Raw genomic sequence first — 71,199 nt, 5'->3', positions numbered from 1 at the left:
CCACCGAGAACCCTAGAGGAGCGATACATGTTTGGATTTCTCCTACAGCGTTCCAGACTTAACAAGCGGCAGCTTCAGATTTTGGGGGATGCAGGACAGTGGCAGTTAGCTTATGAGTTAGGTTTCCGTTATTTGGAAGAACCAGATGATGAATCTTAGACGATTTCGTCTAATTAAGCTATAGGAATCGTTTAAGATTGTTTAAGTTTGTTAAATCAGATCATTAATCCGTTTTGAGAGTTTTTTGTTTACAGATCCGGAATTCAGAGCATATGGCAAGGAGGAGCCCTAAGAGGGATGACACCACCGGAAGGAGTGAGGGCCTGACGTACGACTTCGTCACGACGCCCACTGAAGCCCTGATCATGTAGTTTTTGTCATGAATCAGATTATGTGTTTATGTTGGTCATTATTTCTTGATTGTTATGTAACTTGATCCCAGGACAGCGAATTTTATGTTTGTGTATTTGTTTGATGGCTTGTTTACTCGTTGGACGATCACGACAGATTTTAGATTGCTCGGAAGAGTATGGCATAATTTAGCTACGCTCTCAGCAAGGGGGGATGTCACAACCCAAAGTTGTGATTTTTTGTTTGTGTGTGCGCTTCGGCACCACTAAATTATTTCCCGCCAAATTTGTTGTTTTCTTTGCACGGTAGAGTTCTCTGCTGCAAGAGAGAACTCTGGTGCAACGGGGGATTCCCCGCCGGATTGCAGCTTCTTTGCAGTGTGCATCTCTTTCCTGCGCCGTAGTGATACATATTGCAAAGAAGTTCCCGCCATTTGTATTGGGATCCGCACCATGTTATTGGCCGATTCCTAATTTAGGCACACGTGACGGCTAGCGATTGGCTTGCTAGCCGTACAAAAGGCTTGGGTAGTTTCCGCCCAAGCCGGAGGAGGGAGGAAGAGAGAGAGATTCTGTGTGAAGATCTCCAAGCGCTGTGGACCCTTGCGGACCCGACGTGCCTCCCCTAAGCAGGCAATAGAGGCTATAGAGCCCAGCCTACGGAGCTTTCGCTTCTCACCTCTCCCCGTCGCTGAGCGCAATCCTAGACGTATCCCTTTCCTGTAATTTCGGACCCCGCGGAGCCTAGCAAACTCTGGGGAAAACTTATCGGACCTTGTGGAGCCTAACAAACTCCGGGGAAAACTTATCGGACCCGTGGAGCCTGAATAACTCCGGGGAAACTTTCAAACCCAACTTAACCGGACCCGCGGAGCCTAGCAAACTCCGTGGGAGCAATCGATTTGTCAGAATCCTCCAACGAGGGTTCAAGCGGGAGCTGTGCCTGGAAACTTGTCCAGCCTACACTGATACCATCTTTGGGTGTAAGTAAACAATCTTTTCAATCAACCATTACACCTCCGTGACTAATTCTAACTCGCGTGCGCAAAACGGCTTCGCGGCTCTCTCCCACCCCGCGTGTCCGGGCTGCCGGCCACAGCCTGCGTGCACCGGAGACAGGTCCAGTACGACCCCGGTTCGCCCCCGGCTTGCCCATGGCGGCCAGAATGGGATCGGAATCACCGCCGCACATGGCGACGAGGGCGGGCTCTGGGCCCGGCCTGCACATGGGGGTCATCATTGACCACAAGATGAACATAAGCCTTCAATGTGATGCTGCGGCTAGTAAAGTGAGTAAAATGCTGGCTTGCATCCATAGATGCTTCTCAAGCAAATCCCGGGACATCATTCTCCCCTTGTACTCGGCCTTGTATGAGGCTGCAACTGGAGTACTGTATCCAGTTTTGGGCTCCACAATTCAAAAAGGATGTGGAAAAGCTTGAGAGGGTGCAGAGGAGAGCCATGTGCATGATCAGAGGTCAGGAAAACAGACCTTATGATGAGAGGCTGAGAGCCATGGGACTCTTCAGCCTGGAAAAGTGTAGGCTCAGGGGCGATCTGGTGGCCACCTATAAGTTTATCAGGGGTGTTCATCAAGATCTGGGGGAACGTCTGTTCACCAGAGCGCCCCAAGGGATGACAAGATGGAACGGTCACAAACTCCGCTGCGACCGATTCATGCTGGACATAAGAAAGACCTTCTTTACTGCCCGAGCCCCCAAGGTTTGGAATAGACTGCCACCGGAGGCTGTTCAAGCACCCACTTTGAACATCTTCAAGACACATTTGGATGCTTATCTTGCTGGGATGCTATGATCCCTGCTGACTTCCTGCCCCTGGGGCAGGGGGCTGGACTTGATGATCCTCTGGGGACCCTTCCAGCCCAAATGTTTATGAAATCTATGAACATATTAAAAGTCAGCCTGATAGCACTTAGAGAAATTATGGTTGGAAAAGCTAAAGAAATGTATCTTCCCCAGACTTTGCTGGGTAAAAAAATTAGATGAAAAACAGTACTTGGCAAAGGAAGAAGGCCCAAGCATGTAGGCTATTTTTAAGAGGAGAATTGGAGACAATTTAGGAGAGTTCTACGGAAATAGAATGAAGGCGAGGAGGATTAAAGGTATGCATATGAACAGAGACTACAAAGGAGTCTAATCTGAACATTATATTCTTGTTTACATTGATATACAGGAGGTAGGGTAGATATGCGCCTTTATAAACTAACTAAATAAAAAATATATAGAGCGCAAGCTTTCCTGAACTAAAGTTCACTTCATCAGATGCTGTCAGTGTCAATATAGAGGGACACTGCTAAGAAGGTAAATATACACAGAACTAGGTTGGCTTCTGCTCTATTAGGAACATCTGATGAAATACTCAGTGGTTAGGAGAACTCAATTAGCAATATTTCTGTACTAACAAACCTCTCAAAGTAAAATAGAACAAGCATGCTGTTAAATTGCCTGATTTTTCAAGTGAAAGATGCCCACCCAACAATTTGTGGAGATAACGCCTTAATTTTGAAGGCAAGGGCAAAACAGGCAACCACAGTACAAGTATCTCTACCATGATCTGCCGCTGTGCTCCAAGCTTTCACTTCAGGAAAGCAGTGGTAGGAGGAAGGACATGGCTCACTTTCTCTCCTAACCTACTCCTAGGTGGTTGTTTTCTTTTTTCCCCCTGCTCAGTTGGCTGGCAGGGGTGTCAGTTTTAATAGTAAGTTTGGTTATATGGAGACTTTTCTACTAGTTTAGACTAAAATCATTAGCTAATTTACATAGGACATACTGCTTTCAGTAGTGACCAATCTGTGGGTATTTTGAATCAGTGACCTAGAGGTGGAAGGATTTGTAGCCTTTTAACTAATCACATGAGCTATCCAGGCCTTGTACATTTACTTTAAGAAATGCTAAAAAGCTCAGGATAACCATAAGAGAGTTTCAACTAAAAGGCACATGTCAAAAAGCCTTAGGAAAACCTGATGAAAATCTAGATAAGGGCTAGATAGAAACCTATAGACCCAAAGACATGATTGGGATATATAGCGCAAAAAAAGTCAGATAAAGAATGGCGCTTGTCCATGACTGCTTTTCAGAAAACCCTCTACATCCATCATTTATTTATTAACATCCTGTCTTCCCTCCTCACCCCCCCGCAACAGATTTTGAACCTTAAGGATCATATTTTGATCACAGAGGAGTGACAAAAGGGATGTTTTTAGCCATAATTAGAAGGTATAAAGAACACTGCACAGGCTAAGTTTGCTTATAACAAACAAGAAACAATCTGGTGAAACCTCTTCCACAATGGTATACAGCTCTCTGGAAAGGATATAAGCAAGCTGCTAATACAGAAAAGATCAGAGAGGTGTGGAAGCAAGAGTGCTTGTAATTATTGAGGCAACAGTTTACTCACAGATACCTTTAAATAGATGCATTCCTTTAGTCACAAAGGAGTTCAAATGCTATAAAACACTTCTGTTTATCCAATTGCTTAGTTATTTTGGTTTGACCGAGATAAACTAATGAGTTTGTATTTGATATATATGTTTCTAAACTGTCAAAAGTGCCTCAGACATGGAAGAGAAGCTCTTTTATAAAGTTGTAAAATTCCAAATAAATAAACTGAAACCATGAAGGTCACCAGGGATCCTGGTTTTACCTGATAAAAAATTGCAAATTCTCTGATTAAAACCCCCCAAATCTACAATTAAAATGAAACACCATTAAATATATAGGTATCAATTGAACACAATGTTTTATTGATATATTTACAATTTTCAAGCAATTTGGAAGGCTACCAGTGCCTCAATCATTATAATAAAATGCATTCTAAATACCTATAAATGTTGGTATTTGATTTTGGGTTTTTTATCATGGAAAGTCAGCACTCCCCCTGCCCCCTTAGCTCACCAAAATGCAGGTCCAGGACCCTAACTCCCCACCCACAGCCCCCCACAGCCCCCCACAGCCCTGCTGGTGCCCCTTGCTCCTCACCTATAGCCCCCTGCCCCCACCCCCCCGCTCTGCTGGAGCAGCCCCAGCTACCAGTGGCATCAGGAAAGAGTAACAACTGCAAGGCATAGGAGCGGGTATTGGGAAGGATGGAGCACACATAATTAGCTCTGGGAGCCAGAGTGAGACCCGGCTTGGGAAGCCCTGGCACAGCCTTCCTTTTTCTAAAAGTTTAACAGCCAGGTGTGGTGGGCCAGTGAAGGGGAGATTGCCCAAGAAAAGTCACTGGTTGGCAAGGGCTGAGCAACCATCAGGGGGCATCATGACTACCCCTGGGACAAGCACTTGCTGCAGAGGGATTACCAATGCTAGAACTTTATTAGGCAAAGATCTCACTGGCTTTCTTAACTATATAATTTGATCGTTAATACCAATATAACAATCACCATAAACACCAGCCTGGAGTGCCACAGGGAGAGGCCAGGTTTCAAGTAAGATAGGCCAGGTTTCAAGTAAGTGTGGGTCCTTCTTCCTCATAAACCCAGCATCTGCTGCAACACGTTGTCTGCTGCAGAACTGGAGGCTGCATTCTCTATTTAAAGGGTGAATGTTGAAGAGGAATAATGGCATTTATATCTGAAAACAGTACAAAGCTAGCAAGAGGAACATGGATTTCATCTGAAACAGTGCGCCGTATTTTATTCTACTTCAGGTTTGGTTTTGAAATCCTGAAGTAGAATAAACCCTACTCGACCTTCTGGGGACTATGCTTATATATACACTCTTCCCAGATCTCAAGTGTTCTGGAAGGTTTTGCTCTAGGAGAGTAATTTAATTCCTTGTCAGGAGAGAAAGGGGCAGGGGACTAACGATTCTGGACATTTTTCCTACTCTGTTTATTTGCAATATGCACAAAGCTCAAGGCTGTTGGCTTGAGCAAAGATGGTAAAAGCAACAGCAGCAAGGGTTACACAAGGTTTATTTACATTGCCCCAGCAGAAAAATCTTCAGCCAAACTACTCAACCACAAAAATATTAATTTTTGCACAGCGGAGTTGTCTTAACTTCACAGAGTGCTTGAGATTTCAATATTCACAAAAAATGACAGTCCTAAAGGAGAAATAAAAACAATTATCACCTTTACATGACTGTAGCCATGTTCTTCTGTGTACTAGGGTAGTGACTGCCCTTGACATGCAGTTAGGGCCAGCTTATCTGGAATTGTCTATCTTACTCTTTCCAGCAAAGATGGGGGTCAGAGCCAATTTGGGTAGGCACTTGAAAATTATGTATATATATATATATATATATTTGTTACTATTCTTTCCTTTCACAAACAGTGTGTCAATTACTGCACTACTGTGTCCTTAAGGATTTTAGGAAAAGTCAGTGAGATGATTCTTTGGAACAAACCTAAAGCAGAACTAACTCAGTTTGTACAAGGGTTGTATGCAGAATGGTGGAAGAGATTATGAGTCCTTAGGCCTCATTTATATTGCCAAGGCTTCTGTCACACAGGCCTAGATTTTGACTGGAAGCCAAAATTGTCCCCCATATCTTGGTCCTCCATATCAGGAGTAGAGGGGGAGGCCATGGTCATATGATGCAAAAGAACCAATGGCTTATCATTGCTATATGTGATTTCTGTTACCTAGGGACAGTTTCATGTCCACTTGCCTTTCTTTACACTTTTTATTCTCACATACACAAGGCATTTTTGAGCATTTATCACACTATGCTGAGCTGTGCTGAGAAAGTGTTATTCATGGATAAGGACAGAAGTTACACACAAACCTGTTTTAAGTCATCAGAAACTGGTTTAAACCTATCACAGAACAGAAGTTCTGTGCACATAAAGTAGTTTAACGTGGCTGAAACTGGTTTAAAATAAACGTGGTTAAATGTAGCATCAAACTTAACTCATCTGCATCAAACCAGTTTATGAAACTTCTGTTCCAGACCCCTTCCTGGTTCAAGTTAAATCACAGCCCCCCAGCATGCTTTCCAACTCTGTCCTGGGCTGTGCTGTCTGTTCTAGCAGAGAAGGTTTGGGCAGGGGAGGCAGGATCTCCCCCATGACAAGCCCCAGCTAGGGCCAGGGAGGGAGGCGAAACTTCCCTTCCTCCCCCCCACCCCCCGCAAGTACAGAGCTGCCCTGCCCGGCTAAAAACTTACTGCTGGCTATGACTATGGACTACAAATCTCAGAGGACCCTGGAAGCAGGACAAGGAAATAATGAGCAACCCTGCAGAGTCTTGTTGCTGTGATTTTGGATTGCAAATTGCAGAGACCTTGGGGGCAGCAGGAAGAAGAAGTGAACACACAGCCCATGCTGGCTATGTGCCAGAGAGGCGTGCTCTAGTGCCCCTTGTCTTCTGGCATGAGCCACTGCAGGCATGTGGCTGTATTCCCTGAATCAAAAGTGATTGTCTGTCCAGTTGTTTCTCAGTTTAATCTCTGCTGTTTAAATTACAAAAACTGAATTCTGGCAACCCCTCTAAACTGGTTCCCAGGGCTGGGGCCCTGCTTACCCAGACCTAATTCTACTGCTGCAACATGATCACAGTCATGTAACTCAAATAGCAGATGTGTAATATGTAATGACAACAGGCAGTCATATTTGTTCACACAGAACATCCATCAAACAATTCTGAATAATAGGCACATTCACATGATGTGGGCAGTGGGGTTCCGCAGGGCCTGGTCCTCGGGCCTGCACTGTTCAACATCTTCATCAGCGACTTGGATGAGGGGGTAAAAAGCGACTTGGATGAGGGGAGAAGTGGGCATGCTAGAAGGGAGGAATAGGCTGCAATCGGACCTAGACAGGTTACAGGGGTGGGCAGATGAGAACAGGATGGGTTTCAACACTGACAAATGCAAGGCACTGCACTTAGGGAGGAAGAACCAGCAGCATACCTACAGGCTGGGGAACTCCCTTCTCGTCAGTGCAGAGGCAAAAAAAGATCTTGGAGTCATTATTGATGCCAAAATGAACATGGGCCGACAGCATGGGGATGTGGTCAGGAAGGCCAACCGTACCTTGTCATGCATCCACAGATGTATCTCAAGCAAGTCCAGGGAGGTGATCCTCCCCCCTCTATGCGACACCGGTTAGGCCACAATTGGAGTAGTGTCCAGTTCTGGGCGCTACATTTCAGGAGGGATGTGGACAACATGGAGAGGGTCCAGAGGAGGGCCACCCGCATGATCAGGGGTCAGCATGGCAGGCCCTATGAGGAGAGGCTAAGGGACCTGAATCTGTTCAGCCTCCACAAGAGAAGGCTGAGGGGGGATCTAGTTGCCATTTACAAACTAGTCAGGGGGGACCAGCAGGCACTGGGGGAGTCACTGTTCCCCCGAGCACTACCAGGAGTGACTAGAAATAATGGTCACAAGCTGGCAGAGGGTAGATTCAGGCTAGATATCAGGAGGTGCTACTTCACTGTCAGGGCGGCTAGGATCTGGAACCAACTTCCAAGGAAGTGGTGCTGGCTCCTACCCTGGGGGTCTTTAAGAGGAGGCTAGATGAACACCTTGCTGGGGTCGTTTGACCCCAGTACTCTTTCATGCCATGGCAAGGGGTCGGACTTGATGATCTGTTCAGGTCCCTTCTGACCCTACCAAATATGAAACTATGAAACCCATTTGTATTTGATTTGCTGAAAACTTCGATAAGCCCATTTGGTAACATCAGTTTAAATCACATTTTTTACCCTGCTTGTGTATTGTATCCTGTGTCTGACTTGTTTGTTTAGCCTGTAAGCTCTGAGACAGTATTGTCTACTAGGGCTGTGTGAAACGGCACTGTTCCGATCCGACTTCAGTTTTGAGGTCTGAATGGAAGTGTTTTGCATCGAATTTCATTTCAAGTTGAAACAGCCTTGCCGTTTTGCTTTGTTGAAGCAGTGAAGCTGTTTTGATGTTTTGTCCAACCATCAGGCTGGGGAAAGGAACTCAGCCCAGTTGGGCTGAGTTCCCAACCCCAGCCCCATGATTGGGCTGGGAAAACTCAGCCCAGCTGGGTTGACTTCCCCCCCCCCCCCCCCCCGGTGCTAGATCGCGCTGGGGGCAGGGAGTCAGCCCAGCTGGGTTGCCTCCCCATCCCCCCCCACGCTAGATCCTGCTGGGTGTGGACAGTCAGCCCAGCTGGACTGACTTCCCATCCCCAGTGCTATGTTCAAAACGTTTCGACTAGCCTCATTTTGTTTCAAAGCTATTTCAACGCCCTTTGTTTCGCCTCAACTCTGCTGTTTCGACCTTGAAATGAGTCGAAACAGCGTTGAAACGAAATGGCTGGCGAAGTTTCACATAGCCCTATTGTCTATTAGTCTATTGCTACATCAATCACAATGGGGTCCTTTCTTGTTCGGCCAACAGTCTCTACCATACTTTTATTACCTAGACTGGTGGTGTTCAACCTACAGCGTATGGGCTGGATTCAGTCCCCCAAGTGACAAGATCCAGCTCATGGAATGAGGGACCAGCAGCAAGTAGCTGAGCCTGGTGCATCCCTTTCCCTGCACCCCACCATGCCATTGATCCCCTCTGCACCTCTCCTTTTCTCCTTCCCTCTTGTAGGTGCTGCTTACTCTAGCCTTCATTTTTTCTCTTCCCCCTCCCCTAGGCAGGTGCTGTTCACTAGAGGCAAGCTCTCTTCTTCTCCCCCCTCTTTGACTTATTCCTTCCCCTCCCTCTGACATAGGAAGAGAGGTGACTGTCATTCTCCCTTACTAGAGGAGAGTTGTAGCTTACAGTGCAACCAGGGTGCAAATACCTGGGCCATGGCTGCAAAAGATTGAACTACACTGATTTAAATTGTCAGACTGCAAAACAAGAAGTAGCTAGGGAGCAAGGAGACAATATTAAAAAGAGAAAAAGCTGTATGAAATCTGTGAAATTTATGTAAGTAGCAAAAAGAACACCATCTTAGTCAAGAAAATATATCTTGTCCCTTCAACTTGCTCTAGTGTTAAGCCTAACGCTAAGCCTATTGTAAAATCCCTTCCCATGGAAACAGAACTCATGTCTTCTAGTTAAAAAATTACCTATGATATTGAACTAGCTTCTGCAGCTGCCTTGTTCAAGAATTTCACAAGCTTGAGAGTGGATGCAGCTACAGTGTATATTGTTGTTTTGTAAAGTAGATGTCTAGACAGGAGGAATCCATCTTTACAATGGTCCTTGAAGATTGTTGTTTAGCAGGGATCATAAATGGACACATGCAAAGTTATGACGTTATAAAAGTATTAGCTCTATGACACACATTTTGCCACCATTCTGCACTTGATAAGAACTGCACTTGGTGAGCGAGTTATTGTGGTTAATCCTGGCTCCTGTCCAATACACTTAAAAAAAAAAAAAGTCAGAACTCACGTGTAGCACAATGGGTCAGACTTTGGCAGGGCATATTCATGCCGTTAATTAAACTGTCACGTAGATGTCTTGTAACGGTACAGTTTTAGATCCTGGCTCATCACAGGCAATAGGATACCCTTTACAATGAAGGCCATTTTGGGACTTTCTCTTGAGGAACCCACTGAGCTTGCAGAACTATCAGGCAGGAACACAGTTGGGAAGGGGTTAGAAAAATTGTCCTAAATGTCCTTCTCTTTGTGGAGCACTACAAAGAATTTATTATTGGAAAATTTAGTTCTGTAGAATTTTCTCAGGCTTGAAAACATCTGCAGGAAAGCTAGTTAAAGGTAGTCTTGAGTGGGGAGATGGGCTGGGAACTTGCTTTTTTGCCTTTTAAAACTAATTCTACTTGTTTTACTCCTTTTAGAATACCATAGTATCAAGCGTGTTGTTCCTGATTTTGCAGAAGGATACAAAAGCCAAAGTTATCCCCAGGGTGCTGCCATTCTCTACTTGAAAGAGACTGGCTTTTTTCTTGCTGCTTGTGCAGGACACTGCATTTTACTCTGGTTTATCAAGTATAAACTTACAATGGATTTTTGGTGTTATTTTGCCTCTCCTAGGCATGCAATTACGGAAGTTAAAACGTTAACGTTGCAATCTACAGCACCTAAGTCTGGGCATGAATAAAATGTGCGGCACAATATTAAGTCTGTTCTCATTAGAATGTGTTACGCTGTTAGCTTACTAGATCACATACTATTTTTCTGCAGCCGCTCCAGCTCCAATAGTGCAGCTGTCAGCTCAGTGACATCAGCCCAGATCTTGTGAATTTAGGCTTCAGTTTTGCCTATATTTATTCTAGATGCCATGTTGGAATGCTGACTTTACACCAGTACAACTGATTGGGAAGGGATGGAGCATGGACATCTGAAGCACCCTTGCTGCTGAAGATCAATATTTCTTTTTAGCAGTTGCCTTACCATACACCAGGGGTTGCCAGCCTTTAAGAATGATGGGTCACCACTTGTGACTCAGCTGCTGTGGCAGGCCGCCAACCCCAACCCGCCCTACAGTGCTCCAGCAATCCCTGCTCTGTGCCCAGGGCAGCTCATGTTCTCCTACTGTTGCCCTCACTCATCATTGCCATCTAGTACCACTGATTTTTGTTACCAAAAGCAACAGGAAGCACTGAATTCAGTAGCAAGGGTGAGGGAATAGCCCTTGGCACAGAGCAGGGCTGCTGCATGCCAGCAATTCCTGCTGCCTGCAAGCCATAAGTTGCTGACCCCTTCTGCATACCATCCACAGTCTATACATGAAATAGTTAAAGGTCCTGCATACAAACATAGTACATGGTCATATTATGAATAACTGTGCTATAATGTATTCTCACAAGAGGCAATTAAGGTTGTGCAACCAGCCTCCACTTTGAGGGTAGACATTTGACAGCTCTACTGTGTAAACTCAATGCCTGTAAGGTCTTGTGGTATGGGATTCTGAAAGAGAACAGGCATCAACACATGCCGGTGCAAATAATTTCCTGAAAGACTGATTTTTAGAGACACTAATCCGAAATTAGGTTGTTTTTAATATTTATTCCTTTCACTCTCAGACTTTTCAGGTGCTCCACTGAAATTTAGGCTGTCTTCTCAGTCTTAAGCATTTATTACAGTCCAAAATGAAGGCAGGGGGCCAGGAGACAAACATTAGTATTCCATAAGCATTACAATAAAAACATTACCTACATTGTACACACTGAAGATGGTATATTGCAAGTGGCTTATTGGTGGTAACAGTATTTTCTTCAGAAATCTAATCACATACAATATGTATTTAGCCTCCATACATAACCAGTTTGCCTCTACTTCCTTTACAAATGCAACATTGCAGCAGAGGTTAACTATTAGAAAGCAGAAATCTGTTGTAGAAAATGATATTTAAACAAAACTTCCTGGCCCATCTTGCGGTGTTTGATTCTGACTTTCCAATTCTGCTCTGCTCGAGTGACTGTGGACTCAAGAATGATATGTGAACATTTTGAACTAGCTTTTCCCAAGAATACCAGCTGCAGGTTAGGTATGGTAATGCTATACACCATACTAGGCAAGTACACAGCTGCTGAGCCCATTTTTTGTGTCATTTGCTTAGTGTTGTTATAACAGCACTTGCTAGTTGCAGTGTAACATTACTGATCCAAGAATTATGTTCTACAGCAGTGTCTCAATCTCTGACATTGCAGTCTACCATACTTGTATAGTGATCTGAGATTAAAGGGTTGGTAGAGATTTGGGCTGCATAATCTGGCATGGAGTTTCATGCTTATCCCAGTGATTCTCAACTACAGTGATGAGGCACCCTGGGTTGCCACACAATGTTAGCACTGTTAGGTGTGCAAACGCCATTCACAAGATAAACCCAGAGATTTCAAACAGGAATCCATAGCATTAAAAGCATTCTTCCCGAGTTCTTTGCAACAGAAAAATTGTTCTATTATTTTCTGTAGTCAAAACGTGAACGAAAACTAGGAGCTGGCATTTCCTGGGGGTCCCTCAAGTCTAAAAAGGTTGAAAGCTACTAATCCATCCACACCAGGCCCCACTGTGTCTAAAGCTGAATTCATTTGCTCTGGCACAGCCATACAAAGATTTCTATTCTGCTTCCTATTTGGGAGTATGCTGTCTCAGCAGTAGGATGCTTGGCACCTCAGAAACACTTTGGGGAGGGGGGGACAGGACAAGTGTTAATTCTTTGATCCCCTCTTGATGGCATCTCCATGACCCAACAGTTAAGAACCACTGCTCTGACACTCAGCAGAGATGAGAACACAAGAGGATGTGTTGCTGGTGAGCAGCATCAGACCCCAGCCTTAGGGGACTTTTCCATACTACAAATGTAACACAGATAGTAACATCACAGCCGTCTCCCATACTGGCTTTAGTGTTCCTGTACCACAACTTGAAGAGATTACCTCTGGGGTCAGAGTTCAGCTAGCCTCCTTGTTAATTCAGAATGTGGTGCATGCCAGCTACAGGATTGCTAGCTCCCAGTGCAGAGGATGGTATGACTCCAGCTCTTAGGTACAGCACTTAAACCTAACAACTAATTTCACACAGATCATTAAATATCTTCTGGATTGTAACAACTTTTGGTTCCCACCAGCCTAAAGTGGTGACAAAGAAGAAGGGCTGTACTTTTCTGTTGGCAGAAGGCAGGGTAGATATGCACCTTATAGACTAACTGAATAAGATATATATATGGAGTGTGTGTTGTGTGCATGAGCATCGACTTTGTGTACCTATATATAGTGTGTGTGTGCACACACCTCTACTTCACATGCATTTATTTAGAGAGAAAGAGAAAGAATTCCATTGCCAGCCATGTAAGTAATTTATTCGGTTCCAAGACTGATTAAGGGTTCCCATGAGCGTCCTCATCAAAGGACCAAGTTTACGGGAGAAGTCAGAGAACATTAGCATTTCATATTAACAGTATTTTCTCTAAAGACATTTTGGCTATGCTCTTTTCTTGCTGTCCCCTTAAAACAACAACAACAAAAAAGATTATGATACATTAAAACAAATTAAAATTTCAGGTAATTTGAACTGAAAGTGATACTATGTGTAGGACAAGAACCGTTGGGACAAAGTGGTAGCATCAAGTGTGGGAAATCTGCAACTCGACTTCCTTTAGCCACAGATCCATATAATTGTATTATCTGCCATCCAGGTTAGCCTTGCATGTATGGGCACCTAGATAACACCAAGCAATGTGGCCAAGAATTAATTCCCAAACGCCATATCAGCAAAGCTCAACAAGTCTCCATATCACAAAGTGCATTGAGTCATAGCTGAACAGGCAAAGCTTCTCCCACCTGCCCCGCAAGCCAAGGCAACCTTAAATTCCCCACAAAGGGACCAACACTTTGTTTAAACTAAATGCTTTTAATAGAAAAAACAAAATACAAAATAACTCTTTCCAGAAAGCAGAAATATTTAATCTTCTCCCGAAATGACAAATTAGAATTTTCTCTCTCATCTCCTGGTTTTAGATGTTTACGATTTGTTCTGCAAAAGTGTTCACGTAACTGATATTGCAACATTTTGAGAAAAATCCAACATTGCAAAGCTGCCGCTGTGCATGCGCAATAATTTAGTAATACTATTAGCCATTTCACACCCACCCCTCAGACTGCCAGCTTCCATTTTTGGAAGGATTTTCAGTGAGGTGCAGTGCTGAGCCGCCAGGCTCCATTCCTATTAGGAGTCCAAACTTAGGCCGCTTCGTCTTCTCCACCCATGTTCTCCATCAGCCAAGGGAAGCTACACTCATCCTTCCCCACTGTCCTCACCCTGAAAACACAGTGCAACTAGATTTGGAAAATCCAAAATCCCTGGACCAGAAATACAAATATTACAACGAATGCCAGGAATCAAACCCAAAATACTATGCAAAGTTAGGCCACAACTGAGGTCAGATTTCTATTCCCTTAAAGAAAAAAAAAAGGCTACGCCTTCTACTTTATCAGCCCTAAACACTGCAGCAATGCTACTGAGAGCTGTAATGTTTGGGACCATTATTGTAAAAGTAATCATTTTATTTTAACATAAGGCTCTTAAATTCCAGGGAGGGGGAAGAAGGAAAATAAAACAGAACAGAAAACAGAATAAAACAACAGAAGCAGGCCAGTACTTCTACACGCATGCAAAACCTTAGCTACCAGTTGGGCCAGTGCCAAGATATTTAAGTGCGGATCACAGCAGCTTACCCACTTAGCAATTTTATTTTTCTGGGCCAGATTTTTGGTTTTCCCAAATTACTTAACAAGGGGGCAGGGGGAACCCTATTTCTCATCGCCCAGTCAATTAAAGACTAAAATACAATGTTCTGTAATCCCTCCTTTCCTCACTATTCAATAGCATAGGTCATTCTGTGGGCAAAGCATTCTAAAGTATTTGCACCATCCCGAACCTGCCTGCCAATGGAAGAGGGAAAGAAAAGTGTTTCACAGTCAGTCATTTCTTCTCAATTCATAATGGACTCTGGCATTCAATATGCCCACCCGCCTCCATAAAAAAAAAAAAATTAATGTTCCTGATTTTCTTGTGCAATTCCAGTCACTAGAAGAAGGTTACAGGCCATAAATTGTACACTCAGTACATTATTCATTTGTCCACTATATACACCAACCAGTTCACTCGAAGAACCATCTGCTGGGGTGTTGCAGTAAGTGTTCCGGATGTCCCATACCCGAACAGAATTATCCATGGATGCAGAGGCAATCAAACTACTGTCGGGGCTAAAGGTAAGGCTGGTTATGTTGTCCGTGTGCCCTCTCAGCTCTTTGTAAAGCGTGCCAGAGGCCAGGTCCCACAGCTTTAACCGCTGGTCTTCACCCGCTGAAGCCAGGTACTTACCATTGGGAGAAAATGCGAGTGCTAGCACAGGGCCGCGGTGACCTGTGAAGAGGCGCACAGAGCTCCCTTGCTGAGTACTCCAGAGCCTCACAGTTTTGTCTGTGGAGCCTGTTGCCAAGTAGTTGGAATTGGGGTGGAACTTGACACAGTCCACGTCTGCCAAGTGACCTGCATATATGCGCAGTGGGTACGTCCGATCAAATGACCAGAGTCTCGCTGTGCGATCATGGGAACCACTGGCAAAGTACAGGCTGCAAGGACTGATGTCCAAATCCCAGACAGGGTAGGCGTGCCCTTGGTACAACACAGTGTTTGTAAAGCTTCCAAGGTCCCAGTATCTGATAGACATATCTTCAGAACAAGATAAGAGTCCTGAACTGTCTGACAGGAACCTTGTGCTATACACTGGTCCACAGTGTCCTCTCAGGATCTTCATTTCGGTGCCTACATTGTCATCCTCTTCCTCCTGGACCAAAGAAAAAGCAAGAGTATATTTCAGTGTACAGTATAAACATGCAAGAAACCTACAAGTGGCACCCCTCTGAACTGGAGAAGCTGAGACCTCAAAGACTGAATAAATCTTAAAGCTGAACTGCTCTCCCCCCTGGAAGGACATCCTCTCTCAGTCTGGTTTGAGGCTCACTCACAGCAGCAAGAGATGCTCACCATGCCTGGCCTGTAGCTGTTCATTGGATATGGGAGTTTCCTTCTCCAAGACTGTCAGGTGCTTTCTGCCAATGCTAACCTCTAAAACTAGGCAAAACTCAGCTTAGTTAACCCCTGTAAGTATCAAAGGCCCTTGTTTGTGACCAGCCCTCTTCATTTTTAATCATCTCAAACCTGGTTAAAGTTCCCTGAAGAAACAACATTTCCTGTCCCCAGAGGAAACTCAAGTTTTCCAGGACTTCCTGACTACTACTTTTTGACAGCATAGAAAAATGAGGTTCAGTAAATGGCCTGCTCAACATCAAGGCCCGTAAGTCCAACCTTGGTTTAGGGTTTACTAAGCTCACAGAGCATGGACTGGCAACACTGTGCAGCAGTGGGACACTTTAATGGAGCTTAACTGTGAATGTGGACCACTTCCCACCTAACCTGCACTGATGAAGCTGCAATCACCACTCCCACTCTGCCTGCCTTTCCGGAAGTGGAAAGGGATCTTGGAGTCCTAGTGGACTCCAAGATGAACATGAGTCGGCAGTGTGACGAAGCCATCAGAAAAGCCAATGGCACTTTATCGTGCATCAGCAGATGCATGACAAATAGGTCCAAGGAGGTGATACTTCCCCTCTATCGGGCACTGGTCAGACCGCAGTTGGAGTACTGTGTGCAATTCTGGGCGCCACACTTCAAGAAGGATGCGGATAACCTGGAGAGGGTCCAGAGAAGGGCCACTTGTATGGTTAAGGGCTTGCAGACCAAGCCCTACGAGGAGAGACTAGAGAACCTGGACCTTTTCAGCCTCTGCAAGAGAAGGTTGAGAGGCGACCTTGTGGCTGCCTATAAGTTCATCACGGGGGCACAGAAGGGAATTGGTGAGGTTTTATTCACCAAGGCGCACCCAGGGGTTAACAAGAAACAATGGCCACAAGCTAGCAGAGAGCAGATTTAGATTGGACATTAGGAAGAACTTCTTCACAGTTCGAGTGGCCAAGGTCTGGAACGGACTCCCAAGGGAGGTGGTGCTCTCCCCTACCCTGGGGGTCTTCAAGAGGAGGTTAGATGAGTATCTAGCTGGGGTCATCTAGACCCAGCACTCTTTCCTGCTTATGCAGGGGGTTGGACTCGATGATCTATTGAGGTCCCTTCCGACCCTAACATCTATGAATCTATGCTGCCACTACCATCACAAAGCCTCCTGCTGCCAAAAAGGTCACAGTAGCCCCTGCTGCAGGCAGAACAAAGAGCTCTGAGGGCCCAATGTTGCCAACATGCGTCTTCAAGCGTTCTTCAGCCAGAACTCCCAGGGCTTTTTATGAAGATGACCCAACATTGAACTTAAATTTGGTAGCTTGTTAACTTTCTAGGTTTTGCTGCTTAGGCAGTGAGACTTTTTAGCTAGTAATGTTAATTCTCAAATCACTTTCCTGCATTGTTGTCAGCGCCAACGGGAGCTTTCTGATGTCAATTCTGTCTCTGCAACAGGGGTGTGGCACAAAGACTACAAGCTTTAACATGTGCCTTCCCATTCTTACTCAAAAGGCTGCCACCTTTGCACAGTAGGCACATGATTTGCTGGGACCTTTACTGTCTGCCAGCCCTATTAACACATTAATGAAGAACTACAGTCTCCAAAGTGTAGAGATAATTGTAAGATGTCTTACAAATTGCTAAAAGGAATGCACTAATATCCTTTGTAATACAGGACAGTTGCTGTGACCTGTGTAAATCTCATTTTTTACTTTACGCCAGCAGAACGGTTTGTTTTATAGACCATCTACAAGCATGTGTCCATCTTCCCTTACTCTAACACAGCCCTTTACTCCAGTAGCCAGGTATTCACCTACTGCAAATCTTTCCTCTTATGCTTGTACACTCTCAACATTATAGCCGTGTACAACTGTTAGGAGTTCACATACAATGCTCCTGAACAGCTGAAGTTTCCTCTTTCTGCCTCATCCAGGACAGTCAACTACCCAGATTAAATCTGGTGCCTGAATAAAGGATCATTAAAGTTGCTGCTACACTGAACTAAGCTCCATTTCTTCATTTCCATCATTCAAGAAGAAATGCTATGCACAAAAATGTTCTTCACTCCATGTTTCTGCTCTATTACACTTGAGGCGAGCACCTGTAACGGTTAGAACAATAACAGAAAGAGGTCTGTGTTATAGTAGGCATGGAGGGCAAGGCATCTCTTCTCCTTTTTCAGAATACCTGCACCATACATTAAATATGAAAATACACACACACTTACTGTGTATAATATACCACTGAACATTACTGAGGCTATCAATAATCCCTTTTAAAGTGGTTACTACTACTGGTTAGGGTGAACAATGTGCGTTTCCTTTATATTTCAGTAAGTAAATAAGTTAAATCATAATATTTACCCTTTTCAAGACAACCAGCTACTTGTACTGACAACTACATTTTATTATTTGTAGCATATGGTTTGAAAAGAGCAAATATTTTAACAGATTTATTTTTTAGAAAGCATCAAAAGAACTTGCCAGTCACCACCATAGTAGCATAAGAATATAAAAAGCCTAGTCAGTAAGTAGGAAGCTTTCCAGCGTGTTTCTGTGCTTGATTTATGTAGCACCAGGGACTTGCATGGCAACACTGCAGACAGACAAATTAGGAGGTCATTTGCACAGCTGCAGAATCACTTATTATATTGGACATCGAGCATATAGTTAAATGAGAGAATACAAAGCCCAAGGACCATATGGTTTTAATGACAATGGACTTGTTTCATCACAAAGGGCAGGCTCAAGCCTCCAGTATTCTCAAGATGAAACATCACTGCTGAAGTGCATGGTATGGTATCACATTCACTAAGAAATTCTTCTCCCAGCCCTGTATACTCCACCTGCTAGAAACCTTTTGACTCTTAATTTTAGGATATACAATGCCAACTTGAAACAACTGAACTTCTGTACCATTCATGCTTGCAGAATTATTTTTAATCTCAGCCACTTCTCATCTATACAAAACAAGTACAAAAAACCTGATGTAGGGTAACGCTGCCATATTTCCAGAAAATGATCTATTTAGCACTAGAGCAATTCTAACATTTTGTGCCTAAAGAAATTGAATGCAGACATTATGTTTGCTGCAAGCTAGAAAAGTTGAAGACAAAATTACTTTAGGCACTACAGAAATGCAATGATTCCATCTCCCTTTTACAAAAAAACCCAGAAACAAAAACACAAAAAGCCCTAACTGGACTAGATGCAACATAAAAGAGAAAACCACCAAAGTGAGGCACCGTTGTAGATGATTCTGTATTACCCACTGCTGTGCTTCTCATTTAAGGCACTCACTGCATGCAACCAGTGAGCAGTGAAAGCATCATTCCTTTACAGCTCCATGAAATACAGCCTCTCCTCACACAATGCTATTTGCAACCTGCCCACATACTCTACACAGCCTCAATGTCCGTGTCCTCCATCCCAGTAATATCCAAATGCCTGGCCCCAGGTTTGAATTCCTTGGTATCTGTGGTGGTATATCCTCATTGGAAGGCCCTCAGTAGTGGAACTGCTTCCCTTTCTAATTGGAGTTTGGAAGTTTTAGCATATAAGTCATAAGGAGTGTGGGTGCATCCCAGTTTTCCTGTAAACTCATTCTTGTAGTCAGGGTGGCATTTATTTGGTCAGTGGGTGAAGATGGATGGTTCTGATCTGTGCTAATGTCTAGGCAAGTTTGTTTTAAACATGCACGGAGATATTGCAATGGACACAAATAAGTGATAAGAGCCTTTACATGAGATGGTTGTTCAGACACTTGCCAGCAAGAAGCAATACACATTCCAAACTGGCAAGATTTTTATTTCTAAAAAGTCAGATGTAAATCAGTGACTCTACACAGCATGTGGCCAACAGACAATCTAAGGAAAACTGTACATTTGCCACAAATTCCCCTCCACCACAAATTGCTTACATCTCTCTCCTTTAGCGGATGCTTCAAGACGTGCAAGATCTTTTGACTTCCAAGCCTTATTATGAAGGCAGTGTGGAACCCGAGTCCGGTCCTGGGATAGGCCTGAGCTACCAATCCTTTTGCTCACCAGAATGAGTTAACTCTGGGCCAGCTGAGCATATAGCTACACTGCTATCAAACCTGGAAGTCTGCCTCTGGTTCCCAAGGTGACTAACAAAGCAATCCTTGCCCATAAATCATTAGGCTACAGGCTCCTTTTACTCTTTCAGAGTAAACAGATCTTCAAAACCTCAATGGTTTGAGATTTTTGTCAAAAGAAAATGGGAAAACACAGGTTGTTCCTGCAGCAAAGCTGCAGGGCGCCAGGGCAAGGGAGGTCTAGCTTGGAAGGGCGATTAAACAGAGGAAGAGTTGCAAGTCCTGATTTGATATGTACTGCGCTGTGATATGCAAGCAGAAATGGAGCTGACTGGAGCTACAACAGGAGGAAAAAGTGGTGTAAACTAGAGGATACCTTTTAACCAGGCACATGAAGGCACATAGATCCCCCTCCCCATCCTCTCTCACAGTAGTGAGAATAGACAATCTCGTTAATGTGAACTGCCTTGAATAATTTCTCTGTATTAACCATTTAAGTACTGCTTACTGAGCCCAGAGATTCTTAGCCTTTCTGGAGCTTCCCCGGAGACAGTCGGGTACAAGGACAAGCCTCCACCCAACTCTTCATACCACACCCTGACCTTGTATCTGTTCCACTCCTCTCTCCCTTCATGACTTCTTTCCTATTAATTTTCCTGTTTGCTGTCTTATTCCTTATTTTGTACTCTTAAAGTGTTCCTTCATGGGCCTTCACTGGTGCCAGGCTCCCTTTCTGCAAATAACTGTGCCAAGAACAGCAGAAATGGAGGCAGGGGACTAAGACCATCAGGCTGCTTTGGGCTTGTCCACAAAAAGCTCTCACATTTATCTTTGTGACTGGCTGCTACAGGAGGAAGGAGGGATGGCAATAGCTCATAAGACATCCGAAATCACCCAGCTTTCTACAGTCACATTGCCTTCTTTCCTTCTGTTTCAGGCATATCCGCCTCTATCTTCCACAGTGAGGAAACATTAAATTGAAATTGTTTTTATGTGAGTGCTACTAGATATTCTACACACATTCCAAAATGGATTAATAGGAAAAAAAAAGGATGCTCAGACCTCCTCATCCAGAACATCACAAGCCAGGCGGATTCGGGACACATCTACAAGATGTGGCTCAGATTTTAACTTCCTGGATCGCAGGCTCCACAGCTTTACACAAGAATTATCAAATCCAGCAGCAAGCAGCTTGCTGTCCGGTGAGATCTCGGCCGTGTTCAGCAACTGCTCTGTGTTATAGAAGGCATAGAAACAGATGGTGGTTAAGGAAGGGGGGCCATCCCTGACCCTCTTAATGCTGTCCTGCAGTAAGTCTAGCGCTGCCTCGTTCTGCAGGATGGAAGCAGGCATGTCGGCAGGTTCCAGGCCATTACTCTCATTGCGCAAGGAGCTGCCACTGGCATAAAGCTGGTAGTCTGTCCTCTTGGCAGGCTGCACATCCAGGTGAATGTGCAAGGTAAGAACTTTGCAAAGAGCATTGTTGTTGTCGCTTTGGAGGTAGCGAAGAAGGTAGTTGTAGCTGTCCTCTTGAAGACGGATGACATATTTGTTGTCCAGAAAAGCCCGGAGCTTGAAGTTCGACAGGATATCTTGAATAGTCATGGTAGTCTGCAACTGCTCAATGATATCTTTCTGACTGGCATTCTGCAAGAACATGCCATGGAAGCGGCTGTAGAAACTGTCCACTGTGCTCTTTAGGCCGTGTTGGACCATGTTAAGATGGAGGTAGACGAAGAGGGGATACAGAAGAGGCATCACTTCATGGCTGTGCTGGGAATCTGAATCTGAATTGAAACAGGCAACAACATGCATTATGATTTCTCCCCAGCAATTATCTACAGGAAACATAAGGCAGGAAAACGCAAGGAAAATTCATTCAAATGGTCTTCACTGCCATTACACACAAGTGTCTGGCCTTTTGTTAGTATCGCTGAAGGAAATGTAAAGAATATCTCACCTCTCTGATTTAAAAAAAAAAAAATTCAGCTCTGTGGCAGGGACTCTCAACATGCAACTCAGCTAGGAAGCCCCTACTTCTGTTACTACCACCATATTCAATTAAGGCCCCATTCTGCAGAACACACACCATAAACCACGTGTCAGCTGAAATGTTCTTTTTGATTAGAAGAAAAAAATTCTTTTAAAAGCTCTGTTTACTGAAACAACTGCCCCTGTAAGAACACCATATGTTTAGACATGCATTTAAACACTGCAAAAGCCTGGTGCATAAGTCAAACTGGCAAATGTTTTTATTTGCACCTCTGGCTGAGTTTTTCTTCAACTCCAGCACAAACTGTATTTGCTGCCTTTAACTGCCTGGAATGGATTTTCTGTGACAGAGAACAAACTTACTAACAGTTGGTTTTTGAAATGTAGCTGTAACATGTTGTGCTTCAGATTTATTCCTGTGCCTGCTCTCTCTCTTGGCCAAAGCAAATCCCAACGGTAATTCCTAGTAAGTACACTGTCTAATGAACTGTTTAGGATACACTGTACCTTGAAAAGACTCAAGCCTCACAGCTCCACCCCCTTTCACCATCTTCTTGGAGCTGCTTTCTTCTCACTAGCCTTAACATGCAGAGAGCAGGGCTATACAAACCCTGGCAGGGAAGACAGGCAGCCAGGGGTGGTTCACAGCCCAAAATGTTCCAATTAATGAAACGGCACACATGTATTAATCAGGGTTATAGCTAAGCCTCTCTTTACACCCCTCTTTTTTTACTTCTTGATTCCCTTGTCTTACTTCCCCTACCCCATTTATTTTTTTTTCCTTTCCACTGGGTTATTTACTTCTTCCTTTATTAAATGCTCTTACAGCACTTTTCCTGCTCCACCCTGCACTTTGCCTCTCCGTCTGTCTCTCCCTCGTAACATTCTCAAGCCTTATCCTCTCTCCTTATCCAGGACACAGGCAACTGCTTAGTACTTCTACAACCCTCCACCGAGAGATCAAGCCACCTGTAAGTGTGCTGGTTCCATTCCCATGCCTCAAAAAGTGCAATGAGAGGCAGGATCTCACTGAAAAAAGAGGCTGGAGGTCAGCCATGATGCAAAGGACACACTGCTGAGCTCCTCAGGGATGGATTGCTGGGAAAGGTGCAATAGCAATTATTCAGGGCCACGGCCAGCATGAAATAGCTTCTTGAGGCTTGCTGGCTTCATGCTACATCCCACAGATGCGGAAGTGTGCATGTAGTGAGGAAAGAGGGGATGCAGGCAAGTAAAATCAAGACTGAAACCAGAGGACAGAAAGGGGGACTGTAATGGACAGGGCCTTGAAGGCTGGCTAAAATGGCCCTTCTGGGTCTCAGACAATGAAGTGCTAGGAAAATTACACTCGACTCTTCCCAAAAGGTTGCTAACATGCCAAGTTTAACTGCCATCATGCAAAGAGCACCCATGCTTCTTGGTGGTATCTTAACCCTCGAACTATAATACGGCATAGAGAAATTTCATACCATTAGTACCACTGATGGTCAGGATAAGGTTATAGACCAAAACAGTCCTTACCAGCTGAGCTATGACGGGAAGTGTTCCCTCCTACCCTTCCATTAAATCTCATCAGGATTACTCATCCTAGAGTAGGCAGAGTTAGAGGGTTTTCCTCCAAGCCATGAAGGGGATAACCCATGACAAACATCTTGGAACAAAAAACTCAGGTAAATTTAATGGGGCAAAATGTGTCTTAAAAATCTGTACAATCCATAAAAAAAAGAGTCAAAAGTATATTCAAATAATCACTTATCACAGGATAGACTAAAGGAATAATAATAATTAAAAAAACCCAACAGTACTGCACTTGCCTCCAACTTATCTGCCAATTTGTGTAGTTTTGAAATGACATTTAAAAGAAAAACAAACAACAAAACAAAACAAAAATTACAATTAAAAAAAAAAACCTCTTCCCTTCTCTCTGGCTGTTATGCGAAAGATTTACACAAACATGAAGGCAAGCTGACTTAGGCAAAGGGGAACTGTTTAAATGGCTGTGCTCAAAAACGCACTGAAAAATATAACGATCCTTCAGTTGCAGTAATCCTGGGTTTTACCTTTAAAAACAGGTAAGAAATTTCAAGTTGGAAACATCATTTTAATTTTAAGATGTCTTTTTACTCAATGAAGATAGAGAAATCCAGAAATCATCTCTTTTAGGGTGCCTATACATGAGATGGAAGGCTGCTCCGATGCACTGGAATTCCAGAGCACTGGAGCACGCTTTATTAATCGAGTCTGCTGGAGTGTGGCAACTGCCACGCTCCAGCAGCCTCTTACATCTTGTGTATCAGTGTCCCCACATTTAAAAATGGTGGCAGAGATGCTTGAACTAAAGCTCAACCAAGCTTTAGTTCAAGCACCCTTGCTGCTATTTTTAAGTGCAGGGAGGCTGGTATATGAGACGCGGAGGCACTTTCATTAGAGGGGCTCTTGGAGTCACTACAATTAAAGCATTGCCCACCCCACCCCCAGAGCACGTGTAAAAGTGCCCTCAGATGCAAATCGCTCATTTGGAAAAGAGTGAACATGCAAAAAATGTACACTTATAAAGGAACCAAAAATGCATACTGCTTATCTGTCAATAAGCTTCTACCTTCCTCCAGCCACTCACCTGTGAGAAAGTTGCGTAGTCGTCCAAACTGTACTTCATATTGCTGTGGTTCTGCCAGGCAGGGAGCTGCAGACACTACATTGGCACAACCAGATTCAGATTGAACTAGGAAAGGAAAAACAAAGAATTAGAATCTAAGAGCATTTGTGGCTGGAAGAGTCAAAACTCGCATCAAAACTGAACAGGATTCAAGCAAAGATGACAATCCACATTTTAGAATACACGAGGTCCACAGGCTCTAAAGCATTAGAAAATATGTCATGTGGCATTTAACAGACATAATCCAAAATAGAGAAGACAAAAATTGACTTTAGCATTAAAAGCTTGACAAGAACCCCTTCAAACACTTAATTTGCCCATTGTTTCAACTTTCAAGTGTAGCACCAAGTTTTCAAGAGTCTCATAACACCATGATTGGAGACTCCTTTAGATTACCACAAAACAACCCTGAACTGAGTACTACTGTGTGTTAAAATAAATCATCAGTGCTCTCTACCATTTCCAGCAAAGCATCCAGTGCATTTCACAAATGGGTTATTATATGCGCAACCAGCTCTCAGGGAACCCCGAATGCCACATTTTAGGGTATTAAATCAGAGGATTCTAATGCTTCTTTAGTCTTGAGGCTGGTTACTAACTATTTATTTGTATTACAGCAGTACTAGAAATCCCAGTAAAGAGCCAGGACCCACAAATATATGCTCCTATTAGTTAGAAAGTCAATAGTTTTTAATCAAAATATGTCTGTATGCCCTCCTGCTTCAGGGGATGTCAGGTTACAGCAGAGCTGGCACTGATCTAGGAGGTAACCTTGGACAAAACTATGCAATATCAAATACACCAACTAACTGGAGAAGTGAAAGGTCTTGGACTGGTACCTGTGAAGCTATTTTTCAGGATTAACATTAACTCTTGTAAAGACAGTTTCAGAATATTCAGAGATAGGACTGATCCTATCAGGTGAAGAAACAGAAAGCTTTCTCCACCAAAACTACCATCACTTACTCTGTAGATACAGAGTTACTCAGATAGCCAGGATACTCTAGCTATACAAATTTAATTGTCTCTACTCAGAGAGGTATTTAGATGTGTTCTTTATTTGATTTATATCGCACTCTATCCAATAGGCTCTGGCAGAAGACAGGGCATGGTGACACCTTCTGTGAGGTGCTACCTTGCTCTGTCTTCTGCCTCTCTTTTAGTCACTAGATGTGAAAAAAGTAAGTTCTTAAAGTATTAACCTATTATTGTGATCATTTTGCTCTTCTTCCTTTCATTCATTTTTCCATCTATTATACACGGTCTCTATGATTTTATTATTCACTTTTTCTTTCTCTCCCTCCTTTAATCCATTTTATACCACTGCCTTCTCCAATTACTTCTCCCTCGGTCTCTGTATTATTCCTTGTCCCTCTTTTTCTGTCCTTTCCAGCCTCTGGTTCTATAGCACACCCATAGGGCTCAGCCCAGAGAGCCGATAAGCAAATTTCAGAATTTACACGTGCTGAAGAGAGGCCAGTTTCCAACTTATTTCTGTTGCTCTGCACTGGAAAGAGACAGAAGCCTGCTGGAGCCAAGCTCTACATGCCCTGTAACTTTGCTTTCTACCCCTTCCTAATAAGGAATGACCCTCTTAGGGCTAGAGGTGCACCGATACATTAGTCCGATATTGGATTGGCACGGCTATAAATAAAATTGACTATATCAGAAATTGGCTTTTTTGCCTGATGCCGCCAATAAAATGGCCAATAAATGCCCCACGTGTGTGCACAGCTGCAGCATGCATGGGGCCAGGAGCGCAGCCTGGCAGCTTGGAGAGCTGCATCCAGCTGGTAAGTCTGCTGTGGAAGGCATGGGGGGGCTGGGTGCCCCCAGAACTGTGTGGGGCAGGACAGCCTGCCACTGCAGGCTGGGGCTGCGCTGGGCTGGGCTCTTCCTGGTGGAGGGCTGGGCCAGCTTGCGCTCTCGGGGCATGCAGTGGTGCTGGGGGGGGGAGGCGGGGGGGCTGCAGCCACCCCAAAATCCGCCATAGATCCCCCTGTAGCCTCCTTCCCAGCACCACTGCCTGCTCCGTCCTGAATACAGCCCAGCCCCCGCCAGGAAGAGCCTGGTGCCACTTGTGATGCCAGCTGCCCCTGCCCCACAGATGCTGGGGCACCCCCCCACCCATACACTCCCAGGATGTCTGTAGCAGCAGGAGCCCCCCCAACAAGCTGCAGCCCCATTGGGGCTGAGCAGCGCCTGCTCCACTCCCTCCCTCACTGCAGGGGCCTCAATTTGCGTGTCGTTCCCCCTCCCCCAGCTCTTCCCTTCCTCCCCCCCTTTCACCACAACAGACTTACCAGCCGGACACTGCTCTCCAAGCTGCTGGGCTGTGTATCGGATACTGGATCGGTATGGGCCAATATGCCTCCTTAAAAATTTGCTATTGGTATCAGCCCAAAAAATCTCTGCTGTTGCACCCCTACTTAGGGCAGTGGCTCCCAACCTTCATAGATTCAAGGCCCCTTCTATACATTTTCTGAATTTAGTAGCACCCCGTTTCAAAAACTGAATTTCACATTTTTGGCCATAATAAATAAATAAAATAGAACAAGTCTTCTGTTGTAAATAACTCAGAAGGAACACAACCAGTCAGAATGTTTTTGACATTATGGATTCTTATTTGAACTCTCTGGATTTATTTTGTGAATCATGCAGATGTTTGTACACCTAACAGTGCCAATTTTGTGTGTCACCTTTAAAAGGATCTCACATTAACCCAGAGTGCTACAACCTCCCAAGTGAGAATCACTACCTTAGGGAAACACAGTGGCCATCTTTACAGGCTCTAAAGGCTGAGATGATTTCAGCTGCAGGAATACCGAGGTAGTGGCAACCCGATAGGCCCAATGTATACAGAATGACCCACTTGCTACTTAATCCCCCCATTTTCCTAAATACCCATATATAAACTCTGCTAGAAGATCAAGACATATACAATGTTATCCCAAACCTTTCTACTTTGGACATTCAGAAGTGATAAGTACTCCAGGCAAATTTGAGTAATTAGGCACAGTGCTGCAAATGATCTTAGCGCATGAATAAAGAAACAGATTTTCTGTCTGCCACATCATAAAAAATTAGGATTACTTGATACCCACAGCTCACATTCTCTGCCACTGCTTGAATTTATAGCTGAATCATTCCTTATTAAGAAATAGGTTATCTACAAGCTTTGCTTATGCAAACCCAAAACTTCTAACGATGACTTCCAGTCAACTGCATTAAATCATGTGAAAAGCCTGAATACCAAAATGCCTTACTCCAGGAGCCTTTTAAGCAATTCCTCCATATTAGCAAAACATAAATATGTTGTAATAAGCTTTCTGTATAAGATTAAGTGGCTCTGTTCTTTAGGGTGTTCCAGTAGCCCCCACAGTAGCCAATGTAATGGGTCCCAATTTTGCTCCCACTGTTTGGTGAAATGTCAGCTAGCCGTTCTGCTCACACCTCTAATACACACTTGGCCTTAATTCCACAGGTCATTCCTTTAGTCACTGCCCTATTTAATTTGCTCACAACTGAGCCCCTTGTAGACAGTTTTTTCTCTAAGCAAAAAGAAAATCACGCCTTGGATTTCAGAAAGCGTTTCATCTCTGGACAATTATGTTTGGAAAAAAAAAAGAAGAAAAAAAAAGACCCAGTTAGGCTATTGTGGCAATTTGCTCTCTCAGTAATAGCTATGGCGCTCATTTCAATCACACAAAGAACAAAAGTCAGAATGTTACTTCTGTCCCTTCCCAACATTTCATACACCAAAGCTGTTTCGAGAAACCAAGAACTCCATTGGTCTTTGAAAGCTGCTTTTGAGCCCACCCCCCCCCCCAAAACAAAACAAATGGAGAGCACTCATCAGGCATACTTGCCTTCTGAAGAGAATCATGAAATATTAGCCCTACAGTATACAAATTCTTTCAGTTCTACTACAGACAGTTTCCCTCCCACACTCTCCACCAGTCACAAGAACATCTATTAGAAACATTGTTTCCTTGACTTCAGTTCCTATAAACGGAGCTAGTTACAGTGACCTGATAATAAATTCAAGACACTGCTGCAAAGAAGTGATGATGATCTCTCTTGTAGCAAGTGTTCTCCTCAGATGCTATACACAGTAGGGTTACTCTCAAACTTCACCTGTTTCACAGCAATCAGCATCTCTTGCCGGCTGATATAAGACTCTGGACTGGTCTCACAAAAGGAATCCCAAGTTAACAAAAAAGCTACAGAGATATTATAGAAGCCTACAACTGATTTATTTCCTCTGTTCAGGAAGTGCTTCTGGACCCATTGAGAGCTAAAGAGCAAATGGGAAGAACCTTTCTCCCACATTTATAGGCATTATAGAAAACAGACAAACACAAAAACGATTGGGATGGGCTGAGCTGGGGGAAGTGATCCTGAAGGAAAATGAAAAAAGCAAGCTCAGATTGCAGGCACAGAAAGTAAAATTTAAATGCAAATAAAGAGGACAGAAAAAGAAGCTGTACTACAGGAGACCAACAGAAAAGTGTATGAAGCACACCTTAAACCATTAAGATTATCACTTAGAAAACAATACAAGGAAAACAGCAAGAGAACCGAACAGGAAAAACGAAGGTAAGCTCTGTTGAAGAGTGAGTACAAAATGTTAGGGAAAGTGATGGGAGGTCATTCCAAGAGCATTTCATTCTGGGCTTTATTGTTTTAATCAGTTTTTAGATTATATCCAAGCCCTCAAGACTCTGGCAAACTTGCTGCAGAAACCTGGCCCAAACACCACTACCTATATAAGTACAGTTTCCATTTAACTTTATATTGAGAGAGAGAGAGAGAGCGAGAGAGCGAGAGCGAGAGAGAGCGAGAGCGCGAGCGAGCTTTGTGACTTCATACATATATGAAGTCACAAAGAAGAAAGACAGCATTCCAGCAGTTCTCTCTTATTTGGGAAGTTGTAACTTATTCATTGGCCCATACTGCATACATTTCAAATGAGGAAGTAGTAACCATCTGAAAAGATGACAGCAGGCTGCACAACATTTGGGATCCAATTAAAATTAATGACTAACTTCTGAATCACAAGCAACAAAAATCCTTGAACTGACAAGAGGGATATAGAAAACCAATATTTATACAGTGAGATTTGCATATACAATATCTTTTCACCACTATGTACTTCCATCTAAGATGCTTGACATACCACATACCATTAAGATAATTGAAACTCTGGCTCCTGAGTTCTAATTACATTTAGATGATGGCTTTCTCCCCCTTCTCTTAGATCAGTTAAGAGTTGAACCTGCCATTTACCCAGCATTCACTCATTTCTGCCTTGGAATTGTGGCAAATCAATTTTAAACAGTAGAGAAGGCCTGTTATATCACCCAGTCCCATTTCCCTCTTTATACAGGACTGCACAGTAACAGAGTTTTGCCCAAGTAAGCTGCATCTCAAGTAATATGGCTCCTACCACTCCTCTGCTAGGCAACTGTTACAGGCTAAGTGAGCTCATTGACAAAATTTCTCCTCCTTCTCCCCCTCTCTCACAATTATCTTATATTTCCCTTTTACCTTTATGTAGTCACGTTCCATCTCTAACAATTAATCTCTTCAATCTTATTATCTTTCCGATATTTGTTGACTGTCACGGTCCTTTTCACATACTATAGTGAACAGTGTCATAGACAAGGTTTGGGGGAGAAAAAAAAAAGCACAGAACAGATCCATAAAAACTCTAGAGAGGAGATAAAGAGAGAGAAAGAATAGAAGATGGCTTTTCCCCCTTCAGTCATTGGAGGGCTCTTTTGAGGTTTGGAAGGATCTTTCAAAATGACGACAAAAAAAGATGCAGCCCCTGTTGTTTTTATCTTGGTGATGTTTCTGCAGCATAAAGTCACGTTAATTTTTCTACTCGTACATCCTTCCATAGCTAAGTTTTTTTCGGTGTCTTTACTTACCAGGTTTCATGCTCTGTGGGAGGGAGAGTGTGCATTTTGAATGTGTCGCCCCTGGTTAATTGGCATGCTTTCCATCCCTCCCTCCTCAATGGATCTTTGTACATTACCCTTCTGCCAATTTTTCTGATCATTAAATCTGTAATTATTTTTCCCCTCACTAGTGATAATAATTGTTTCCAACTTCATGTTCAGGAATTTCCACACGTAAGGGGGGTGGGGGGGAAGAATCACTGTGTAGAACCTTAGTATCTTCTACCCATTAGCACATCACAGAAAATGTTGGACTTACCTGTGAGATTAGCTGCCATCTCTTCAGCGGTCTGACACAGCCTCAGCCCTTGTTTTAGGGGACCTTCTGAGTCTACATACTGACGACGCTTGAGGTAGCAGGACACTGCCATCTGAATCTGTTCCGTGCGTACGCGTTTCATGACCTTCAAAAGAAGCAAACAAAAAAAAAAGTGCCGTGGCATAAAGATGTGGCTAATTTGCAGGTGGGTTATGCTGCTGCATCTATAAAACATGGCAGCTGATACAGAATGAATGGCGCAATGCTTCCATTATAATAATCATTTAAACAGGGAAATTCTTTACTTTGTGAAGTATGTTGCGTGATCATCCAAGGCATAAGTAGCCACCTCAGTCTAGATCCCTAAAAATATTTAGCTGTCTCACATCACTGACTTCATTGGGAGCTAGACATCTAATGCTTTGGAGATCTGGATCTAGAAGATTAAGGGACTGGCTCAGTAGTGAATTAAAATGCTTTAATTTAGTTGTACGTATCTACTACAAAACTACTAAAAGTGACCTGCAATGTTTACTCTCTTTTTTAAACTGACTTGTGTCTTTTCTTTAGCCTGAAAGGGGGTTCTTCTCCTCCTTGCTTCTTCACATTAGAAATTAATGTCCTGTCTACACTTTTAAGGTTCTGGTAACTAGAAAGCCAGTGAGACACCATCAGAAGAATCAAAAGTGTGAAAGCTGAGGAACAGAAAAAGAAACAGATTCTAATTAGCTAATTTAAAACTTTTATTTAGGAAGTCATTTAAGACTGTACAGTTCTCCTCCTCAATTAAGAGGCAAGTCAAAATTCTCTCTCTGATTTATATAAAATCTCTCTCAGCCTGAACAACCAAAATCAAAATCAACTCCAATTCTGTTTGCTTTCTCTTTCCACTTATCTGTACTTTGTGTTTGGGCTACAAATAGAATAGGAAACTGATTAATTACTTAAATGCTACTATTCCCAGTATAAATATATAAATGTTGTAGCGTTGTTGTTACTGGTGTTAGAGTTTAAAAAAACCCCACTTTTATAACACCTAATTACTTGGCTCAAATAAGAATTCCTTGCCCCCACATATAGTAACAGTAATTAATAGGTCCAGATACATAGACAGAAGGTATTTGGTGAGTCAAGCTGGAGACTCAAAGAGGAAAAACAGAACTGGGAAAGTACTCCAGGGGGCAGGTGGTAGAACGAAGGCTCTTGCAAGAGCACTGGTGCTCACATGAAGAAACAGAGGGAAGACAGCTGTTAGGACACCAGCTTCAGTGGGAGCTGCATCCCTTTGCACACAATCTGTATTTGCTTCACTATCCATAGAATAAGCTTTACCAACTGCCAGAAGGGCTTCACAAGAACAATGGCAAGCTTTGCACCTGCCTAGGCATAGATCCAGGATCTGGCAAAAGGGGGTAAGGGAGCAGCAACCTGTGCTGCAGAGGTGGTTGCATCCCGGCTCCCAGCCTCCTCCTTCTCAAACTACCACAGCAGACAGATTGCGCTACAGGAGCCAAAGCAAATGAGAATCCTCCTCCATACTCAAAGGCACATCCCTTCTTCCCCAACTCCCCTGCTTGCTGCCACTTTCCCTGCTGTCCCAGGGTTGGGGAGCAGGCAGGAGCACTTTGAAGCTTCCCTTGCCCCTGGACAGCAGAAAGAGCAGCACCAACAGGCAGAGGAGTGGGGGAATGGAAGGGGAGGTGCCTTCGAACATGGAGGGGAAGAGGGAGTAGGTTACTTTTTATTTGCTTTGGGGATTTCTTTAAAGTCTCTAGAAGCTCCTGCAGCACAGTCCTGTGGCAGGCCTGCAGTTCTCAACCTTTTTAGACTCAGGGTTCCCTTTGAAAAATGTCAGCTTTTAGTTTTCACCCATTTTTTCCTGACTGTAGAAAAATAATAAGAGCAATTCTTCTGTTGAAAAGACCCCTGAAAGACCTCAACAGTACGGAATGTTTTTGACACTAGGTATTCCCATCTGACACCGGTGTTTATCTTGTGAGCAGACAGGTGACTACCCGAGTTAGTCTGAACTCTAGTAGGAGGCAGGGGAAAAATGTGCCTTATACCAACTAAATCAAAGGTATGTGAGCTTTGGTAAGCCTGGGCTCACTGGGTCAGATGCTGTGGAATAAGCTTAGGCTCACAAAATCTCATGTCTCCAATCTAGTTGGTGTACATGAGGTACATTACAGAAGCGCATGCCTTTGATTCAGCCAGCCCTGAAATACTCAACCAGAGTATGCTACCGCAATCTGGGGTGCCCTGAGCTCCTTTCAAGGGTGCTGCACTATGTGGCATTAATGCAATGAGGTCTGCAAACATGACTCATGAGATAAACCCCACACCTCAAACAGGATAGAGAAGAACTAGAGAAGGTCCAGAAAAGGGCAACAAGAATGATTAGTGGTATGGAAGGGGCTCCACAGGAAGAACCTAAAGAGCTAGGCCTATTCAGTTTAGACAGAGATGCTGGGGGGGGGGGGGGGGGGGGGGGGCATAGTAAGAGTGTATAAAATACTAAATGATGAAAAGAAAGTAAATAGGGATTTATTGTTTTCATCCTCTTCCAATACAAGAACTAGGGGTCACAAAATGAAACTAGAAGGTAGTAAGTTTAAAAACTAATAAAAGTTCATTTACATGGTGTGTAACTGAATGGTCTTGTCTCTCTGCTCAGGTTCAGACCGATCACCATATTTGGGTTCAGGAAGGACCCAAGGGATGATGAGGTCGAACAGTTATAAATTACTGCAAGACCGTTTCAGGCTGGACATAAGGAAGAATTTATTTACTGTCTGAGCCCCCAACATCTGGAACAGCCTGCCATCAGAGGTGGTTCAAGCACCCACACTGAACATCTTCAAGAGAACTTTGGATGTTTATCTTGCTGGGATCCTATGAACCCAGCTGACTTCCTGCCCCTCAGGCAGGGGGCTGGACTCAATGATCTTCCGAGGTCCCTTCCAGCCCTAATGTCTATGACATCTATGAATTTTACCCCATGGTCAGATTGGTATAGACTGTAGGGGTTTTTGCCTTCCTCTGTATTTGGGGGCATGGCCATCTACCTGGGATTTCTTGAGTGTACATCTACAATATTTCAGAGAAGCAAGATGCTGTTGCTGTGGTTCCCCTTGCTTTACCTGTGGCAGGTTAGCATGTTAGCTCTGTGTTATGTCAGGGTTGACAGCCATCTCACTTAGAGCTTAGATAATGGTTTGTATGGAATGGTTTGGATAGGGACCTTACCCCATAGAAGGAAGTTGGACTACATGCCCTCTGGAGGTCCCTTCCAGCATCATTTCTCTAGGACTCTAAAGTGTGGAACTCGTTGCTAGATGTGCAGAAGCTGACAGCTTAGCCAGATTCACAAAGGGATTGAATCATAGAAAATTAGGGCTGGATGGGACCTCAGGCGGTCATCTAGTCCAAGCCCCTGCTCAAAGCAGGACCATCCCCAGCTAGATCATCCCAGCCAAGGCTGTCTAAAGGAGGAGATTCCACAACCTCCCTGTGTAGCCTGTTCCAGTACTTTACTACCCTCCTAGTGGGATGGCCTGTGCCCCAGCTCCCTAATCACTTTTGTTGCCCTCCACTGGACTCTCTTCAATTTGTCCACATCCTTTTTTGCATGAACATAGTACTGTAGATGTGGCCTCACCAGTGCCAAATAGAGGGGAATAATCACTTCCCTTGATCTGCTGGCAACACACCTACTAATGCAGCCCAGTATGCTGTTAGTCACCTTTGCAGCATTCTTGGAGAAAAAGAGGCAGCAGTTGCTATTGAGCAGGGGAGTTAGGAGCACAGCCTCCATATCAGAACATCCTAGACCTCAAATGCTGGAGGCTACAAGTAATAGTTTGGGAGGGGAAGGGATGACACCTGGTCAGAGCCTGTGCACCCTCCCTTCCAGCATCCACTCTGTCTCCATGTAACGCAGGCCTATTTGATGTATGAAATGAGCATGGTCTTGACACCCACAAAGCAACAATTACCCTCCTTTCCCCCCCCCCCCCCGTTATTAGGGGGGGCAACTGGGTATATGTCAATTGATTTTGGGGACAATTAAAGAAGAACAGGAGTGAAGTCACAGGTTCTAAACAAGTACTCCAAGGGGGCCAACGAGCACAGTACAGATCCTTGAACGAACCCAAGGAGCTAACGGATACTGCCCAGTGAAATTCTGCCTGGATAGGTGAACAGATGAGGGACGGGAAAGGGTCCCTGCAATCCCCAGGGGTCCTCCCAAGCACAGCCTCCTTCCTGGTCAGCTAGACTGTTAGCTTGGCTAGGGCCAGAAGGCTGATCAGGAGATCCTGGGACTTGGTAGGGGCATGTATGTGGAGTGCATAACAAAAGAGGTGTGGGAAGCAGTGCAGCCAGAACCTCAGCAGAAGATTCTGGAGGAGATGGAAGAGGAGCTGCAACCTGGTACACTTGAAGTAAGTGTGAGCCAGGATCTCCCTCTGTTGGCAAAAGGGGCAGGAGTTGAGGGGAGTCCATGAAACATGCTAGATACAAAGCCATGGCAACGGCTCGGCTCCATGGAAGAGCCGCCACTTCCATGTGATGCAGGCCTGCTTTGACACATATTGGCAATGTGGGCGTTCTTCATGCAGAGCATGAACAGTCAGCCCCCCTGCTGTTAATAGGAAGGAACATTGAGTATGTGCCAGCTGAATTTGTGGGAGAACTAAAAGATAAAACAGGGATGGGAGAGACGAGAGCTTTTAAAAGTTGTCCATAGGGCAAGTACAGTTTTTGCAGAACCACAGGTCTGTTTTACTGGTCGGCATCCACAGGTTCCCTCCGCTTGCTCGGGGGCAGCAGATGCTGGCCAGCACGCTCTGCTCAGCAACCCCTTCCACATCCCTTGCTACCAACCTACGACCTTGCTACCCAGGTGATGACGCAGGAGACCGAGCTAGAGACACCTATGATCTGACTCCAGCCACGGCAGCTCTGGACCTTCCTATGCCCAGAGCTCTCCCAGAGGAGCCTGCAGTGGGGCACTCTTCTACTTCTGGACACCAGGAAAAGACAAAAAAAGGCAAAAATCCCCCAGCCAATTACTCCTTTACTTTCCTGTAAGCAATCTACCAGTTTTCTGTAGGCAATTTATCTATCCATCTATCCGACCCCAATTGTCTTTCCTGCCTACTGCAGGGGGCTGGACGGATGATCTTGTGAAGTCCCTTCCAATCTATCAAAACCCCCCAAAAACAAACCCGAAACCCTAAAAATCCAGGAAATCCCCCAAAAGCCCCCCCCCTCCAAACCCAACTGTCTCCCCCCCAAAACCCAACTCCTCCCTCCAAACCCGAGCTGGGGGCTGCCCCTGACCCCCGCAGCTGCACGCGCTGCCCGCTCTGGGGGGGGGGAGGAGGGGGCACTCACTGGGCATTGCAGGCTGTCCCGCGCGGCACGAGGCGAGGCGAGGCGAGGCGGGCCGGGCCGGGCCGGGCCGGGCGCGTGTCACTGCGGCCCGCGGCGCGAAGCGCTGCCGCCGCGCCCCTCCCCCAGGGCGGCCCCCGGCAGTGCCAGGCCCGCAGGCGGCGCCGCAACGCGAGGCGGCCGCTCCATGACGGCCTGACCCGGGCGAACGCTCGAGCCCGAAGAGGAGGAGCAGGGCGGGGTGGGCGGGGCGCCCTACTGCGCAGGCGCGGGCTCGCCGGCCAATGGGCAGCCGGCCCCGCCCGCGGCCGTGGGTTGGCGGGACCTGGCAGCAGGAAGCGGTGGGCGGGTCAGAGGTCGCCGCGCGGCCGGAAGCACGTGTGTACGCGCGCGCGGGGCGCTGCGTGGCGGGAGGGTGCGCGGGACCGGCCACAGTGAGGGGTGAGCAGCTGCGCCGGAAGTGGGGGGTGGGGTGCGTTCCCGGGTTGGGGTATGTATCTGTCTATTGATGCTTGTGTGTGTGTGTACCTATAAGGGAGGGGAGTGTATCTCTGAGGGGTCTATATACGTATCTAGAGGTTGTGTGTGTATGTGTACATACATATCTAGACAGATATGTACGTGTGTGTGTGTGTGTGTGTGTGTGTGTGTACATAGCCATGTGTCTTTAGATAGCTATATCTATAAATATATACAGGTTTCCCTCACTTCACGTGAGCTCTGTATGCGTGAATTTGCTCTTATGGTGACTCTTTCTATACCAAAAACTCATTACGTGTGAGGTAAATTCACTCTTCTGCGGTCCATGTGGAGGAAGCTCAGTCAACTGCTTTGTGCAGTGCATTTTGGGAGTGACGTGCACCAAAATATAGTCTTCTGTGTGGATCTGCCCTTCGCTCATTGTCTGCAGTATGTGTTTCTGTAGTTGCCATCCCCATTATAATAGTGCCCTGTGCTTGTGTGTACTGTTTGCTGTTGGTGAGTACCAAAATTGTCTTGTTGAAGCGGTAGAAATGGGTAGAAGTGGTAGAAATGGGTCTGGGGGTCAGTGCAGTAGAGGTCTTGGAACCTATCCCTATTTGTTACATTGTAAAGTGGGTTCCCTGTGTACAAACTCAAGTTATCCCCCGTTTTCGGGGAACACGTGTACAGCATAAAGCGAGAGAAACCTGTACATATATCTGTCTACTTACCTAGCTAGTTACCTATATATAACACAAGCTTCATCAGATGCTGAGCAGGCTTCCCAGAAATAGCAATGATGTAGTGATTATTTGATCCCAGACTGCTACAGGGGTAACCCTAGATATTCTTTGCCTAATGTTTATTGAAGCACATATTTTGTATTTCTCTGCATATTTGGTCTTTCAGATCTGCCTGTTGTCCCCATGGCGGCCATTTATTCTGGAATTTACTTGAAGCTGAAAAGCGCCAAGACCTCCTGGGAAGACAAACTCAAACTAGCTCACTTTGCATGGGTTTCCCATCAGTGCTTCCTTCCAAATAAAGAGCAAGTAGGTTCTTGTTCTGTTTTTCTTTCTTAGTTTTTTTTATTGTCAAATACAGAAAAAGGGGTACTGTTTAAGTTGTCATTGAAAACTTGCAGATTCAAAGTATCTGTAATGCATTGCTTGTTTCTAGACCCAGTGCCAATATAGCAGAGATCGGTCACTGCTACTATTTTGTTTTTTGGTGTTTTTGCAATGGCCTATGTGAAAGTAATTTGGTCTCAGTTCATTTCCCAATAGACTGTATCAGCCTCATTGCAAAATGTGCACTAAATATCCGGTGTCCTGGGATTCCTCTTTTAGTAGTTTTAGCAGAAAATCCTACTATAAGATGGACTAAATGATGACACACATTATCACTTTTAGAGGCATTTGCTCCCAGTCAGGGTCAAAATATTTAGAGGTCTTTGATCTCAGTTAGGGCAGAATGGGAAAGAGGCTGTAGTACCCATTTCATGAATGAATGCAACTTTAGTCTCCAAAACTGTTGTACCAGCATCTTTCATTTCATCCTGTATCTGGTCCCACCATGTCTCCAGACTACTTCATTGGTCCATTCCTGGCATGGGATGACATGGACCAAGATCCCCCTCCTGGACCACGAGATAACCAAGTGGAAGAGCCATTTGTGACTCAGACTTATTTCGTGCTAGTTTTTTAGTGTCTGGGCATAGCATCTGTTGACTCCTCAGATTCTTCCTTGGAGGCAGCAGTGGCCTTTCACACACACATGAAATGTTCTCGTATGAATCCTTTGTTTCAATCCTGTAGTCTATGCCCTCAATCCTTTTTTAACTCTTTGTCTAGCATATTAATTGATTTTTGGGGATTTGTAGTCTCTTGCCTCACCTGATTTGTAGTCCCTTGGACAAGCACCTGGCTGGGAGCTTGTACAATCACCTGATTTGTAGTCTCTTGAACAAGCACTTTTTCCTGCCACTGGCAGAGGGTTGGACTCTGTGATCCTTTGAGGTCCCTTTCGACCCTAGCATCTATGAATCTATGATGGAACAGTGCATACTGGTGATCATTACTTAATGTAAAAAAAAATAACACTTTTCTTGAATTAATGTTAGCCCAAAAAACTTTATGCAAGTTCTTTTTTTTCTTAATTGTCTTAATTTGTTTGAATTAAGACATGTTTGAAGTGTCTAATAAAAGAATCTTGCTAAGAGAGCAACCTTGTCAAATTTAATTATATTTTAAAGGTTTTTGTTTAAATATTCTCTTTGTAGTGTTTATTTCAAAAGTGTTTTCTTATTGAAAAAAAATTAAGAAGAATTATATTATTTTATATCCATATACCAAAAGGAAACAGGACTTGAAAGCTTTATCTTTGCTTCTCTGTGCAACTTGAGATCCATGTCAGTGGTTTAATAACTTTAAAAATCTCATTATTTCTCTTACAGAAGTTTCAAGCTCTCTTGCCTTTTTTGGCAAACAAAGATTTTCTTAGGTGCAAGCTGTTTGGCTCACTGGTTTACGCTGTATGCTGTTTCCTTTAATTGTAGTAGTAGGTCTGAAAGTGTTATAAGACCTGGGTTGTGTCTGTAGTGATCAGGATGGAGTTTACAATATGAAGACCATTTAAGTTTAAAGACTTTTATAAGCCTTTAAAGGTCAGACTGGCTCTGTGGAGCTTGTAATTCTATAGTGGTGATTGTAGAGCTTATGAGATCTTTATGTTCAGTCTCCATGTTCTTTGCTCAGGGATCTTGTTAGTTTTGTAGTGTATACAATCTGCCAGGCTTCAGGAGTGTGATATGCCTAGGGAAATGATTGAAACAGTTGGAACTCCAAAAAAGTGAAGCCAGACCTATACAAATAGCTTCATTTATGGATTGAAATTTGGAACAAGTATGCAAGTTCTTTTTGTATTTGGGATTTAAAGTAATTTTTGATGCAGGATTGTGTTTTAATTGTGAAGTGGCTACTCTTACCTCTTCACAGGGAGGTACAGATGAATCATTCATAGCGGTGTGATAGGGTTTTTTTTGTTTTTACCTTACAGGTGTTACTTGATTGGGTGAGCCATACATTGGTTTCTTTTTACAACAAGAAACTTGACCTGGAGGATGAAGTTGTTGAGAAACTTTGGGCCTACCTGGATCATATTATCCATAGCAGAAAACTACAAAACCTCTTGAAGAATGGAAAAACAATCAGCCTCAGTTTTTCAATTGCACAGGTAATTCCAACCAAACAATTTGGAAGATGCTAGATCTGACTCTATTTTAGAGCTTGCAAGATGTATGAAATATCATTCACTAAATAAAATTCTGGCTAATTATTCCCCCCACTCCCCTCCCCACACACTGCCTAATTACCTTGAATTTTTAAGGCAATATGCTGTCTTTATCCACTTTGCTGCAAGAGAGAGGATTTTTGTGGAGAACAGTATGAAAGACAAAACTTCCTAATAACATCAAACTAGAATGATCACAGGTTTCCTTTCTCCAATCACTTAGCGAGGGAACTGTCTTAAATATGCTGGTTAGTAGGAAAAGACCAGTCAAACATGTGCAGTGTTGAAATTTGATTGATCACATAGTAGTTGAGCTAAAAATTCCTTTATTAAAACCAAAGGCCAGTAGCAGTACTACAGTTACTATCTCTTATACTACTACTGAAAGCTTGTGAGGGGTATTGGGTTCTTGTGCCAGGTGTTATACATGCATGTAGACACACTTTCTGTGCTGAAGGGTTTATGGGCTGACTATGGCTGGGGTCAGACTGTGCCTGGGCATTTGGAGTGAGCACTGGCAGATTTCTTTCCTTCTTGTTTTGATTAAGGCTTGCTGCTATGTCCAGCTAGAGCTGTTCATCACAGAAAAGATGACGCTGCCCCAGTCTCTGCAAAGTTTATTTCTGGCTGCAAAATTGATACTGAATCCCTTTGTTCTCTCTTCCACCCCCCCAATCTTCAGGTCATAAATGAAAGGATATCAGAGGCCTGTGCACAAAGGCACCTCATGAACATCAGCACAGTGCTGAGCTGCTGCAGAGGCATCCTTTCCACTCCTCCCCTCACCATCATTTATACAGCAAAATATGAGCTGATGGTAGACCTCTTGAGCAAGCTGTCCTGGTTGGCCTGTAAGCAGCTGACCTCAGAGGATGCTATGACTTCCCAGCTGTTTGATGTTCTCCAGCTGGCCTTTGCTCAGTACCTCCTGCTTCAGAGGCAGCAAATCAATCCAAACCGTGTGTTTGGGCAAGTGACCAGCCACTTGTTTCAAGCATGTCTGCTTCTGAGACATCTGCTGATTTCCAGAACATGGATGCAGTCAGATGACAGCCATGTACGTCAGCACTTGGGCAAGGAAATCCGAAATCACATAGAGACCATGCTGCAGACTGGGATATTTCAGCTTGAGCTCTTGTCATCCTATAAAGAAGAGCTGCTGCAAGAAAGGGAACCACAAGGAAGGAAGAAAGGGGCTCTTAAAACTCTCCTTGTGCCAGTCAGTACAGTGCAGAACAAGCTGAGTGATACCAATTTTTGTGAATCTGCTCTCCATGGAAACATGGTAGCAAATTCAGTGCCTCTACTTTACAAGCTTTTCTTGGACTCTTACTGTAAGGCAGAAAACCAGCTGCTTTGCTTCCACATGTTCACCAGGCTTTATGGCTGCCTGAGGCTTTCTTACCTGCAGGAGGACCAGTGGGAGGGGAAGACACTCTCTGCTTCAGTCTGGAACACAGAGCTACTTGCAGTAGAACAGCTCCTGAACTTAGTCCTCAGCAACGACATCTACAACATTGCTGCTGACCGCATCCGGCACAAGGAAATCCAGTTCCATTTTTACCGCAGGCTGGCAGAGACTCTGGTGAATCACTCTCAGGCTTCCATCCCAGCTTGGTTTCGGTGCCTCAAGACCTTGATTTTGTTGAACCACTTGATAGTAGAGCCAGATCTGGATGATCTGGTGGCCTCGGCATGGGTCGATGCAGACATCTCTGAGCTCCGTACAAAGAAGCCCCAGGAGGCCCTCATTAATGTCATGTTTCAGACTTACACCAAGCTGCGACAGTTCCCAAAGCTTTTTGGAGAGGTACTGTCTGTGATATGTCGTCCAGCTGTTGAGGAATTGAGGCTGCCAGTCTTGTCTGCTGACCTGACAGTGAAGCTTTGCGAGTGCCTCCTCGAGCTGCCACCCAACCAGATTCTGGACGTTTTGTCACTCATCCTGGAGAAGTGCCGGACTTTCATCATTCCCTATGTGGAGGGGGATTCTGACATGGCCTTGAAACTGCTGTCTTTGAGTTCAGTGCTACATGCTTTTATGTTCAATATGAAGTGTCTGGACAATGTCTCCCCTTTACCTGTGGTCCTTCGCACTCAGAGTCTGCTGGGTGAGCTGCAGAAAGAGGTCATCCAGCCCTTGCTGGACCTTCTGAAGGATTGCTGTGTCAAGGAGGAGAACCTGGACCTTTGGCTAGAAAAGACCAGTGACTCTGCTCTCCTCCTTGTCTACACATGGGTGGAGGTTGACACTCTGCTTCATATGAACTGCAGCAAGTACGTTTGTCCACTGGCTGACATTGTTCCTGCTGTTAGTGATTCTGCTGTGGAGAGCTGGGATTTCTCAGCCCTTCTTCCCACTGTGGATGCCCAGTGTTGGAAGAGAGTAGTGGGGCTCTCAAGCAACTGCTTCTCAACTAGTAAATATTGCTTAGAACTGCTTGCTCTTCAGAAAATGAAAAAGATTTTAATACAGAGCAGTTCCAAGACTGAGGCTGATCTTCAAGCCTTGCAGAACATGGCAGCGTTCATCCTTGAATCTGGGCAATCAAGCATGAGCACAGGAATGTCTGAGCCCTGGAATGGCAATGCCAGTGCAGTCACTGCTTTCAACTATCCCACTGCACACTGGCACCTTGTAGTCTCAAACCTTACAATCCTGGTTCCATATTTTTATCTGAGAGATGTTGAGTACCTTGCTGACATGCTCCTGAGGACTTTATCATCCACGCAAGATCAGGAGGTTTCTGCTGATCATGAGTCCTCTGTCACAGTTGGAAAAGTGTCCAGCAATTTGCTGCATAGTCCTCTTTTTCCAGAAATTCGGGTGCTGCACTGTGCTTTTATAAGTTGCATTATTCAGCAGTGTACTGGCATGCTACATTCGGCTGCTAAGAGCCCTGCAGATCATCCTCTTCTGTTGCTCTCCACAGATAACATACCATGGCATGAAGAAGTTCTTTCTTCTTGCAAAACTTTGGATTTGCTAGTAGCCCCATCAGAAAACAAACTGTTAAAGAATGAACCCAGCTTATGCTGGAAAAAAATGGAAGAAGTTGCTCAAAATATATTAAAGCTGACAAGGACCAGCTCCCCCGTTACCTTGGACGAAGATAAGATAGAGAGGCTTTCAGCTCTCTTAGAGATCCTGTCTGCACTGAAACTTGACAGTCTCTTTCCTTCAGACCATACACGGTGTTTTCTCTTGTTGCTGTCCTTGGTAGCCAATACCAGAGCTAATGCCTCTTGCAGTAAGCTGAAATTTCTGAGTACCTGCTTGCACCTACTAACGTGCCTACAGACTGGCAGAAATGCCCGCTCCAGTTTTAAGGTTTTCCATGCCAGTGATGTTCTCGAGGCTGTCATGACTTCTCTCTTCTCAACTAGCAAGTGCTTTGATGGGACATCTCCCGTGTGGGCGGAATTTCTCCAGGTGATCCAGAGCTTTCTGGAACATTTCCTTCAGATAACTGTGGAAAGGAGATGGAGTGTGAGACTCAATTTGGAAAAGTTCATAACTTTCCTAGCAAACTGCAAACCAAGTGCAGAGGCAGCAAGAGGCAAGAGCAGGAAGAACTGGAATCCAGCAACTGAGCAGCTTCTTCTTGTGGCACTGACCGCTCTGTGCCACATTCTGACTCTCTTCCATCAGCAGCAGCAAGAAATGAGACAGCAACCTACAGAAGAGCTGTCTGCTTTGTTGGAGTTGGCAATTCTCCAGACAGGAACAGCCATTGAGTCCTGCCTTTGGAACTGTGCCAAAGACCAGCCTTTGCCTTTAACATTTATACCCTCTATAACCACTCTTCTGAAAGCAGATTTGAGATTTATGAATAGGGACAGCGAGGCAAAGAGTCCTAAAGACCTTGGCAAACACTGGGAGTATTCCCATGCTGAACTATACCAAAAGTTTTACTCTCAGATACTGAGAGAATTGGCCTTGGCAGAAGGCCATCTCCAGTTCCTTCGGTCTGCTCTGCAGTTTCTAACTGTCTTCTGCTCGGCACAAGATCTGTATCCTGGAAAAGAGACTGCTGTCACTGTGTTTTACTCTATAAAAAAACTCCTTGCTGGTATGGATTTTTTAAAATGCCCTCTCCATCTTCTCAGAAAATGTAGGGATACTGGGTTGGGTAAAAATCACATTCATTTATTTTCTTTGAGTGTCTAGTCATGCTAGCAAATCTGCAGGTATTCTGTTTTTTGCATTTTTTTTAAGAGACGTCAGGGAAGCTTTCGGAGAGAAACCGTCATGCTGGTAACTCATGTGGATCTAACTTGACAGTGGTCTCTTCTGGAAGGCATTTTTTGGATGTCAGTCATAGTTATTTTTCTTTAAAACTCTCTTCCTCCATGCCTGCCATCCCCCAGATTTCTCTTCTTTGAAACAGTAGCTATTTATGTGCCCCTGTGTTCCATTTTAATGGAAAAAGACCTGTTTTGCATGCAATAAGACACTTTCTGCTGGTGCCTCCTGCATTGTTTGTGGCAACAGTTTGGGCATCAAGGTTGAAGATATAACTCTAAGCCTTTTATAAAATGATACAATAAAGTTTTAGAAATGGTGGTGCAAGCCAGTGAGACACAGCAGTCTAAAACACTCTGATAATGACTATTTTGCTGTAGGGCTTTTTAGGGATGTTCTAAACATGCTTTTTTTTTTTGCTTGTGCCTAGTGCCTGTTTAATAAATTGATAGTGTTAGAGTGATATTGCAGCTGTGGTGGAAACTTCACACAGCATGTAATTAAAGTATTGAACTCATTGCCACCAGATGTTGTGGAAGGTGACAGTTTAGCCAAATTTTAGAAGAGGTTGGACAAATTCTTGGAGGAAAGGGGCATCACTAGCTACTGAGGACAAGAGTTAGGGATATAGCCTCTGAATCAGAACTTCCTAGACCTTAAATGATGGAGGCTGCAAGTGAGAGAGGACCAGTGGAAAAAACTGATCAGACCCTGTTCACTCTCCTTTCCAGCATCTACACTCTGTCACTGTGTGACACAGGGCACTGGGCAAGATAGATTTATGGCTTGACCTAGTAAATGGCAGTTCTTACGTTCTTGTGTCCAGAGAATTATGTGGGAGGCAAGTGTTTTTTTGGGGGGTGATGCCTTTTATTGGACCACCTGCATGGTTAGAATAAAGTTAGACAAGTGGGTCTGAGGAGGGAAGCAAGCAAGCACAGCAAGTGTAAAGAGCTGAGAGTAAATGGTTTGGCACTTTTTCACCTAGAGGTCTTGTAGGGCCTTATGCAGGTGGATAAATATTGTTCATACTTGCAGGTGAGGAAATGGAAAAAGCAGAAGACCTGGCTTTTGGAGATGCCAGACCCCTTTGTTTCCAGAGATCATGCTAGCTGTGAATGCCTTTGCTTGCTTGCCCATAGTGGGCACATTCCCAAGAGCAGGAACGTGCATTTCCACGGGGACAAATAGTAGCAGTTTCTATCTGTGCCATTGCTACTTGTTCTCAGGCACTCCCCTGCATATGAGCTCTGGCGCACAACAGATTGTCTCAGGTAGGGTAGGGAAGGCTGGGGCCAGCATCTGGGCTGGCCCCAGCAGCTTACTTGGGATCATGGGGGCCTCCCAGGACTGCAGCGGCGGTAATCTGGGCTTGCAGAGCTTGTTCGACTGCTGGAGTGTGGCTGTGGCTGTCCAGGCTCCCGTTTCGGGCAGCGCTCGCTGTAGCCACATGTGCCACCCCATTCTTTTTTGCTGTGTTTTTTTTGAGTACCAGGGGTTCCTGCTATCTAATTTTGCCTCCGTGCTGCAAATATGCAGCGCGGAGAACCTTTTCACATGCACCTTGTGCTTTTTGTGGTGCCTCAAAGGCTTTTGAGGCGCTGAAAAGTGCACGCTGCCCCTCACAGGGACATGGCCAGTGAGTCTAATAAATTTAGTATTAGAAGCTCAGTCCTCTTGATTGCCAGTGGTCTAATGTCTAATGGTATGTTGCCTCCCTCAAAGTATAATGTACACTGACATTGCACAGACTCATTGTAGTCTAAACAAAACTGGCAACCTTCTTTGGGGCAGGTTGGATTTAGCCGAGTTTAGTTCTACAGCATGCTTTTTTGAATGTTGATGTTGCCCTCTTGCTTGATTCTTAACATGTCTTTGCCCAGGAGCATAATTGTAGTGCAGTTCTGCATGGGGAAACTCTTAGCAAATCTGGTTGTGAACCTGCCTGAGGCTCTTGCTAGCAGAGATGCGAAGAGACTGGATAACAGCTGCTATATACAGATACAAAAGCTGTCTCTCAAGCTGTGTATCTCAAGTCTTCACAGTTGCAGAATTCACTTGCAGATGCCAGTGTGATGTAGAAATTAAATCATGGGAATCGTAGTCAAGTCTACCAAATTCCGATGCTACTTCTTTCACTATCTGCCTCCACACCTGCTTGTCTCAGTTTACTTGTATGCAAAACCGGTATAATGCTTTAGTGTGGAGACAGGCTTTTTTAGTAAAAAGCTATGAGATTCTGTCATGGAAAGTGTTGGAGAAAAGCAAGGCATTAAAGAAGTTAAAATATCTGTTTCTCTTACCCAAAATCTTGCAAGTTTGGAGCTGAGAACAAAATTGCTAAGTAAACTAAAACATAATCTGGTCATAATTTGTATGTATGTATGCATATTCATTGATTTAAATAAGTCGGAGGTATGGTCTTAACAGAGATCTTGCATATCAACTCAATGCCTGTGGTATTTGTGGCTCTTATCCCCAAGCCCAGGTATCTTGCAGCCTGATCAGCTTGTTCCCTTAGTTCATGGACAGGTCTCATCATGGTGTGATAAGAGTGAAGGCATTTCATCAATATGATGATAGTGGCATAAACAGTAGGGTTACTGTGTTTTGAGTGACATGTTGTTGTGAATAGGAAGAGACTGTGTTTTGCAGGCAAATATTGTAAAGGCCCACAGTCCTGTTCTAAGGACTGATTTAAAAACTGTTACATATGGCAGTTCTCTGTGTTGATAAACAATTCAAATGTGTTTGTCTTCCTTCTTAATATGCAGGTTCTGGGATCACAGTCCAGGTAATTCAAAATATAGAAATGCAGCTGACAGAGTTGGGTACTCAGCTGTTAGAGAGGTGTACCACTGAGGAGTTTTATGTTATGATGAAGCTGGTACTCCAGGGAATTGAGGTTAGCAACCTTTGGAAGCAGAATCCTCAGGTAAAGAATGTTTGGCTTATTTTTTGTCTCTTTTTCCTTGTTTTTTTCTTTCTCTGCCTTGAACTGAATTAGTATGGTATCTGACAAAGTGTGTGGTAGGAAAAAGAGGCCAGAGAGCATAAGCTGAGTAGGAAGTAGGAGTTAGGCTTTAAAAACATTTTTCGTTATGCTGCACAGATGGGTTGCTTTAATGGTGTTAAATCTGGTGCTTAGATGCTGTAATGAGGGTGCTCTGGAGATGCCAATGACAGACAGAATCCACTGAGAAGGAAATGGAAAAGACTTTCAGTAAGATTTAGCAGTCTGACTCCCACTGATGGCATTGGGAATCGCATGGATTTCTCCCTGCGAGCCCTGCTTGAGTTGATTTCAATGCTACAATAGCAGCTTTTGTTTCATTCCTATTGTGTTATCCAGGAGAATCCTTAGATTGCTCCCTGAAAAGTGATTTATCCCAGTTATGCAGATGATTACTAGGAAGTTGCTTTAATTTCTGTGAATTTTTTGACTCAGAATAATGCATCAGTGCCTTGCCTAGCTTGCTTAAGTCGCACACTGTGTAGGGTCTGTATGCCTCTTTTGTGTTAGACAGAAAGTGCCAGTTCTCTCATTGTTCCATTCCGTGAAGTGCTCTAAATCTGTAGTGCTTCAGGGTATGGACAGATGCACAGACCCCAGCCAGAGCACTTAAAAATCACCATGATAGCTTGCAGCATTGTGCTCTCCAGGTGGGGGGGCATGATAGGGGTTTGTTTGGTCTTCCAACATCCTATAGTGCTCCACTCCGCTCACAACAGGAGAGCATGGCAGATGGCCAGTGAGTGCTCTCTTATGCACTTGGCCTCCAGTTTCCCCTTTCCAGAGGTGGAGAGCTGTGCAAAGAATCATTCTTTCCAGCCCCAGGGATATCTTAGTGTGCAGGAGAGTGCTCATGGGCTGACCACCCTGCTATCTCCTATTCCCCCTTTACTGGTTGAGGGGGAGGGCAGAGCTCTGTGGAATGCTAGGTGATGGAGAAACTCCCCATCATACACCGTAGCAGGTACAGACATAATCAGAAGTGCTTCAAAATAAAGTGCTTCCAAATAGTTACTGTTTCATTAAAAGGTATTTATGGAGGGCTTCATCTGGCATCACATGGGATCATCAGGCTTGCACGTTTATCTCCATGTTCTTCATACTGTTTCAAATGTTGTATCTGTCCAGGGCTTTCTGGGGGTAGTGGGTCATACCCAGATACAGCTCAGGGAAAGCTGGTCCAGGTTCTGCACATTTTGAAAAGGCATCTCTGTGTCACAGATATAGCCAGTAGGTCTTTTTTTTTTTTTTTTAAAGAGATATGCAAGTCTTCCTACCTGGTTTATATAATGGCTATCACCTTAGCTTATAAACATTGAAATACATGTGTGCGAACTGTAAGGTTGAAATGCACTGGTAACACACCTTCAGTTTGGTTCACTTTAACTGCTCTGTGACTTCCCAAGCAATTTACTACTTAAGTAAGTTGCATGAAGTTCTGCTTCCTTCCATTACCTACAGTGACCACTATATGACTTGCTGTGTGATTATTTTTTAAATGCTTGAATTGCTTTTAAAATAAACTTTGTTCAGGATAAGATTACCAGTCAGCTCGTAAAAACTTTTTTGCTGCTTTTAATATTCAGTCTTTTGCAGAGATGTAGTCTAATAAGGGATTTTTGCTTTATAAAGGCTTTGAAGATGCCTCAAACTATGTCTCCCTAGTAAGAGTTCTGCCATGCTACAAAAAAAATATTTATTTTCTGCCAGTGACTCCTTGTCTCCTTGCTTCCTGCAGGAAGTACTGTCAGCTGTTACCCTAATCAAATTGCTGCTCAGCTGCCCGTTAAGTGGAGAGAAAGAGAAAGCTTTCTGGTTTTCCAGTCCCCAGATAATCACAGCATTGGCTGTAAGTATCTCGCAGCTCCCACAGCTGTAACTTCATTATCTCCCCCTTGTTTGGCTGAGCCTGCAACTATTGTGTCTGAAGCACAAAATGTATTTTAAAAAATAAATAAAAATGATGTATTTTATAGGAGTTGGTTTATGATTTGTTTCCACTGCTTGGAACAAATCTCTCCAGATAAATCCTTTTGCCTTGGCACAAAGCACATTACTGTTGTCATCATTTTGAAGAGGTATAATTCCCTGGAGCTTCCCCATAATACATGAAGACTGGGAGGACTTGCTAGTCTGCATGGAGGGGTTGGAGAGCTGCCCTTTTCTATGTCCTGGGAAGCTGTCTTTCAGACTCACTGAAAAAGGGAACTGTTGTGTTTTGGCATGTATCAAAGCAAAAAACCAACAGATTAAAAAAAAAAGGCTAAGTACATTACTAAGAAGCATGTATGAAAATAATAGAATCATAGAAAGTGAGGGTTGGAAGGGACATCAGGAGGGCATCTAGTCCAACCTCCTGCTTAGAGCAGGACCAGCCCCAACTAGATCATCTCAGCCAAAGCTTTATCTAGTCAGGTTTTGAAAACCTCCAAGGACGGAGCTTCCACCACCTCTCTGGGTAACCTGTTCCAGTGTTTTATTATCCTCCTAGTGAGAAAATTCTTCCTCATATCTAACCTAAACATCCCTTGCTGAAACTTGAGACGGTTGCTCCTTGTTCTGACATCTGCCACCACTGAGAACAGTCTAGCTCTATCCTTTTTCAACCCCCCCTTCAGGTAGATAAAGACTCCTATTAAGTCCCCTCTCAGTCTCCCCTTCTGTACACTAAATAAGCCCAGTTTCCCCAGTCTTTTCTCATAAGTCATGTCTCTCTGCCCCCTCACCATTTCTGTTGCCCTCCACGGGACTCCCTAATTTGTCCAGATCCTTTCTGTAGCGGGGACCCCACAGCTGAACACAGTACTCCAGATGTGGCCTCACCAGTGCTGAGTAGAGGGGAATAATCACTTCTCTTGACCTACTGGCAACACCCACCAGTGCAGCCGTTAGCATTCTGGCAACTAGGGCACACTGAATTCAACTTTCTCAGCCCTTTTTACCCAGGTCTTGAGTTTGTCTGGCAGTGGTTTGGGCATGATTAGCAAAGTTCTATCATGGCATCTTCAGTAACAGCATGAGGGCACTTTCCCATCCTTAATGGCACGTGTGGATGCTCATGAAGGACAGAACCCTTGGACAAATCATTTGGAACAATATAGACACAACGAGCAAGTGCAAATAGGAACCATTTATCATGGTTGTGAATCTTCTCTAGGGTAGTAGTTCTCAACCTCTTTTTGTACCAGCTTCCACTTATAAACGTTGGCCAGTCCTAACCCAGTCCCTTTCACTCCCAACCTGCTGCCCCCAGGCCCCCAGTGTGTGGGGCAGGGGGTCGTTGTGTGGGGCAAGGGAAGGGGAGGTTCCAGCCCTTGTAGGCTGGAACTCTGCCAGCCTGCAAGGGAAAAGCCACCTTTCCCAAATTTTTTCCTTTAAAGGAGAATCCATTTTTAAAGTTTGTTGATCCATTTTTAAAGTTTGTCTGTGGCCCTTTCATATTCTTGTGACCCACTTTTAGGTCGCAACCCATGGGTTGAGAAATACACAAACACATCCCCCCTGCCCCCACACACCTAGTGGGGTTGGAGTGTCGGGGCAGGGGGCAGTCAGTTGAGAAGGAGGGTCACTGGGTTGGGACTGGCCATCGATGTTTACAAATGGGTCCTGGTACAAAAAAGGTTGAGAACCACTGCTCTAGGGAATTGTGGGATAGCAGCAGCAGTCCACAGACTCAGCAGTGCTTGCAGGAAATGATGCGTGTGGACACAATATCATCCATGCACTTAGAATGGCTAGTGTGAGTGGGGCTCTTTATTTACATAGTTATGCCAATATTAATCCTCCAGGTTCAAGAACAAGAGTGTATTGGGGGAGCCTATTTTTTTTTCTTCTTCAATTTCACATGTAGATGCAATGCAGAGAAGCCTGCCAGGACCAGCTGCTGATTCCCACCATTGTTGTGCCTATACTGGAGGCAGTAGCAGCCCTGCTGAGGCAAGGAGAAGAGATTCTCACAAACCCACATCATGTGTCACTGGCATTCAGCATTCTTCTAACAGTCCCTCTGGATCATCTGAAGACAGAGGATTATGGCAGCGTATTCCTGGGAATCCACGAAGTGCTCTTCTCTATCCTGCAGTGTCACCCTAAGGTCTGTGGGGATGGGAGGAAGCAAGATGGGTGTGCCAATGATCAGAAATGTTTTTAAAAACAAGACATAAATCCCTGACTTGTGAGCTATGTCTTGAAAAAAACAAAACAAAACTTGTGGTTCTAAAAGTGTTTGCACCAGTTTCATCAAAGGGTTGTAGCTTGTGAGATAGCTTGTGAGATACCAGATCCTAAAAGACACTTGCTTCAGTCACTGTCTTGCTTTGCTTTCTGCTTACATTTTAAAGAACCGTTTGACTGCAGATTTGTCACAAACCTCTGGAATCAGATTAGGGTAATCTTTTCTAAAGTGTCAAGATCCATTTAAAAAAAATGACATTTCAGAGCAGAAGTGTTTGTAGAGATCAGTGGGATTCAGGTTCCTACCTGTGAAAGCCACTTCTGAAAATGGGGATTGGGCACCTTAGGGAATGTTATACTTAATGGTTTATGTTAGTGGGAAGCTGCTTGTACAAGCTGCCTTCTGATGTGTAAGTATTGTTGGACTGTAAATCTCTTGGGCTAGCACTAGTTTCAGGACAGACACTATCCATCGCTTCCCGCAGGCATTAATTCAGTGTGAATTTCAACCTCTGCTTTGAGTCTGTAGGGTGATTCCTTAAGGATGATGATGACTACAAATCATTTGTAGCAGTATGGGCCAGGACTCCACTGAGCTGTGGAGCTTGTGAAACACAGAACACAGAAAAGATTATCCCCAGTCCCAAAGCACTTGCAATCTCTGCAGCCAGTTGTGGGGTGCCAAATAGCCTCCCATGGAAACCTTAGAATCATTCTTTCTACCTTTTTTTTGTTTTGCTGTGTTGCATCCACTTTTGCCTGATACCGTTTCATTTGATGTTCTTTCAGGTGATGTTAAAAGCGGCTCCATCTTTCCTGAACAGTTTCAGTAGGCTGGTGGTTTCTGTCATGCATGAGGGACGACAGAAAGGAGAGCGAGGTGCTGTTCCATTGTTTTTATGGACCTATCCTTCTCTGATCCTGTGCAACACAGAGAAGAAAATGCAAAACAAGGCAGACTGTAACTGTAGGCATTGAAATAAAGACCTAGTACCATAATGTGTCTTGAAAGCCACTAGCCACATGTGCAGAGGTGAGCACAAGCTATGTCATGGCTTGTGCTCCTGTGAGTAACTGACACCCTTTGAAAGGGTACACGGTGCATCTCCTCACTCCCCCCACGCTGGCTTATAATCGGCCAGGACAGAACTAAACTTTGCCTGTGTTCACTTTACCCTGCCCCACTAGACTTTGCTTCTAAGCCACCAGAGCATGTACATGCCCATGTGCTTCTGGCAGCTCTCCAGGCTTCTCTGCAGCAGCTGAGCCACCCAAGTGCAAAGTGAAGCAGCTGTTAAAGGGAACCATGGCAGCTGGTGGAAAGCATGGCAGTGTTTACATGTACATGCTAGCTGCTGTGTGGCAACAGAAGCCTACCTCTGCTCAGCAGAGGTAGTATAACTGTCAGAAGAAAAAAGGGCTCTGCCTTTGCAGAGAACCGTTGGGTATGAATACACTCAACTTTATTTCTGCTTGCAAACTCTCTAGTGTAAACTAGGCCTCATGCAGTACTTCCATTCATCATCATAGGTATGTCTCACCTGCACTACAGGGTGGCTGAACTATAGTGCAGAAGTTCCTGAGGTATTTTTAAACTGGCTAGATTTTTGGTAGTGGTGTTAGTGATAGAAGCGGGGAGCTGGTTGTAAGCTAATTTATCTAGTTCAACTTTCTCTTCTTTATTAAAAATATGCTAATTGGCAAGCCCAAATAAGATCCCATGGCCGGCTTGTGTTGTCTTATGTAACGAATGAGTTTTGTTTGTGTAAAAAGATTAATTAAATGAGTCTTTTTTTTTTGACCCTCAAACTTTGAATCACAATTTGATTTCTTTTTCAGGGAGCACGGATGAATTTGGAGTCGTGTTGAAATGTGCACGCTTGGTGGAAAGGATGTATGACTATATTGCTGCAAAAACAGAGGAGTTCACAGTGTTTTCTCCCTTCATAGCAGCCAAATATGTGACTGAACTGCAGAAGGTAATATACATTCATCTGTCTTGAAGACTTAGTAAAGTTCTAGTTCTTTCAGATCCAGAGTATCGCCCCTCCTGGGCACATAGGGTTGCTCAGTGCTCCAAATTAGGGTTAATTTAAACACAATTCTTGAAATAATATCTCCTTGAAAAACAACCCATGTTTACAAAATTACCTGGTTCTTCTAATATGCTTTTTCATGCACTTGGGATTCAAACTGTGGCTCTAATCCTCCCAGACTGATGTGGCTTACTCAGAGATTCTCTCTGCAAGTGCACAGCACCTTTGTTTCTTTGGGAAAGCAAAACCGAAAAAGTTATTGAGGAAAAAACTCACTCTTCCATGTTGGCTCAGGCATAACCAATGAATGTGGGGAAAGATGGAATTACTGTTAGGTGGATACATAATGGGCTGAATAACCACAGACAAAGAGTAAATGCACTTGGATAGATGTCAGAATAGCTGGGAATGTTAAGTGGGGAGCTCAGGTTCTGTGTTCCAAGTCTGGTGCCGTTTAACTTTTTTATTGTTGACTTGGCTGTAGGGATAAATTAGAAGTGAGATACAGACAACAAATTTGACAATGAAAAATGCAAGATGCTACCCCTAGGAAGGCACAACCAAATACACAGTGAGAGACAGTTGGTGTAGGCGATAGCACTGCTGAGAAGGGCTAGAGGTTTTGGTGGTTTGCAAGCTCAGTATGAGTCAGCAATGGGATGCAGTTGCAAAATGTAATTTTAGGTTGCATTAACCAACGCATTGTATGAAGGACTTGGAAGTGATAATGGCATTTCAGTTGGTGCTGGTTAATTTGTGCATGTTTTTACAAAGGTGCAGAGACATTGGAGAGGATTCAGAGGCAAGCGACAAAATTGAGGAGGAGATGAGGAAGGGGTTAGAATGCAGCCCACACAGAAAAAGGTTGAAAGAACTGGGTGTGTTTAGTTGAGAGAAAAGGAACTTGTTGGGGGATGTGATAGGCGTTTTCAAATACTATTCCCCTTTGCCACAGGAGACAGGACATGAAACAGTGGGTTTAAACTGCAGCAAAACAGATTTAGATTAAATCTGAGGATAAATGTTCCTGATCGTTAGAACAGTAGAACAAGCTGCATGAAATATTCTTCACTAAAAGTTTTTGAGAAAAGATTGAATAGGTGTCTGGCTGAAACAGCATGGGAGTACCCACCACATCCTACATCTGGGCAGTCAGTTGCACTAAGTGACCTGGGACTTTCCTTCCAATCCTGTGATTCTATAAATCACACATGTCAAAGATACAGCCCACAGAGCTGTATCATTTGGTGCCCGGTCTCAAAGTGACCCACAGGTAGTATGTGGGGTGTGTCGGTTGGCCTCACATGCAACGACTGTCCCAGCTCCCATCCCAGAGTAGCCACCATGTGCAATACAGCCCCATAGTATCCGCATTGCATGCTGCGGCTGCTCTAGGGCACCAGAGTCGTACAGCACAGCCCGCAACGGCAGTTCCAGGGCTGTGCAGCATGGCTGCTCAGGGGGACAAGCGCATGCAGCGCTGCCTCTGGATCCGACTTGCAGGCTTGGTCTGTGGGTCCAGTCCAGCCCATGAACTGGCTCTGCCCCACCCACCTGCCCACTGGGCTGGAGAAGTTTTGATACCTCTGCTATAAATCAAAGAGAAATGTTCATAGGCAAAACTAGGACTCTGCTGAAGCCAGAGGGTTTGCAGCAGCCTGTTATCACAGAAGCTGTCACCTACTATAGTCACATATATGTCACATGCTATAGGTCAAAGTCGCACGCTATAGTGGTTGCTCCTGGGATGCACTTATGTGTTCTAAGGCCATAAGCATGTAACCGCAGAGGCAAAGACTGAGGCATAAACCAAGCATAAAATACACATGGCAGCTGTGTGCAAATGAGCAGGGTGCACTTGTATGTGTGAGGAATGAACAGACTGGGTGTTTGGAAACAGGCATGGGAAAGCATGAGAAAATTGCTCCTAGTTTGTGCAGAGGCAAAGTAGTGACTGTTGAGAGTGGTGGAGTCTCAGCCCCCTAAGGTTTTTGTTATTTATTCATCCCTTTTTAAAATGGGGCAGCTTGACTCGCCATAAAAGCCGGTCCACTCTTGTGTTTGAGACGTGCCCTTAGCAGTTGTTGTGTCTTGTGCTGGTTCTAGTTTCCTGTGCTGTGGACAGAATCATGAGGCCAAGCTGAAGCCCTTTATATAGTTTTGGCCTACTTCTGTCCTCTCCATGCTCCTCTATGGTTCTGATCTCCCCTCTTTCCTAGAAACAGCAGGAGGGGCTGGGGCAGAGGAGGTGAAGTTTGTCCTGCTGGGCTTGGTTTCTGTTAAGAGATTTCAGTTCCTGTTTCTGCAGCAGGCAGCCCGCTGTCTGGAGCAGCTGCTCGAAGGTCAGTGATCTCCACAGTTGTTCCATGGCCAAATCCACTTCCTGTCCAGCTCAGTTCAGCAGGTTCCATTTCATATGCCTGCCACTTAAAGCAAGTCCCAACACCAGTGTCATGCTGCAAAGTGCTGCTCTGTTTTTTAACACTAGGATAGTTCTAAGCATCAGCTACAGTGTGCCAAGCCTTTAGTTAACTGAACAGCCCACTGTAGTCTTGTCAACTCCCCCACTAAAGTGATGTTAAAATGTTCATCAGTTTCCTCGAGCTATGCAGCCTGAGTCTTTCCCAGCAATAACCTTGATGTAAAGATAGGGCTGGAGTGACTGGAGATGGTGACATTAAGGACTGTAAGTAGGGTGATAAATCCAGCTGCTCCTGTCCCATGCATCCTTTCCCCCAATAGGACTAACTAGGGTAAGCTGATTGCTTGCTACCACTTGAATTGCAGTGACCAGGCTGCCACTCAGAATTCTGTCTGCATACCTCTGCAGCATGCCTGCCCTGCCTGTGTCTCCAGCAGTGCTTATTAACTGCAGTAGCCTTCTGTCCAAATCTTTGTTGGGACTTAATAGCTTGCTGAGTCCTTGCTTTTTGTAATCGTGTTTCTTCCTCCCCTTCCCCTCTTTCCCCTGACTTTTTTCTCTACCGTCTCCTACCCCTTCCAGTCAGACCTGGTAGATCTATATATGAGGAAGAACAACAAGGGAAGGTTTAATTGACAGCAGAAATGCCAGGGGCTGTTACTTGTATCAAACAAAGAAAAGCAGAGCTAGAACAAGCATTGCTTACATGTTAGTGGTATGTTTGGGTGGTCAGCCCGAAGATGAAGAGAAACCCACTGGAGATGCAGCCTGTGAATAATAGTACCTTCTTCCTCTTGGCTAGTAATAATCATAACCAAGATTGTTGCAAGTAGGCACAACATTCTATATATAGCCCCTTTGAGGATCTTAGTCCAGGTCCAAGAAAGGCTTCAGGCATCCAACAGGGAGCTTAGGTGAAATTTAGGTGCAAGAGTCCAAAAGTACAATCCTGACAACCCCTGCTCAGCTGCTGTCTCATCCTGCTTTATCCTGAACAGTACAAGCACTTCAGTTTTCCAATGGAAGCTCTGTGAGCACCTTGAGATGCACTGCTGCACCTTCCTACAGCTGTTCCTGACCTGATTGAGCAGTTCAGTGCCTAGCTCATGGCTAAACCCAGTCAGAAACTACCAGCTGTGCTTTTGTTATTGTTGAAGAGCTTTGAGGTCTTTGCAGGAAAAGATGCTGGGTATCTAGGGTTATTTCTGTTTTATAATTGAACCAGTCCGTGCATAAAGTATAGTTCCAGTACTAGGCAGCTTCCCACTGGCTGAACTGACTTCAGGCAGCTGCCTGATCAATGTGCTGGCTGTTAGGGCTGTGCAAAGCTTTGGTCGCTGATTTGATTTGGTGGAGATCTGGCCCGATTCGGTGGCCGAATCTCCGAATCGAATCAAGAGAACCTTTAATGTCTCCGAATTGATTCGGAAATATTCGATGATTCGGACATAGACACAGCTTTAAATGCTTTTTCTACATACCTCAAGGTACCAGGCAGCTTGTGAATGCTGAGATTGTGGGGCGGATGGAGCGTCCCATAGGATTGCGGGGGGGATCTCCAGTGCGCTTGGTGGCAGACTCAAAAGTGGACCAGAAACACTTCCAGTCCACTTCTGCGTCCACTGGCAAGCACATAGAGGACCACCTGCCTCTCCCCTTCCCCCGGCTCAGCGACTGGTACCTCCTGGGTGTGGGGGGCACCCAGGGTCCTCCTGTATCCGACTGCCGACGGTGGGGGGAGTCCACTTCCGGTTCACTTCTGAATTTGCTGCCAAGCATGTGGGGCCCCCCTGTGCTCCTGTGGGATGCTCCATCTGCAGCATTCAAGAGCCATGCCTGGTACCTTGAGGTATGTAGAAAAAACATTTAAAGCGTCTATGGCCACATCGCTGATTCTCCTAATCTGCATCAAATCTTCAGATTCAGCTGAATCAAATCAGGACAGTGATCTGAATCAACAAATCGAATCACTGTACTTAATTTGCGCCGAATCCGAATCTAGTAGGGCCTGTTTCGTACACCCCCTACTGGCTGTCACGCTCCATGTTACGCAGCTCTTAACTCTCTGCATCTTATAGAGAACCTCAGTGCCTCAGAGCTCTGAATTCCATTGTAAGATTCAGGCAACTATAAGCTTGGCACTTCAGCAGGTAACTTTTAGGTGCGTAGTCTGCCTTTTTGGGGGGATGGGACAGGGCTCTGTCTCCATATTCTAAGCTTCATTCCCACCAGTTTCCTATGACCCCTTTTTATAGCTTTGTCTCTGTCAGCTGATGCTTTGAACTTCCCTAAGGTACAAACTGACTCTCCTCTTTGCCCCAGCAAAATCCATTTCATTTTGGAAGAATAGGCCCTCCTAGCTTTGGGAGGACAGGTGTTGGATAAGAATCAGTCTGAGACAGTCTTATATAATCTTGTACACACCAGAAAATTGATGAGTGTGGTTTATGCTAGAAATGCATCAGTAGAAGCATTAGGTGCAAGACATGGGAGGTGTGATAGTGCCTTTATATTCAACACTGGTTAGGCCTCATCCCACATTTTTAAAAAGGACATGGAGAAGTTAGAGAGGGTCCAGAGGCGGGCAACAAAGATGATCAAGGGCTTGGAAAGGAAGTCATATGAGGATAGACTGAAGGAGCTAGGCACGTTCAGCTTGCAGAAAAGATGCTTAAGAGGTGACATGATAGCAGTCTTCAGATGCTTGAGGGCTACCATAAATAAGATGGAAAGCATGTTTTCTCTTTTACTGCAGAGGAGGATGTGAACCAAAGGCTTGAAGTTGCAGCAAAAGTTGGATATCTGGAAAAAAACCCTTCATTATTAGAGTAGTGAGGCAGTGGAATAGACTGGCTAGGGAAGTTGTAGACTCTCTGTCCCTGGAGGTGCTCAAGATGAGGTTGGACAGCCACTAGTTGGGGATGATTTAGGCATAGCTATACCTATGTTCTACTATGGGTATTTCCCATGCTTCTGGGCTTTGCTGGTTGCCCCTGTTCCCACCTCCCATTCTGCTATGTGTCAGGTTATTTCTAAGCTTTCCCAGAGACACTGGATATTGGCAACAGCCAAGGCTGGGGACTTTGACTGGGGCATGCCAATACTTCTGCTGGGACCAAAGCCAGAGGTTCCTGGCTAGAGGGTCTTGCCCCTCTGCTCAGGGTCAGACTGGTCACCATATTTGGGATCAGGAAGGAATTTGACCTCATGGTTAGATCGATATGTACTGTGGGGGGTTTTGCCTTCCTCTGTAGCAAGGGGTGTGGCCCTCTACCTGGGATCTCTTGAACATATACTGGCAGCATTTCATAGAAGCAGGTCATTGGCTGCTGTGGTTCCATTCTTTGCCTGTGGCAGGTGTTAGGTCTGTGTTGTGTCAGGGTTGACAGTAGTCTTATGCATCATTTAGATGATGGTTTGCATGGGATAGTTTGAATAGGGATGACCCTGCCTCAAGCAGGGGTTTGGACTAGTGCCCTCTGGAATTCCCTTCTAGCCCCACTTCTCTATGATTTATTCCATTATCCTTAACAGATAAGGAACCATGTCTACTGGGTCTAAGAGTAAAGTGACACTTTGTGTTCTCTGAAATTGTTTAGGAGGTTGCTGCTAAACAGCTGTTCGACTGACACTGATGATTGGGATATTTTTGCTTTTGTACTTCTTGCCTCCTCTTGGGGGAGCAATGACGCTTAACTCCTGTTAATAAAGTGCCTTGGGATCTCTGGATGCACAGGGACATAAAGTATCTTACTAAATTTCATTTTATTAGGATGACTGCGATGATATGTAAATGTGTTGAACATTTAAAAGGATTATATGGATTATGTTTTAGAAACCTAAAGAGTCCAAATATTTTTTAATCATCTTAATAGTAAAATATTTATTTACATGTATAGAAATATTAAAAAGGATTCTGGTCATTGGATCTTGACACCTTTGACACCACTTAAGGTATTATTAGGTCATGGGCGACTGGTGCCTCCTGAGTCTGGGGGAGCACCTACCGGCGCCGGCATTGGTGGCAGGGCTGGAGCTGGCGAGCTCTCTCAGGTGTCAGCGGTGGCCCTGTTGGGGGGCAGGCACATGCCCCTGCTTTGGCTCCCCTACGCATCGCCTGTGTATTAGGTTGTATTTTAAGTGTAACAGTACACTTAATACAATCCACTACGAGGAAGGTGGGATTTAAAAGACTCCAACTACTTTTCCATTTGCAGAGGTGAAGGTGTGGATGGGAAGCAGAAAGATAAGTATTGAAATAGCAACAGAAAGAATTGGTGTATTAGGTGGGCATGGCTGCATTAAAGGGTTTTTTTAAGTAGTTTTTCTTATATAGAATGAAACTTTATTCAGCAAAGAATACCACCTGTCCACTCCCATGGTATGGACTCTGTTTAATCATCTTTAAACCTACCTCTTTAAAATCTGCTCTCAGCAATTATGGTCACTAGTTACAAAACCACTGAATATTTCAGAAAATAGAGCCTGTTTTACTTTTTCAGATATCTAATTTCAAATGATAAAGGTTCTTGTTTGGTGTTGTATTACTGTGTAGAGTCTCTTGAGGCTTTTACTTCTGGGTGCTATGTCTAATAAGTTTATTGATTACACTAATGGGTGGTTTGGGGATTAACATATGGACAGGATAACTAAGCATGAGACAAGTCTTTAATCTCCTGTGGAACAGAGAGATCAGAATGTTATGAAAGGATCAGTTCCTATTTGACTATTAAATTGGTGAGGACTGATGCATATCAGAAGGGGAGGGGAATGGGCTCCATATTATAGAAGTCACTTGTCCCTCCCCAGTCACAGGGAAGACCCTACTACACATGCAAACTGAAGCTCAGTAGCAACCAGCTATAAAGTTAGTACACATTTCTGAAGTCTAACTTTATAGCTCATTGAAGCTTTTTATTGCGTGGTCAGTACATTGCATGTGTAGCTGGTCTTGAGGTAATTGCACAATTAGCCAGTTAATTGCAAAATACCTGCAATGTGTAGAGAGGACCAAAGTGCTAAGGGGAAGCTGCATCAGAGAGTAGGGATAGAGCTATATAGGGGTGGAGCCCATTTTCATACGTGATGTGAGAGGGTACAGGCCATTAAGTCAAATACAGGTCTATGTGCTTATAGCAAGACTGATCTTGGCCCATGTTTGTAGTAAGACAGGGCTTTTGTACTATTCCCTTTGCAGCAATCATTTGGTTCCTTATCCCTGGCAGGGGAAATCAGCCCCCTCCCCTCCAGTGCCTGGTGACTTTAGGGCAGAAAAGTCGACCTGTCACTCTGAGGAGGAGTTCATTTCACCAGTGACAAGTTTATTAGTTGCCTCAGGAACAGAGGAATATTTTTAAAGACAGTTTTTTAATGCAGTTTCCATAACTTGGTGCATGCAGGCACAGGTATAGGGCCATGGAGCTAATCTTGGTGCTTAGCAGAGATGGGACATGCTTCCCATGTGGCAAAAATAATCCAGAGGCTAGCTCTGCCTCAGCTAGTTATATTGTAGTGAGTGGGTTGCGAGCATAGGATGTGCTCTGCTTTGACTAGAGTTGGCACTGACACTCCTCACTGTAGGGGTTATGCCAGTTGGGAGAAGACAGTATGCATGTTCAGTGACTAGAGCAAGGGACTGAGTCAGGAGCTTTCAGTTGAATTCCCAGTTCTGCCTTTATTTACTACATGACCTTGAACAAGGCATTTAATCTCTCTGGGCCTCTCCTCCTTTTTAGGTCGAGTAAATGCACATCTTGCTGGCTTGTTTGAAGCATCTTTATTGCGCCTATGAAGCACACTTAAAATCCTTTGATAAAACTGGCTGGATAACTAGCATGTTATTAAACTGGAAGAGGCAAAGCATGCCACCTCCTTTTAAATGCTAAAGTGATCTAACAGACGGGCTGATCCCCGAGTTTGTGCGGCCTGCATCTGATATATGTTGTGCAGATTCCTGATCATGAAAGATGAGTACAAATTCTTCTGGCAAATATGTTCCAGGGAATATCTTAGGACATGCTTATCATAGCTTTTAGGTTGCTAAGTTTTCTGATGGGTGTGTCTTCACCTGTACTTCACTGCAAGTGAAACGGCATGTATCTGCATTTTAACATGTGGAATTACACATGGCTCCTATGTTGTAAATTAGTCTGAGAAAAGAATCTGTGTTGGTTTATACTTCATGCTGTGTTTAATGAACCATTCTGGCTGGGCTGATAGAGTAGGATTCTTGTCATGTCAGGATTTTACTGTAATGAGGTATACTCACTATGGAGAGTAGGAAAAAAATTAATTTTTTTTTGTTCTTTTCATAGGTTACCTTGCACCCAGAAGTAAAGAAACATCTAACAGAGGGATTGTATCACATCCTAGACCTTTGCATTGAAAGTGATATCAAGTTCTTAAGTGCATCCCTACAGCCTGGCATAAGGGAAGTCTTTAAGGAACTGTATAATGATTATACCCACTACCACAAAACTGAAAAACAAGGGGAGGAGAAATACACTGCATGATACAACCTTAATAATGTTGCATTATGGACAAGGACCTGATCTTTTGCAGTGCCAAGAAACTCTGTGCTCTGATTCAGTTTAGCATGGATGGCAGGTTGTGGGATCATGTCCTAAGAGAGTTTTTTCGAAAAGCAAAGCAAAACAAGTGAATGCTGTGTCCCTGTCTGCTTCACTTGTGGTGTGGAAGAATACCTGTTCTTAGGCCTGATTGTGCTGCCTGTAGTAATATGGGCCAACTGCTGCATCTCTGCAGCCTCTCCCCACTGAAATCAGTGAGATTGCTCGTGTGCTGTTTGCAGTCTGGGACCTTAAAGGTTTTTATTTAAGCAAACAATGCACAATGTCAAAACCTACAGGGGTTGTGTGACTGTCCTGCTGTCACTTACAGTGGTAAGTGACACTTCATGTCCTTGGAGTGCCTTGCACCTTTTTACTTAAAAAAAAAATATTGTGAATATTTTACATTAATATGACTGGCTGCTGTTACAAAACCATACGAACTCTGATTTTTATAAAATGCTGAAGCATTTGTATATTTCTGTCTTGTGACTTTTGTATCAAGCCAAATAAAGTATCAGCATAAAAGCACCGACCACTTGGAAGTCTTTACCAAATATGTCAACTATATCATTAGCAAAGGGAAAATACATTATTTTACCCTATGCTGCCCTCCTGTGACTGTTCCATAAAATCACTCTTATTTAATTTGCATGTATAACAAAAATCAAGCTCTTTCTGACCGAACACTTCTTTTTCTCTTATCACAAATAGCACCTAGGTTCTTAGTATTCAAAGAGTTTTGTTGCCTTAGTCTAGTCAATTTAACACTTCCCTAAAATGCCATGATCGGGAGATACCATGGTGGGGGGAGGTGGCATCTGAAATCCCACGCTTGTAGTTCTGGGACTTGTATATAAGGAGTGCCTATACAGTAGTGTGGAGTCTGCTCCAATGCGCTGTAATTACCACATCGAAGCAGACTTGATTAATTGAGTCTGGAGGGTGGCAATTACTGCACTTCAGCAACCTCCCACATTTTGTATATCAGTGTCCCCATGCTTCAAAATGGTGGTGGGAGTGCTTGAATTACTAAAGCTTGTTGAATGAGCTTTAATTTCAGTGCCCCTGCCACCATTTTGAAGCACAGGGGCACTGATGCACAAGATGCTGTGGCGCTTTCATTAGAGTAGCTCTTAGAGCCACTCTAATTAAAGCACCATCTCCCCCTGACCCCTGCAGTATGTGCAGAAGTGCCCAAGGTTTCTAGTTAATCCATGAGACATGTATACCACTTTATTGTTTGTGCTGTGGTACTGTACAGAAGATCCAGCTGAGATCTGAGTCCTATTGCACTAGCTTCTGTACAAGCATGTAATGGGTTAGTTTCTGCCAAAAGATGCTATGGGGCACCTGTACACATCACAGGGTTTAATCCTCATTAAATTAAATAGGTTTATAAAATTTAAACTTGTTTATTTTGGAATGTCGCATCAGGGTTTGCATGCACTAGGGTTTTGAACAAATTAAGCCTGGTCCCAAGCCGGCACTGCAGGAGAGTGGGACAGTTCCATGCTCTCCCCACAAACCCCGACCCAGGGCCCTCCACCGCTTGCCCTGACATGCAGCTGTGGGAGCAGGGAGCTGGCACACAGCACAAGGAAGAAAAAAAAAGCGGAAGCAATTTGAAAGCAGAAGCAATTCAAAGTGATGAACTACAAAAAAGTCCAGCACCATCTGGTGGGCAAAGAGGCTCACTACACCTTTTTGAGTGCCTTTATGTTTGAATGCAATGAATCCATGGACACAGCACGTGATTTTGCGGTGAGCCAAACTAAACCACATCTGAGGAGTTTTAGTTTAATGCACCAGAAAGGCATTTAAAGCATCGGGAAAACATGCTCATGCAAAGGGTCATGCTGTTGCAGCGCTAGAAAGGGCAAAAAACATAGGCATAGGGTGCCTTAAGATCCTTTCAAGGGTGACAGCCTGTCACACAATATTTGCACTGTTAAGTGTGAGAATATGATTCACAGGATAAACACAGGGCTTTTGAATAGGAGTTGATAGTGTTGTAACAGTTCTGCTCTGCTGTGGTCTTTCTGGTTCTTTACAACAGAAGAATGACTCTAGTATTTTTCTCTAGTCAAAATACACATGAAAACTAAGCTGGTATTTTTCCAAGGAGTGTCTTGAGTTTAACAAGGTTGAGAATCACTGCTCTACAGTCCCATTAGCCCTGCATGCAGCAGTTTGTAGGAAAAAGCATAGTTGAGTAAGGTGTACTGCTCTGCTTGTGTGAGGCTTCCACACAGCATGGCACAGGGATGGGCAGGGAGAGAAAAATATAATAGGAATAATTGGTTGTAATCCTCTGTTCCCCCCTCCCCCCCCCCCCCCCCCCCCCAAAAAAAAAAATAGGCAGAGGTGCTCAATGGCTAGTAGGGGGGTGTGTGCAAAATGGGCTATTTTGGATTTGGATTTGGCCCAAATTGGGGACAGATTCGCTGATTTGGATCACTGTCCCTGCTTTGATTTGGCCAAATCTGAATCTGAAGATTCAATGCTTATTCAGAAAATCAGCGATTCGGCCATAGACACAGCTTTAAATGTTTTTTCTACATACCTCAAGGTACCAGGCGTGGCTCTTGAACACTGCGATACTGGGGTGGATGGAGCATCCCACAGGAGCATAGGGCACCCCCCCCGGTGTGTTCGGTGACAAACCCAGAAATGGACTGGAAGTACTTCTGGTCCACTTTCAGGTCTGCTGCCGAGCATGTGGGTGCCCCCCACCCCCCCGGCTTGATGATCGGCCGTGGGAGGATCCTGGGTGCCCCCCCCCCCAATACCCAGGAGGCACCAGTCATTGAGGTGGGGGGAAGGTCCCCCATGCACTCCCCGACAGACCTGGAAGTGGACCAGAAGTGCTTCTGGTCCACTTCCAGGTTTGTCACTGAGTGTACTGGGGACCCCCCCCTCCCCACGCGCTCCTGTGGGATACTCCATCCACCTCACCATCTCAGTGTTCATGAGCCACGCCTGGTACCTTGAGGTACATAGAAAAAACATTTAAAGCTGTGTCTATGTCCAAATCATCAAATCTTTCCGAATCTCTCTGAATTGATTTGGAGGGTTCCAATTCAATTAGGAGAGATTAAAGGGTCTCCTGATTTGATTCAGATTTGGAGATTCAGCCGCCAAATCAGGCTGAATCTCTGCCGAATCGAATCAGCAACTGAAGCTTTGCATAGCCCTTATGGCTAGTCTGGTCCTAATGCTGTGCTTAATTAATATTTCCAGTCCCATTGTATCTCGTATAGCTGTGTTGCTTTTTTGAACTTCGCTACCTTCCCCCTCTTCCCCATTCTCAACTAACACCCAAAGGTTTAGGATAATGACTTAATAAGAATAATCCTTGTTCAAACCATTTGATATAAAAATTCTGGTACCTCTTTGTCACAAAATAACATGTTGGGTTCCTATTTCTTAACTGTTGGAATAAAAAAAATTGCATCTGCTTTAATCCTGAAAGGAAGAAAAAGGCAAGATACGGCTTGCTGCAGGGCTCTAACTGAAATAGAAAAACTCACGTAGCATTAGGGACAGCCACTGCTGAAAAGATGGTCCCTGCTACCATTACCCTGTGGGAATCTAGAATCAGTGAAGGATTATTAACGTGATGTGTTTGGGGCTTTCACAGTGAGCTGGCCTTTTAAGGGGATTAGGGCACAGTTGCACCTGTGCCAGACTTAGCTTTCTTTCCCATTTGGAGGAGATGAGTGACAAAAGGTCAGTTGATTAAGAGCAAGTGAGTCTGCAAGGAGAGCCAGAATAGTTTGTGGTTCAGTAAAGGGGGTGTTCCAAGCAGAGGGGCACCAGTAAGAGTAGGAGGACAGCAAGAGTAAGAAAACCCCTTGGCAAGGTAGGAAGAGGATTTTGCGCTACGGAAGACAGATAGTCCAACTATTGAGGGTTTCCAAGGCTGGGAATCCATAGTAAAGAATAGATGTGGGTTTCCCCTATGCTTTCCTCTTCTGTGGAAGACCAGCATTCCCTGCTGTTAAAGGAAGACTAAAAGATTGGTGAAAGTGGACTAAGCTCTGGAGGTTGAGAGCTGTGCCCAGGGAAAGAATCTGGGGCAGAAGATCTGGATCTGTGTGTTTAGACTCTGTGGCTCATGCTCCCAATCCTTAAGTCAGCATTTCTCAACCTGCAGGTCACAAGAATATAGGAGAGGGTTGTGAACAAGCTTTTAAAAATGGATCAGCAAACTTTTAAAAATGGATTCTCCTTTAAAGGAGAAAAATGTGGGAAACTGGGGCTTTTCCCTTGCAGGCCGGCAGAGTTGCAGCCTGCGAGGGGCTGCTTGAGGCCCTCCTTACTCCCCCATACACCCCACGCTGCCCCCCACATGGGGCTGGGGCCAGGGGGTGGGAGGCAGCAGGTTGGGAGCAAGGGGCACTGGGCCCGGACTGGCCATCAATGTTTACAAATGGGTTCTGGTACAAAAAAGGTTGAGAACCACTGCCCTAAGTCACTCATGTGCAATTTAGTCACAGGTTTAAGTCCTCTTAGCAGCCAAGCTCTGCTGAAGACAGAAAGAACCATTAAAAAGCAGGGAAAACTCGGACAGCATTTGAGATCAGGTTCAGAGACCTGGTGACAGACTTAGAGAAAATGAAAGCAAGTTGCCATCCCAAAGAGCTTACATTGTGAAAGCTAGGCACAGATAGTGGGAAACATTTAGCCACTAAGTGGAGTAGGAAGTGACTTATTTTTAAAATCTCTGTATTAATTCCCGGCCATTGCAAAAGGTTTGATGGCATCCTGAGGCTATAAGACATCTTGACATGATGGAGCTTTAAGGCATGCATTTGAGAATAATATAGTTCTCTTCAAAATACCTCTGTTGGGTAGGGAGATACTATTTTTTCCATATTCAAAATGGGGAGCAATAATATAGAGAAGTGAAGGTGGGTTTTCAAAAGACTGTGAGTACTGAAGTGCCCAAATCCCACCACACTCTAATGAGAAACAAGTGCTTAAATCCATTAGTCTCTTGAAACCCCAGACCTCAGTGTGTTTTTACATGTGCTCTGGGGGTGGGGGAGGGGGTGCTTTAATTAGAGAGCTGCTCTAATTAAAGTACTGTAGCATCTCATATATCGGTATCCCCATGCTTCAAAATGGCGGTGGGGGTGCTTTAACTAAAGTTTGTAGAATGAGCTTTAGTAAAAGCACCCCCACCGCCATTTTGAAGTGCAGGGGCGCTGATATGTGAGATGCAGAGGCTGGCTGGAGCGCATTAATTAGCACACTTCAGTAGACTCAGTTAATTGAGTTTGCTCCAACGTGCTGTAATCATAGTGTGTCGGAGCAGCTTCCCAGCACATCTGCAGACACCTAAAATTCCTGACCTAAATGAAACCTGTGGCAAAGCTGGGAATAGAAATCAGATCTCCTGACTTCTGCTCCAGTCCTTCTATCCGTGAGATCAAATTTCCTCCTTTACTGGATGGAAACTGATTCTCCTCTCACTTGTCTCAGTGGGAGATCACAATTGGACTCGCTGCCTGTACTCAACTCTAAATGTTAGTCCTGCCAAGAAATACTTTGTCCTGTTTGGCTTTATTCACGGTCAGTTGGCGTTCATCCAGTTCCATATATCAATGGTGGGGGACTCTCCTTTTGTCTCATTGATTACAAAGTGCATGAAGATACTGGTGTCAGCATAAGTGGGTGTAGGATAAGGCTTCATCTCTACCACGTATCTAGATAGAGAGATTTTTTGACTCCTTGGGATTAGTGATGGTCCCTGAACATTTTTAAGAGAAGGTTAGACAAACCCTTGCTGGGATGGTTTAGTCAGGGATGAAATGGGTTAGCCTTAAGCAGAGGATTGGGCTACATGACCTCCTGATGTCCTAGGCCTACCTTTCTATGAGTCCATGAGTTGGGTTCAGTGGGGACTTCGGCCCCCAGGAAAGACAGATGGAAGATGAGGTGTGAATGACATTCTTCACTAGTATAGTTGTGCTGTTACAAGCTGCTTGGATGATAAAAGACCCTTGAGGTCCAAATAACAGATCTCTGGTAAACATTTTTCAAATGATAAACTAATGATGGAATCTGATAGAAGATAGAGCAGTAACAGTGGTAACTCTGACTTATTCTTCAGTGTAGAAAATACCAATTTTGTGCACGATTCCTCACTAAGACATGAGGGTAGGAAGCAGTTTGACCTTTTCATACTGTCACTTTTTTAACAGGCAAACCATTCAAACACTTCCAAAACTAGAAGTTTATTTTCAAACTGTTTACCCGAATGGCACCTCCTCTGAAAGTTTTCCATGATCCTCAAAGTAAGCATGAGAAATCTAAGACGGAGGAGAATTTTTGGGAGAGGTTAAAATAAGATTGAATGTCCTTTCTTCTATGTAACTATTAAGCCTTTGGCATGAAAGTGTAAGACTAACTTCATAATTTTAGACTGCTGTCCAAGGACTGCTTCTTTTTTGATTTGTTTTAAATTAATTAAAAGATGAAGGTACTGGTGTAACCAACCTAGGTGAGACAGGTTACTTTCTTCTGGTAAAGAAATTCACATTCGAATGCAATACAGCTGCTTCAACACGTGATGGAGCCATCCTGCAAAGATACAAAAGCAATCTATGAAGTCATGGTTTCCTCTTAATTGTACTAGTCTTAAATTATACTAGCAGAGCTAATTCTTGGATCAGAAAGGGTTTATATGTAGCACAGTCTTGTGGTAAGGAACATGTTTGAGTCTTTACCTGTAGTCGAGGCTTAATCACCTATGGAGGGTTACATTAATAGAATCCTCTAGTATAGACTTTTGTCCCAGGATATTTTAGCATGGTTGCTAATGATTGATTCAGTGCATGTAAACTAGAGATGTGACTTTGTGGTGCTACATCCCCAGTGGCTAAAACCCCAGTATAAGCAAGGCCTAAGTGTCAGGAGGTTTAGGATTTACTGCTGACTCTACCACAGACTTGCGTTGTGATGTTTGTGTTCTGTATTATGTGTTATGGTCATGTCTAAAGGCTGTAACCAGGATTGTGCTATGTAAGGTCCAAAGGGAGAGACTTAAGAATTAGTGATTGGAAGAGAAATGATAGAGAAAGGGCAGACAAAAAGGGTGCAATATACAAGCAGAACCGTGGTTCATTTTCTATTTTTGCTTAGTCACTACCTAGTCAGTCCTGCCGCTCATAGAATGGAGGCAACAGTGCTGTACTTTTCTAACCGCCTCCCAGAAGGGTGGATGCTTGACATATTAGCTAATGCTTATAAAGTGGTAAGAGATCCTCAAAAAGATGAGACCATGAAACTGGAGAATATTATTTTGCAAGTCCATAAAGCAGATTTTTTCCTAATGACCAAAGGAAGACAATGCCCTAAGTGTTTCAGATCCTTGAATATCAAATAGAGACAATATCTGCCTACTTATGTACCCTTTTAAATATGGCTCTAAGTGCCAGAGAAAATAAGAGTCTCCTTCAGAAGCTTCCCTTATGGGTTAAAGTACTATGTAAGAACATTTTAATACAGAGACTCATGCATCATCATTACTGAACCATTAGGTGCATAAGGTGGTAATGACTGTACTATGACTCTTTAATTTTTGAGTATTACTTAACTCAAGCAATTCCAGTTCCTTTAGTAGTTGGAATGAAGTCTTTCAGCTCATATGTGCTTGTGAACAAAAGGTGGCCTACAAGGATAGAAAAACATGCTTTTTTACTTCTTTGATGAATCAAAAATATTTTTTTCTGCTTGTTGTTTCCCTATTAAAACGTCAGTTCTTGTCTTACCCTATTTTCTGTGGGAGACAATAAGAGGCACTGTGTTAAAATGCCTGCCAGTGCTGGCGTTCTTCATTGTGCATACAGAGAATTTGTTCTCAAGCAAGTAAAACCTTCCCAAAATGATCCAGGTATTTTTAATTGCACCCACCATAGCAGACTGGTGTCAGGCATGGCACAAAATTGAATGCTGATAAAGTGTAAGGGGGTAGTGGTTTGTATTCAGGTTAGTTAAGATATTGAGCCTTTTTTTTAATTTTAAGACCTAAGGAGAAAAAAACCTCTTTGTTAAATATAAAGGAGATCCTGCTGCTAAATAAAAGGTTGAGAAAACTCACAGTCCATATGACTTTCCAGCAAGTCCTTCAAAGAGTTCTTAAGGAAAATTGGGGGAGGAAAGACTCAATATATGCACAATACTTTCCAAGCAGGGAAATTGAGGAAGAAAAGACTCAATATATGCACAGTACTTTCAAAGCAACTATGTTTGAGCTTCAGTTTTTTGGGGTTTTTTATCACTTGACCCCCTGCTTCTTTTAGGACTTCATCCTTTTGGCATCTGTTTCTTAAGGTTAACAGTAATATATAAAGAGATAAAACAAGAGAGAGAACCATTTTTCCTCCTTGGAGATCACTTCCAACAGAGTGAGGAAGGGGTGAAGAGGAAAAGAACTACCATGGCCTCTTTGTAAGAAGCCTCTTGGTCCCTTATGACTCACTACCGCAGGACTGCCCTTGTACAGGAGGCTTTGTCTCCAACGTGGCTTTCTGAGGCTGGCCCTTTCAGGTTGGCACAGGGAAACTATTACAACACTAAAGTGGCCATTTTGTACCTGGTCATCAGAAGTCTTTGCATCTCTCTCAATGATTGCTATTTATTTATTTTTTAAATCCTGATCATTTTTACTAGTTAAGTAAAAGCCTTCAGGAATCTCACCCCTGGATGGATGCTGTCTTTCGTGGAGGAGGAGGAGACAAGTCCTGTTTCATCTCACCTGAGCATGGCAGTCCGTGGTTGTGGGGAAAGACTGGAAGTGCTGCAGGGGAGACAGGAGCCATTACATTGATTAGCTGATGGTAAGGTGAGGGTTGCCAGAGAAAAGAGAGGGAGATGAAGA

General features: G+C 44.2%; 2 protein-coding genes across 4 annotated transcripts; one reads left to right on the top strand and one right to left on the bottom strand.

The window, feature by feature from the left end:
• Positions 1–13,035: 13,035 nt before the first annotated feature.
• TAF5L (TATA-box binding protein associated factor 5 like) lies at positions 13,036–36,301 on the bottom strand. Its single transcript, XM_006269324.4, has 5 exons — positions 36,101–36,301; positions 30,701–30,845; positions 24,437–24,541; positions 20,890–21,614; positions 13,036–15,547 (listed from the first exon to the last, which is right to left on the bottom strand). The coding sequence occupies exons 2-5, from the start codon at positions 30,840–30,842 to the stop codon at positions 14,750–14,752; spliced, it is 1,770 nt and encodes a 589-aa protein (XP_006269386.1). The 5' UTR covers positions 30,843–30,845; positions 36,101–36,301; the 3' UTR covers positions 13,036–14,749.
• A 137-nt stretch (positions 36,302–36,438) lies between these two features.
• On the top strand, positions 36,439–62,840 carry URB2 (URB2 ribosome biogenesis homolog). 3 transcript variants are annotated; one of them, XM_006269322.3, is made up of 10 exons: positions 36,439–36,538; positions 37,469–37,611; positions 39,617–39,793; positions 40,533–43,923; positions 46,871–47,031; positions 48,848–48,958; positions 50,960–51,202; positions 52,072–52,162; positions 53,122–53,261; positions 62,055–62,840. In XM_006269322.3, exons 2-10 carry the CDS (start codon positions 37,486–37,488, stop codon positions 62,250–62,252), a joined length of 4,638 nt encoding a protein of 1,545 aa, XP_006269384.1. In that variant the 5' UTR covers positions 36,439–36,538; positions 37,469–37,485; the 3' UTR covers positions 62,253–62,840. The 3 variants fall into 3 exon arrangements, with proteins under 3 accessions (XP_006269384.1, XP_019335393.1, XP_059571357.1); XM_019479848.2 differs by lacking the exon at positions 62,055–62,840 and adding an exon at positions 61,476–62,047; XM_059715374.1 differs by lacking the exon at positions 36,439–36,538 and adding an exon at positions 36,565–36,587.
• Positions 62,841–71,199: the final 8,359 nt, after the last annotated feature.

Source organism: Alligator mississippiensis, chromosome 1 (genome assembly GCF_030867095.1).
Source record: "Alligator mississippiensis isolate rAllMis1 chromosome 1, rAllMis1, whole genome shotgun sequence".
NCBI classification, from domain to species: Eukaryota; Metazoa; Chordata; order Crocodylia; family Alligatoridae; genus Alligator; species Alligator mississippiensis.
The sequence above is the reverse complement of the archived record's forward strand: the minus strand, read 5'-3'. Positions and strand labels throughout refer to the sequence as shown.

Excerpts from the sequence above, each read along its gene's own strand:
- TAF5L (XM_006269324.4), bottom strand. The coding sequence starts at position 30,842 with ATGAAACGCGTACGCACGGAACAGATTCAGATGGCAGTGTCCTGCTAC. Across the intron at positions 24,542-30,700 it reads GATGGCAGCTAATCTCACAG|TTCAATCTGAATCTGGTTGT; the intron begins GTAAGTCCAACA and ends TTCCTTTCCTAG. Across the intron at positions 21,615-24,436 it reads ACTACGCAACTTTCTCACAG|ATTCAGATTCCCAGCACAGC; the intron begins GTGAGTGGCTGG and ends GTTTCAATTCAG.
- URB2 (XM_006269322.3), top strand. The coding sequence starts at position 37,486 with ATGGCGGCCATTTATTCTGGAATTTACTTGAAGCTGAAAAGCGCCAAG. Across the intron at positions 37,612-39,616 it reads TCCTTCCAAATAAAGAGCAA|GTGTTACTTGATTGGGTGAG; the intron begins GTAGGTTCTTGT and ends TTTACCTTACAG. Across the intron at positions 39,794-40,532 it reads TCAGTTTTTCAATTGCACAG|GTCATAAATGAAAGGATATC; the intron begins GTAATTCCAACC and ends CCCAATCTTCAG.